Source organism: Streptopelia decaocto (assembly GCF_964273445.1).
Source record: "Streptopelia decaocto genome assembly, chromosome: 2".
Lineage (NCBI taxonomy): Eukaryota > Metazoa > Chordata > Aves > Columbiformes > Columbidae > Streptopelia > Streptopelia decaocto.
This window is the reverse complement of record NC_138655.1, coordinates 2,664,071-2,736,159: the sequence shown is the minus strand read 5'-3', so window position 1 is coordinate 2,736,159 and position 72,089 is coordinate 2,664,071. Positions and strand designations below refer to the sequence as shown.

Here is a 72,089-nt window from a genome sequence, read left to right as displayed (position 1 = left end):
TGAAAAAGCAACATTATGAAAATCCTCATAAGAAACAGTGAAAACATGGTTGCAATGTTTGTTTCCTGTAAACACAGGAGAGATTGTGAATGGGGAAACTGTGGACTCCAAATCTTTATATACTGCAAATAAACCCCTCTTTGTATTTTCACAACTCCAGGACATTTTACAAAGAAAATTCTTAACCTTCACATATATCCCCCCAGAACTGAAATGCAGCCAGCTTTGGGGAAGGATTCATGTCATTATGGGATGGGACCCACAGTGAATGGAAAGAAAGAGAGAAAGAACAATACAAGAGAGAATTGCCAAATCCTTGAGGATTACTCCAATGCATTTCAGAGAAGATTTGGCTTAGACTTCTTCTTCAGACAGATGCATGACTAGACCATCTTCTGCTCCTTGAACTCCATGGCCTTCTCATAATCCTGCTCACAAGTGGATCACATACCACCTTGAACCTGCTGAGGGCTTTATGAGTCTGTTCCAAAACCTCTTTTGGCTTTGATGCTTAGAAATGTTTGCATTTCCAGCCAAAATTTATTTGAAATTAGTTTTTAGTATTTTGTCCCAGTGCCAGCTTTATCCTGCAGTTAAAATAATTCTTCCTCCTCCCCGCTGCTTGTCTAGAGGAAGAGTCTGTAGACCAGGTGTACTCCTACTCAGCTTTCAGTTCAAACCAGGCTTTTCTAGTCTTTTCTATTAAAAGAAACTCTCCTTAGCTCTAACAGTTCTTGCAGCCTTTTCCTAGCATGCATTTCATATTGCACCCATCTTTCCTGAGTGAAGGTGAACAGGCTGGTTTGTGACACTCCCAATAAGCTCTCAGCTTACACAAATATGAAATCTTTTCTCTCTATACAACAACTTTCTCTCCTGATGTAGTGTTAGCATCACATTCACCTGCTCCACACCTTCAACGTAGTTATGGTTCATAACTGCTCTGTGATTTATTTGTAAATTCAGGTTATTTTTATTCTTCTCCTCCTTTTCAACTTGCGAGTCACAGAAATAAGACAAGGAAGAGCGCAAAGGACTGGCTTAACCTACTGTTTCTTGAACAGATTTGTAAGGTTCAGAAGGGCATCTGCAAAAGGATTGCAGAGAAACCCTCTGATATCTTCCTCTCACCCTGCCACACACACTTAAGCAGATACACACAAACTGTATTCACACTAATAAGCAAACAAGGGAAATAAAAACAACAAATGACCACAATGCTTCAGTCTAATTTCTTTGACAAATATTAAGTCAGTGCCCTACAGACGAATTACTGATTTCACTGCAAAGCTTGTATTTTGTTTTAAAACCAAAGGGCCATCTTTGCACTCCAGAAATGATCATCTCTCCCCACTCCAGAATGAGAGCTTTTAGCTTAAATTTTCCTGAAATTCTCCATTCATGGAAGCCCATCTCCTTCCCCACCGGTGCAATGACTGACTGTCTTGCAAGGTCTTACTCCTCATGTCTGCATTCCTCTTACTATAGTTTTGGCTCATGACTTGTCCTGTCTCCAGGGGACTTGCCTGTTTAGGATTTCTCAGAGATGGCAATTAGATGGCAGCCATGTTGATGGCAGTATAATTTACTGAGAGCTTTGTTTTGAAGCCATCTCAAAACGATGATAAAGTTATGATCTGAAAATAGATAGAGAAACAAATCATAGTTACTCGCCCAAGAGATGTTCCTTCGTGCAGCACTGTTTTGAGGCATTTTTCTTTGTGCCATATCATTCTCACCTGAACTCCTATCTATAATTATAGAAATATTCCAGCTTTGTGTTTGTATGTGTGTGTGCTTATGCCTCCATGTTTTGGACCAACAAACTCTAACCCTTTGTTAAATCTATACTTCAAAGTACACTAAGAAACACTGGTGGGAGTTGAAGAATGTTTTCAAGATGGTGTTTGTTGCTGCAGCTTGTTTGTCAGCCATTAGTGACTCTTTTCTAACACATTTGCAACTAGCCAGCACATGTTATTTCGGTGAGAAGAAGGATCTCAGGACATAGAGTTACACGATCTTCTTGCTTGAGACCCAAGGTCCCATGTTACTCACCTACACAAGATGTATGAGCCAACTCCCAAGTCCTCCTGGATCCTCACTTACAGCATAACAAATATTAATTCCTGCAGTTAACAATCACCTGTCTGTCAGCCTCTTTTGCATAGAGGTCACTATTTAGTGGCCACTGAAAATACATGGAAAAGGGCAAAAAGGAAGAGTTTACCAACAGACTAATATGTGTCAAACACCCCAACATATCCCAGGGCAATGAGACAAAGACTTTTCCCCAACACTTCTTACTTGGCAGCAGGGCACCGGGACTTTCTGTCCCCAAACAGATGAACCAATGACTCAAGCTCATTTAAAACCTCCATTTTAATGAGGCAAATAATTTTACAGAGCTGTTTTTGTTGCTGTGGGCATAAAGCTGAGTTAGGTTATATGATTTTTTAATGCCACAAGGGAAAGAAAGAACCTTTCACTCAGAAGTGACATTTTCTTTTCATTTTGTGTTTTGTAACTAAGATTAAAAAAAAAAAAAAGGCATTCCAATTTGAGACTGAAGTGTGTTGTTTTGAACTTCCTCCCAAATGATCCTGGAAGAGACTTTTTTAATTTTTTTTTCTGCCAGATAACTTGATTTTTGTGAAAACAAAGGTCTTGGGAAAATAAAAAAGGAAAGTAATTTAATTTTTGCCTTCTATCAGCTTGTCACATGAGAGATGACTGTGTAGTCTCTGTTGTTTCTCACTGCTGTCCCTCGGAAGGCACATATGCCTCATGAAAATCAAAATTATTGGCACTACAAGACCGTTTCATCTGGCTCCCATCTAATAGGGTTGGTGCTTTCAGTTCTCATTACCTCAGGATTAGGTGAATAATTAACTGTAGACACCAGAACCTAAGTACCAAGACATTTCAAGCTTGCAGGCAAGTCAAACAAGTCTTTTTTAAAAAAGATTCCTGAATATAAATGTCTAAAATCTTCTTACTTGACCCTTTAAACAGGTATCTGTTATTTTTTATCTTGTTTAACTAAACAGTGTCTCAATTTCCTTTCATGTTAAATGTGGATAAATAACATCATCACTTCAGAGAAGGCCACAGGGAGAGGAAATGATACTTCAAACTTCCTCAAATGCTCTGAGATCCACAGAGATGAAAATGATCAGTTTTCATGATCAAGAAAGCTAGTCCCAAGCTCATACTTTATTCTATGTGATTCTTCAGCCACAGAGAATAAACTTTCTGCTGTCAAGAACAGTCTAGAGACCCCAGCCCTCCATCAGGGTAAAGCTGTAGACATGAACCAGGAAAGAAAGGTAAGTCTGGACACCAGTGTTGAGCTGAGACTCAATAGTTTCAAACTCTTTTTAGGAAAAGTTGAGGGCAAAGCACACAGTTCATTCCTACGTTGCATCAGTATTACCATGGGGACCAGAGGAAGACCAAGTACAACCTCAAGCAAAAGAAGGAGGAACTAGGGGGGCAAATGAAGATGCAGCAAGGGCAGGCCTAGGGTAGAAAAAGACATGACCTGACTCAGGCCTCCAAGACACCCATTTTTCCCAGGTGTCTGTCTTCCTTCCTGTGAGAAAGAAGCATTGCCTGTTCATAAATTAAACTGTAACAGGGAAGGTTTTACACCCATCCCCTCTTCCCTGTTCTCATTCACCCCCCTTGAAGAGGTGTGAGAAATGCCCAGGGATTTGTAATGGAGAGAAGGGGAGAAGTGAGATTTGACTGCTTTTCCCAGTAGGGTGAGACTTGAAATGGGTCTATATTTGCATGTGGGGTATTTTTTTATACTGTTTTCTACTAGGTGCCAAGAAACCCCTCTGGGCCTGGATTGTTTTTCATGGGAAAAGAACCACTAGCAGCTATTTCATAACCACAAGAGAGATACTCTGAAGGTGTGCTTTAAAGACTGGAAGGGGCTATAAATATTGGGGGGACACAAGCCAGGGCTGGGAGATGCTTCACAAGCTTCATCCTCTACTGATGCAGGGAGAGGGCGGGCATTTTCATAGGGCATAAGACAAGAAGAACCTTTCACCACATGCAGTGTGGAGACAGTGCACACCCTCAGCATCCAGTAAAAGGCAGCGTGGCCAAGTACTTGCATTAATGCTCCTGGGTGAGTCAGAAATGTAGGACCAAAAGATCTATTGTGCCAGGCAGGAGATGTGATCTGCCTTCTTCTGAGGCTGTGACAGGTACACTGGAGGATGAAATGATGTCCTGAGCCAGCAAAGGATAACATTCTGCTGGAGAAAGTTTTCTTAGGTGCTACAGATTGCTTTAGAGTGTGAAAGCTTACAAAATATACTTGTTGTGTATCATGGTATTGCCTATTTATAAATGCAGCATTACCAACAGAAATATCTTTTTTTTTTTTTTTTAATTTTATTTATTTAGTTTAATGATAGCCCATGGTTAGGTGTCCATATTTATGGGATGAGGTTAATCTAATTTCCTATTAGCTATGATAAATTATTTCCTTAACATAAAATCTCAGTGTCAGGTCTGCAGAAATCGTCCATGGTCTTTCCATCATTATCGGTGAGAAGAGTGTTCTGTGAAAGAGCAGTTCAACTCACTGTCACAGGGCCCCAGTTTAGGATGAGAGAGCTGTTTTTCTCTCTGCATGGATGGCAGGGGGAGTCTATAATGTTTATTCTAACATTAACTCCTCCCAGACTAAAGGCAATGCACAAAGAAGGCCCTTTCCCACTGTATTTCATATATATATTTCTGTATTATGTCCAAGAAAAAAATAAGCAAAACCAAAAAACAAACCTCACAAATAAACAAAGATACTCAAAGAGCTAAAAATTAACCTACTCTTCATTAGGTACCTCATTAAGCAATAAACTAGTGTTGGATGCTTTATGTAACGGACCTCAGCCCACATAGTGAGCAAACCCACTTTGAAAAACCTTTTTTTCTTCCCTGTCTCTCATGTTTTGAAGATGCAGGCAGGGAGAAGAGATGAAACCCGAAGAATTGTGCTGATGTGAATGCTTGGGTTAATGAGAGTCAGAGGCTGGGAGTGTGGATGAGGACTGTAAATGCAAATGAACAACAAGTGGGATGTGGATCAAGGAGGTGAGGGTGACCTTAGAGGAAGGGCCAGGGAACCGGCAGGGGTCATGTCCCATTTCTTAAAAAGCGAATGGGTGAGGAAGGAGGAGGGAAATGGAGGGAGGGGAACACCTATCCCCATTTCTTATGATTCAAGCATTGTGGCTGCAGGAAGAACAGAAAAGTTCCCACTACCCTGAGGGTGTTTCTCTTGTGTCTGTGCGGGCTATGGAAACCTTTTAAAGCTGACATAAACTTCAGTGTGGGGAACTCACAAAATTGCCCAAGTTACCCCATGTAACTTGTTCTGGGAAACACATCTCTCAGGAACAGAGGTCCAGATCTCCTTATAGCCGTGTTCCTCCAGTGGGTGATGGAGGTGTGAAGACATGATGACAAAGCTCATTCCTACCTGTCTTCCGCCAGCCTGGACACAAAGCAAAAATTAGAAGATGGAATAGTGCCTGGGATGACTGGATGTACTAGCACTGGTGGTACCTGAAGGAGCACGTTCACCCTGCAGACCTCATGATTAGGTTTGTTTTGACCCTGTGCATTGTCTCCTTGTGTCAGCAACAGGCATCTATGCTTTGCAGGTGAATTTTATGAGCTGAGGAGCATGTTTCTTCAAGAGTCGCTCTTCAGTGTGTAAGAACATGCTCATCTTTTGTAACATTCCAGCAAGGGCTCTCTCTGACTCTGTGATGACTCTTTAGGGACCAGGGGACAGACCCTTAAACAGTGAGAGATGCATCGTTACCCACATGTGAACTCTCATGACCACTCCAGCTCCTACCTGGAAGGCACTTGGCTCTAAGGAGTCAATCGCAATGGGTTTCTTTTGCTCAGAATAGAAAGATGTGTTTTTAGCTCTGGAAGTGCTTTCATTGTTCAGGTCCAGGAACACGTAGACTTGCAAGTCCTCAGCATCAGCACTATTCCAGTTTATGTAGAACACCAAAATGGTGCTAAACGTTATACTGATCTCTACCTTTCTCCTAGAAAAGAACAGAGGGAAATTTGTTTAAATTCTCTTACACCTCTGCTTCCATTAACAGTGAAATACCCCTGTCCACAGGACAACTGTAAACTGTGATTAGAAACAGGATGAAGATCTGGCTGGCAAAACTCAGATGCTAAAGTATAAACAAGATAAAATGAACAGTAAGCAACCTGAAATTTCTGGAAGTTTGAAAAGGACAGTGGATCACCCAGACAGGCTCTAAGGTGAAGGGATTAAATATTCTCTGACCTCAGACATGGTACTGTAGCACTGAAAACTGTGAGGGCAGTCAGGGGTAAATGAAAAAACAAAGCACAGTAAGGCAAAGCAGGAGTGCTTGGTGGGACCAAGCAGACTTTCATCTGACAGTGGGTACTGTGAAGCTGGGTGAACCTTTGTTAAATATTAAATGAAACATAGATCAGATCTTTGGAAGCAAAAGACAAGGAGATCAAGGGTGGTTCTGAAACACTGATGTGATGTCAGACAGCATTGTCTGAAAATCTTGTCTCTACTTGTTTACTAGCAAATGCAAAATTTAATAGCTCTGTACCAGACTGATGTGATGATATCAGAAATGCATCCCCGTAGGTGAATTTCAGTGAAAAAGACTCCATAAAAGAACAGGGCACTGGAATAATATACAGCACCCTTTGTGTCTTGGTCATTAAAATCAATAGTAAGTGTGTCATCCAGTGTATTGCTGAATCTGGGCATCCATCTTCTGGGCTGACATGGATGGTTTTGTGAGGTTCACCTCAAATGAAACACCCTGAAGATGGTTTAAGCTATTACATTTCATTTTATAACCAGGTCTGATTCAAAGTGCAAATAGCACTGTGTACATGGGCTCAGTCAAATTTTGGCTCTTAAGACAATGGTGATCACTATGGGGCAACTGACGACCCACTGTAAAGCTAGACATGAAATAACCTCAGTTATTTAACTCATTACTGTGAGTCATTTCCAGCTCTTGTCTATTGCTAAAGGTTTTTGCGCAGTCATTATTAAAGTGGTATAAATCACTCAAAGATGAATGGAGTATCAAATTATTGTTCATAATCAGAACTGAAATGGTCTCTGAGCTAAAGTAGTCCAACCAGAGCAGATCTGACCTTGGTTCTTCTATCCATGTGTGAATTCTGCTTCTAGATACACATCTTTAATATCCATATATGCTGATCTCACACTCCCTGCCAGAATTTAATGCACTTTACATTTAAGACCGTACTCAGACCACTTACTGCAAATGGCTGATAGATGTGCAACAGCCTACTACTGCTGCATGTAAAGTTTAAGACTGATGAATGAGTCTGCTAAAGAGAGAGGCCAGATTTTGGATTCCCTACTCAGTCGGCACAGACAGACACCCCACAGTAAATAATTTGCATTCAATTATTACCATTCCCTGTGGCTGTATAGTGCAGAGAAGAGGATTCAAGTTTGCCAGAACTCTCCTGATCAGCTTTTGCAGCTGTTAAAACTGTATTTCACTGAAAGACAATGGTTTATCGAAGCCAAAATTCTTCCCATACATCCCTTTTGATAGAAAGGTGTTTAAGTAGATTGCTTGATTACTTTGACAGAGAAACACCTGAATCAAAAGTCAGCTGTTCACTATTTCAGTTTTTGATAATAGAGATGGTTTTTAGACATTCAAAATTCTCCTGATTATGATTCCAGAGGTAATAACCAATAATCTATGTAGGAGAGCAGAGGAGAGCTGGCAAGACAGGGGGTGTCATATGCCAAAGACAGCCACAAGTTTAGTCTTGCTGATTTTTTTTTATATAAGTCTTGTAAATTTTCCATTTATTTTTAAAGCCTGATTTATAGCTTGGGAATTCAGGAAAGAAAAAACCAAAAATAAAAGGGGGGTGGGGGGAAGCTTCTGCTCATTTTCTCACATAATGTAAATAAACAAAACAAGCTGGAGTACAAACAAGCGTTTTGGTTGAGGATATGACAGAGCAGAAGTGAAGTTCTTCAGGTCTCGGTGCAGAAATGCGAGGTCTACCATCCTGCCCTTGGAACTGAAGATAATTCCCAGTTAGGTAGCTGTATCTGGTCTTTACACTGTAATCTCCAAGGCAGCTGATGTAGCACTATTTGTGTCCTTTCCTAGCATGGGTAATGGCTTTAAATGGAAAGAGGGCAGATTTAGATTAGGTATCAGGAAGAAAATCTTCACAAGTGTGATGAGGTGCTGGAACAGGCTGCCCAAAGAGGTGGTAGATGCCCCATCCCTGGAAGTGTTCAAGACCAGGTTGAACAGGGCTTTGAGCAGCCTGGTATTCCTGCCCATGGCAGCTGGTTTGGAACTAGGTGGTCTTTGGAAGTCCTTTCCAACCTAAACCATTCTATGATTCTATGATATTATGATAGTCAGTGACTGGTATAATTTTGAGGAGTCTCTCTAGGGTTGGGATACAGTCTTAACAAATTAAAGGTAGTGTCAAGATTTCATTAATTTTTTTCCAGATCTTATAATCTGTGGGTGTAGTGGGATAGCAGACTTGTTGATGACTGATTGAACCCAGCAGTACTGCAGAACAACGCTTATCACTTCATTCCACTGTAAACTGCTGCCATGTCCCTTGTTGCACTGTTTAAGTTTTGGGGTGTTATTGCTGTGATGCATAGGATGCAACACACACCTTGTTATTCATCACTTTTGCAAGGGTAATATTAAGCCTGAAATATTGTTACTGGCAATTGTGAAATCCATCTTTACAACTGAAAAAATAAAAAATGTTCTAATTTGTGAGTGAGGGTTGTTCTGACACAATCCATCTATGGGTGTAATTATAGATAAAGGCTGGAATTGGCTCGGCAGCGGCTGCTGACTGGCACCGTAGTCGTGCTTCACAGTTCACGAGCAGTCACTGAGCATATGCATATAGATAAGCAGTATGTTGGGAGCAGTAGCAAGAGGTTCAGATAGATTCATTCAATAAAGTCCAGATCATACTTCCACCAGTCCAAGTGCGTAGGTCCAATCTCGAATGAAAGAAGGACGATGGGGAAGTAGAGGGAGAGCTAAAGTAGGATAAGTTGGCACAGAGAACAATTGAGTGAGAGAATTGTTTATTCCAGGTCATTAAGAGAATCCCAGAGTGAAGCAGAGAGGTAATGGCAATGCTGCAGTTAAACAGCACAGTTGCTTGTAAATAAACAGAGCAAGAAGAAGAGAAGGGTTTTGGCTCAGTTCATGGAGCAAGCTCACATGGGAAGGAAGGAGCTGATACAAGCTGGCAACAAATGTCTTTGTCTTCACCTCCCACTGAGGAGTAGCTGTGCTTACATGGTGGTAGCTGGCAATACCTGCTGTTGGTAAAGCCTGGGCACAAGTTCTTGTTCAGGGCTGCATTTTAAACTGATGTCCTGCAGATGGGACCCAACAGACAGATGCACCTCACCAAGTCAGTGCAAAGACTCAGGGCAGAGCCATCAAGAACTCATCTCATCATTCAAAATCGAGGGGAAAAGCATCACCCACTTCTATCTAGGAATATGCTGTGTGCTGATGTCTGCTATGGAAACAAACCTTTGGAGGGAGCATGCGGTGATTCCCACCTGCTCCAGACAAGTAATAGAATCAGAATCATTTTGGCTGGAAAAGACCCTCCAGATCATGGAATAAATTCAGTTGGAAAAGACCCTCAGGATCATCGTGTCCAACCATAACCTAACTCTAGCACTAAATCATGTCCCTTAGGACCTTGTTTAAATGCCTTTTAAACCCCTCCAGTGATGGTGACTCCACCACTTCCCTGGGCAGCCTGTTCCAATGCCTGACAACCCTTTCAGGGAATAATTTTTTCCTAATATCCAATCTAAACGTACTCTGGTGCAACTTGAGGCCATTACTTCTTGCTGTATCACTTGCCACTTGGGAGAAGAGACCAGCACCCTCCATACTACAACCTCTTTTCAGGCAGTTGCAGGGAGTGAGAAAGTCTCCCCTCAGCCTCCTTTTCTCCAGGCTGAACTGCCCCGTTCCCTCAAACGCTACTCATCAGACTTGTTCTCCAGGCCCCTCACCAGCTTTGTCACCTCCTCTGCACTTTCTCTAGTACCTCAATATCCTTCTTATGATGAGGAGCCGAAAACTGAACACAGTGTTCAAGGTGGGGCTTCACCAGTGCCAAGTGGAGTGGCACAATCAATTCTTGATCATCAAGTCCAACCATTAGCCCAACATTGGCACTAAACCATATCCCTAAGAACCTCATTTACATGTCTTTCACATCCCTCCAGGGATGGTGACTCCACCACTTCCCTGAACAGCCTGTTCCAATGTCTGCCAACACTTTTCATTAAGAAGTTTTCCCCAATATTCAACCTAAACCTCCCCTGGCACAACTTTAGCCCATTTGCTCTCATCCTGTGAAGCCCTAATGAACTCATTCAGTGCAGGCCCTAAACCATGCCCATGTTTTGTGTTCACATTGCTTGTTCCCAGGCTTTCTGTGAAGACTACTTTGGTGGTTAATAATTTGGTGGAATGCAAACAGGAACAGCCACAGTGTTCAGATACCAGTCTACCACATAGGAAAGCCAAGTACACAGCTTGCACTCAGCAGCAGCTTCTCTTTATTATAGATATTACAGTAACATTTAGCTCTGACTGGGGCTCTGTTGTGCTGGGCTCTGCTCACACACGTAATGAGGCAGTTCAGAAGAGATCCGTTAGACAAATGGAGCCATCTGTAACAGTCATGGTGAATTCCCTTTGCAATCAACAGGCACTTCCAGAGGGTAATTCCTCTCATCCTAAAGTAGCCAGCTGAACAATGAGAGATGAATCATGTTTTAAAATGCCTGATTTTCTCCCTCTATTAAGGGGATAGCCGAGCCATAGAAGTCTACAACGCATTTTTTTACATGTATTAGAGATGAATCACGTATTCTCCTTCTTTCACAGGTGCTGAATTTGGGTGCAACAGCTTTTGCTATAGGCCACACAGTGACTAAGTGGCAGATGACTGTTTTGCTGCTTATTCCCAAGGTGTTAAATTCACCCAAGGTTGCCTTTTTTCCTCCCTCAAAGCAGTCTGCAAACACGAAAAAATAATGCTCTGTTACTCTGGGACAGGTTCTTGGCACAGAACCACAGGGAGATTTTGGCTCTGTCCACACTTGCAGACAACAGGCATAAATGGTCATTTCTAGAGTCCACCTCTCTGTTTTAGCACTAGAAAAAGCAAACAGTGCAAGTATGCATCTCTCTGCAACATGAAGTATTTAAAATTATGCAAGATCCTGACTTGCTGATGGGTCAACAATGCAGTTTGATGTTGTTCTATAAGGAGATGGTGATGTATTGGACGTCAGGAATTTAGGCATCATGACTTTGAAGGCAAAGACAGAGAAACAGCTGTGAGCATTGGCTTCCTAACAGGCAAATCAGGAATAACAAGCAGGCACTGGACAACATGATGGCTGGGAGAGAGAACTGCAAAATATCTGATGGAGCTTTAAGCAAGAAGTTGGTGTGGGTGATGAGTACCGCTAACACCTGGACAATCCCCTTGCTTTGCTGGTAGGGCTGAAGCTCCCTTTTATTGCATTCAAGTGACACATTTTAATGAAAAGTTGGTATGTTAATTGCTTGGGATGTTTCTTCTTGCTAAGTCCCTTTCAGACCTGCTTGGTAAATGGGTCCTTTTTCAGGCCACACAGATGCTTTAAAATATCCCTAGACACTCATTTGCTGCCAAGAAGAAATCTGCTACCCCAGCCGCATGCTAATGACAGGACGCACACTCTCTGCATCTAACATCATTGCGACCCAGAGCCCAATTACATAGCAAAGCAATCACAGAAGTATCTACAGTAGTTCAGGGGAATTTCACTTGGGGATAAATCTTTGTCCAAGGACCCTGTAGTATGAACTGAGCTTACTGAAGTAGAGAAGAAGAACTTCACAATTCTGCATGCGTTTACCTTATTAGCCCTGCTAGTTTTGGATCCTTGCCTCTCCAGAGCAGGAGAGGTTTCCTTGCAATACTCAAATCCGTAAGTTTAAAGAATGCATAATTATCTACATGTTCTCTTAGATTATAGACATATACAATATTCTCTTTCCTTGTTACTTCTTAATAGCATCACAGGCCATTAACAGACTTGGCTATAACCGGAAAGAGAAGTATGTCCTCCATAGCAGCTCTCTGTCTCTTCCTGTCTTCTTGAAAAATATAATTTCAGTCTGGAAAGTCCAGAGGAATGTCAAAGCATGGCGCAGTCTCAGCTGCCAAGTCCTACCTCTTTGCAAACCACTAACTCAGTTACAATTTTTCATCTTCATTTCAGAGCCTATGGAAGCTGCTGTGCTGTGCTTAGGAGTCTGAGATTTACTGTACGAAGGAAGAGCAGAAAAAGATAAAAGAAAACTCACATCAAACCTGTCATTTCCTTTGGCAAGCAAGCAATTGTATTCTAGATGCATGAGATGTGCTCTGAAGTCTCTCCCCATTTACTTCTCTATCTTCCACCTGCTGCTTTCTCCAACGCTCATTCATAATGAATTCTGCTGTTTCACGGAAATGACCCCATTTGGGCTGCACCAGGATGGTTGTGTCTGTTTGGATTACCTTTGGGAAGGTGCTAATGAGGGGTGGCAGGGCTATTACAGAGGCAAGAGACTCTGGGGAAGAGCTACACTTCAGCTGAACACACCTGGGATGCCCAGAGCTGACAGTGATCACATAATGCAATTAAAAAGCAAAGTTCAGGAAGTGTCAAGCCATGCAATGCTCAGTCTCTGAAGCATCCAGGAGATATTCCTTCACATCCCATTTATTGTGTGAGGTCTACAGCTCAGCTGTGACATCGCTTTTTACTCATTTGCATTCCCCCATTAGAAACAGGATGCAAAAACTGAAGGCCACTCTCACCAAGTACAACTCCTGCTAAATACTTCCATCAAAATTTAGAATCACTAGATCATATCAGTTGGGAGGAACCTTTAAGATCATTGAGTCCAGCTGTTAAAATCATCACTAAACCATGTCCCTGAGAATGTCAACTATTCATCTTTTAAACCCCTCTAGGAATGGTGACTCTACCACTTCCCTGGGCAGCCTGTTCCAATACCTGACAACCCTTTCACTCAGAAATTTTTTCTAATATCCAATCTAAATCTCCTCTGGCACAACTTGAAGCCATTTCCTCTCTCTCTTTTTATTGCTTAGTACTTGGGAGAAGAGGCCATCACACTCCTTGCAAACACCTCCTTTAAGGTGGTTGTAGAGAGCGATAAGGTCTCCCTGAGCCTCCCCTTCTCAAGGCTAAAAAACCATATTCTATACATAACCAATAGGTTTTCCCAGTACCTTCTCACTCTAACTTGCCTTAGGAGTGTTGGGGAGTGGGGCAATTGACAATAATTTAATGCTAAAATGGACTTAAGTGAGAGAGCTCCCATGAGGAGCAGGGGGAGCTAGAACAGCTCAGTGGAGTGAGGGATATTTCATTCGTTGCAAAAAGTTGGATCTGAAACCAGGGCCTGAATCATAGAATCACATAATTCTTTGGGTTGGAAGTGACCTTCAAAACTCTTCCAAGTCCAACACCCCTGCCATGGGCAGGGACACCTTCACCCAGACCAGGTTGCTCAGAGCCCTGTCCAGCCTAGCCTGGGATGTCTCCAGGGATGGGTCACTCATCACCTCTCTGGGCAACCTGGGCCAGTGTTTTATCATTCTCATTGTAAAAAATTCCTTCCTCATGCCTAACCTGAAAGGCAAACATAGATATAAGCAGACTAAAAATATGGTACCAGCATGGGTTATCCAGATAAATAACCATGGAAATAGAATATATTTTCTGTCAGATAGGTCTTTCTGAAAAGTCTGGGTGTATTTCAAAAGGTGATTATTACATAAGCACTCCCTATTGGGTAGATAGAGGAGTTGTTGGGAGAATTTAATAACCTATATCATGAAGCAGGTCACGCCGAAATTTGCAAAAGTTAGGAGAGGCTATTATGAAGTCAACAAGTCTTTTCTAGCTTTGCACTTTCCTCGGGCTAGACAAAAAACAGTTCATATCTGAAGAGGGTGATCTGTAATGGTCAATGAATCACTTCAAAATGACCCTGCACTTCTCCAAGGCCTCTGCTAATACAGATGAGTCAAATGCACATCTTCATTCGTAAAATGAAAGTCAAATCCACCTTGCATTTTGTTAATTACTTTTTGTTGCTGTTATCGTAATGTTATACAAACATTCTGATTCAGTCCTACAGAGAAGGAATTTACCTTTATTGAATTTTATAGTTGAGGTGAGCTTTGGCTGTATATTTTTATACAGATTCTGTTACAATCAGTGAAGAACAAACAGTTGATTCAGTTGATAAATACCCTTTAAAATACCAAAGATATTGTGTTGTCCTGTATTTATCAGTCAAGAAGATTATGGCTGACAACAGAATCGACTCCCTAGAGTCAGCACAGAATACTTTTTGCAAGGAAAGCCATGAATTGAGGAGTCTTTTGTGTCACTGCCAGTCGAGCTCACATTCATTCTTCTGTTTAAAGTAAAACATATTCTGTGAAGAGCTAGTGACAATGACATACCATCACCTAATGTAAAGTCAAATCCAGTTTTACATCTGAATTTCTAGAAATCTCAATAGTTAAAACAGACATAAAACAATGGAGTATTACAAGGCAGAGAAAAATAATCAAGACATTTTTTTAGGGAGGAATATCTGAAGTTCAGATTGAAAATAGTGTGAACATTGTTTTAACAGTTATTTTGTTTTGATATCTGACAAATTTAAGAAGGCTACAATAATAATAATTTGCTTTACCAGCTTTCTTCTACCAAATGGTCCCTATGTCTCCATACGCATAAGATGCCAGCAGGAAGTGTGTGTTGGGTACTGACATACAAATTATTAGCACAACATGTATTTTTCTTTCCTTGAGAATGTCTATATCCAGCCTGGAACAGAATGTACTCTTTCTGTTCATGTTTATCTCATTAGTGTACTTACATGTTGACTGTGTTTCCTCCTCAAGAAAACCAAGCAAAGGAGAATGATCACTCTTTCTTTCCTTGAATACAAACTTTACCCTTAAGGACATTTTTTTATAATTTACAAAAACCAAAAGACTATTTCATAAGTATGAATATCAGTTGTCTACAAAACATTTTGAGTCAATGTTAACAAAATGAAACCAAAAAAGCAAACCTCAGCAACAACATCTAGACTTGATTTAGGATTCAGCCAAAAAAAACATTCAATAGATGAGTTTGCAGTTTGTGAACACAGCTTCATTTCAGAGCTCCCATGTCCTTCTTTTTTCCCACCCATTAGACTGAAAAGTCTTTTGCAAAACAGATTCCCTTTGATGTTATATTAACCATGCCAATATCCACCTGAGCCTGTCTACCTTAGCTGAACAAGGCAAAATACATAGAAATACATATATAAATTGCCTTCTGATTTAATCCAGATCTGCAGTCAGATTTAGGTACATCTACACTGCAGCATGTTGCAATTTTACTTTTCTCCAGAGGGGACAAGTAGTAAAGGGAGACAAGATAGGAAGTTTTTTCTTAACTTTCTTTACCTCTCCACCAAAACCACTTAAAAAAAACAAAAGAAAGGGTATTGTGTACAGAGCTCTACTTGGTTTCTGCTGGCTCACAGGCTGTCTACTCACTGGAAAGTCACTTTGCTGTTTCTAGGTAACCTCTGTACACATCTCTAATAAAGTCTAAGTCTATTTTCGTGTGGGTTTTTTTTGTTTGTTTGGTTTTGGTTTTGCTGGTTTGTTTTGTTTTGTTTTGTTTTGTTTTTTATTTTTCTTTTTGCACCAGTGTGTTTTGCTGGTGAGAAGCACCAGAACCAATACATGCTCATACAAGGACCTACTGCTTTCCCTTATGAGCCCCAGATGGTGATTATTCCTTTGAACAAGGCACTGGTGGATAAGGCTGCACAAAAAGGCTGCTGGGTGTGAAGTTGGGTGGTTCTGGGTCACACTTAAGGAGAGGAAACCTACACCTTTTGGTTCCTCTTTTACAGCCAGGGATTTTCTTTAGTTTTCCTTATTATAAAATTTAACCACCTCTGCTGTGTGTGACTGTCTGTCCACTTATGGATAGGGATAGCATTGCTGCTACTGGTGTTGCAGGACCACCTCATAGACCAATACAAAATCAAGGCTCTCCTGGATTGGATGATGTGCAAAGAGAAAACCATGTTTGCTCTACAGAGCCATGTCATAGACAAGATGAAAGGCGGAAATGGAGACCTGGGGCAGAAAGCAGTGTTCCCAAGGTCTCAGAGCAGCATGGCAGCAGAGCTAGAAAGGAGGCCACCCCTCCAGGCACTCCATTCAACTCGTGCTGTGGTGGCCCATATGTGGCCTCATGCTCAGGGAAGATTCCCTGGTTCCTTCTGCAGCTCCGTCTGCTCCTGTATTGTTCTTTCTCCTACGCTGTTGAGGGCAAGGCAAAATTGGGAGACAAACAACAAAGGCGGGGCCTGGACCTTGGCTCGCCCATGTCCAGAACTCTCAGATTACATCCTTTATCATCTGTTGTTGCTGCTCTGAGGCTTTTTGTTGAGGGATGTCCAACTTGAGAGCATCCATGTGCTTGGGTTTGGGTTCTATCTTTTTCAGTAAGCAGCTCTAAAGGGAACAGAGAGAAGTTATAGTTTCTAGGAATGGATTGAGGCTCTCTTTCTCCCCTAGAAAGAGTATTCTGGTCTCTTTTAGACTCTTCTCTCCTGCCATCTCTGTTTTGCATGCACATACCCAATTAAGTCCAGCGATGCTTTTTCATTAACAAAGCTGAACTAATGTCCCCTTTATTAGTATGGTAAGTGCCATCTGTCCCAAGGGAAGGGCAGAAAAAGTTTTGGAGTATAACAGTGGACTGCTGGAGTCACCTGAGAAAGAAAAGCACAAAAAAACAATGCACACACACCCCCCCAAAAAAAAAAAAAAATATATATATATATATATATATATATATATATATAACATAACTATAATGAGGGCAGGGGGCTCAGCCACAGTGTTGGTACAGACAAGCTGGGTAATAGATTAGCGACTGGTGCTCCATCTTTGCATGAGGCCATTAATCAGGACTATTGCCTGGCTTGATTTATTTTTAAAGACTGCAGTAAGCAGGCACTATCTGTGAGGGAAAGTATTCAAGTTTCACATATGTCAGGCAGAGAGAGCAGAGCGAGATGGGAACAGGCAGCAGACGGTGAGCTTCAAAGGAACAGACAAATAAAAGCCCCCTGCAGCAAAGAATGCCTCAGAGACAAAATGAGAAGCCTACAGCTTGTGATGCTATTCAGGAAGATTTTATTAGTAGGCTGTAAAACTCTAAGCAAGAGAGTTGAGCTGGTCTCTTTTAAAGGAACATGGAGGAGAGTTTTAGGTTATCCTAGGCAATTCTTAATCTCTACCAAAGTTAAGTGTATGCCATGTTGCAGCCTCAAATGTATTGGTTTTGTCTGGCAATTAATATATTGATTCACACTGGAGAAGCAATATTAATGAGTGAGAATGACAAGATTGTAGTCACTTCCCATTTCACAGTCCCGTGTAGCCAGGACTGGACATTAGGTATTCGTGGTAAAACATCACAGACTCTTCCCTGTTTTGATTGTCCACAAAGGATCATGGAATCACTTTGATGTCAACAGACCCTCAAGATCATCGAGTCCAACCTTTACCCCAGCACTGTCAAGTCCACCACTAAACCATGTCCCTAAGAAGCTCCTCTATGCATCTTTTAAACCACTCCAGGGGTGGTGACTCCACCACTGCCCTGAGCAGCCTATTCCAATGCTGACAACCCATTCAGTCAAGAAATGTTTCCTAATATCCAATCTAAACTTCCCCTGATGCAACTTCAGGCCCTTTCCTCTCTTGCTGTCACTTGTTACTTGTGAGAAATGACCAACACCCTCCACGCTCCAACCTCCTTTTAGGCAATTATAGAGAGTAAGAAGGTCTCCCCTCGGCCTCCTTCTTCTCCAGGTTGAACCCCCCAGGTCCCTCAGCCGCTTCTCATCACACTTAGCTTCAGACACTTCCCCAGCTCTGTTACCCTTCTCTGAACTCACTTCAGTAAATGCCACTGGTTCACCCAAACTGGGACCTCTTCAGCAGCTAAGTCAAAGGCTGAGAAGCCAGACCTCTAATTAGACCCTGTATCCATTAAACACACATAAAATAAGGTATCTTTTTTTACAGGAGAGCTATAAAATAAAAAATATCTTTATGTGTGTTACAACTATACTTGGAATCCTAGCACAGAGACCTTCCACCAACTTTTACTCTGCATATATATAAAAATATCTATATATATATACACATATATATGAGCTCACACTTTGAATAGACTGAGGTAGGAAGGGTTTGTTTCAACAGGAGCTGACCCTAGGAATGAGATTTCTCTCAGCTAGGCTTACCTGCTGAAAAACTGAGAACCTGATATCCGTCAAAACTTTTTGCACCTTTAGGCAAAATCACTGGATGGGATAAAAAGTCCTTAGGGGATGATTTTCTCTCTCTGTTGTCCAGAGAAAAGCAAGATGCATCATTTGCATCAGGTGTTTAACTTCTAGATGAATTTCAGTGTCTTTTTATGAGTTCTCAAAATACTATTTCCTCTTTCTCCTTATATAAGGTGAGGGAGGAGAAACCAGTGGTCCCCTGGCTACTTGGAGCTCCTCATGAGTTCTTCAAGCATAACTGCAATGCAAGCCCACCAGTCTTAACTTTATGTCTCCACACTAACAATAGAGCTGAGCTGACATGACGCTGCTGAATAATTTAAATATTCAGTCTTGGAATGAAGCAAACCACCAAGATCGTCTGAGCATGACTTTGCAGAACTGCATAGCACCCAACAGTTTGCCTACCTTTCTCCTTTCCTACAGCTGGGACTGTTGCAATCTCCCATGTCTGACCTATCCATGAAGATTCCCTCTATCCCAGAGACTTGCATTCTGTGTATTAAGAATCTCAGCTACAGGGAGCAGTAGTCTGGTACCCACTCCCCAACTCTGCTGCTGAGGATGTTTTTTATCAAGGAGATAAAAGCATCCAAGTGTTCTACACAGGACGAAGATGTGTTAGTGTGAAATTATTGTACATCCAGAGGGACATGCCCTGATTAGCCCCAAGTAATCAAAGCAAATTCAACCAAGGCAAATTGTCAACACAACCAGTAAATGGAAATTCCTAACCCATCCTGCCACCCCCATTTGACTACTATTTGCTTGATTTTGGCTACTACCACAGTGTAAGTCAAGTAGGTTGATTTCAGCCTTGTGGGTGAGATTACTAAGGATAAACCAGACACTTTTAGGGTATTTTTCCATCCCCAGGCACCTGAATTAGAAAAGAGTATGATGAGGATGAGAATGGTTTGAAGGATACACCAGATTGTAAGCATGGGTACCTGTGATTTGAACACAAATATTTTCAGTATTGCTGTGAATAGTTCATGAGCAGTCAGTGTGTGTGGAGTCTTCTCAGCATCATTTTCTGAGTTTGAAAACCATCCCAGTCGATCAACACTGAAAAAGGTGTGTAATTAACCAGTCAACAAAGCAGCATCTCATGTCAGACTAAACAGGCAGCTAAGCAGTTCGGAGACTAGTGGAGAACCTGGGGTGTGTAGACAAAAATCATTGTCTAGAAGTGAGTCATCATGACAGCATTAATGATAAGGGATAAATTCAGGGAAATAATGAGAAAATGCTTTTACTATGTCATCACAGAAAAAGGGCAAAATGCGAATGAGGCCATTATTGCTGAGAATTAGAAACGAAAGAATGGATGTGTTTGATTAAAACTGGGAACCTAGGCAAGCTGAAGCTGCAGAACAATGTATTGTTTTCCCTTGAAAAATTTGAAACCAAAGAAATTATAAATACATACATTAAACAGTCCAAAATGCTCTCTTCCAAGGACGTCTTTGGACTCACTTAGAGACATTTTTAAATGTTTAGTATGTGACTCCAGGTAAGTGGAAGCAAATCTGGGGAATAAACTACTAAACAGGTTATCTGCTTTTCTAGAAGACTCCAGAACTAGCCTAAGGGCTAGTAACAGCAGTAGAGTGGGAAAAGACAACTCAATAGACTTTAGGGCTAGATGCATTTTAGGGAAACCCCTTAAAGAAATAAGTTCTCCAAGGTCTGAAAGCCCCTTGAGGGACAATTTCAGGTCTTAATTTCTAGGTAACTTCTCCATAGTCATGTTGCTTCATCACCCACAGTCGGCACAGCCGTAACTGTCCTCTCTACTCTCTGCTGAGTCTTGAGCTGGTTATAGTCAGTCCCACACTTATAGCATGTGTAATCACCTCTTCATTAGAGGTTTGAAGGAGCAGAGCCTTGATTCAAAGCCTGTTACAAAGAGTGAAGCTTCCTACTGATATGTGTAAGGCTCTGGAGTTGAGGATAAATGTGTGGAGACTTTTCCTCCTCCTTATCCCCCTGAGTAGATCAAGGCTGAGATGTCTTGCTGGAAAGAGTAGAAAAGGCATGGACACCACCTGGATGCAGAAAAGCTCAGGTACTGACCTGTATATTTGTTGCACACAGCAAAAAAGTGCTTAGTCGTCTCTCTTGATCATTGTTACTCCACATCTTGACTCAGAGGCTCCATCACATGACAACAGCACCGGTCTGGAAAACCCTGCTTAATCACAAGCATGCGAGAAGAATATTGGGTTTGTTTGCTTGTTAGGTTCTACAAGGGGATTTTCCCTTTTAAAATTCTACTTATTTCTTTCTCCTCATCACTTAGTACCTTGAAGCCTAATTTCTAAAGAAGTTAATGGTAGGGGAGTACTCATCATGCAGATGCCAAGGAAGCAGTCTCCTTAGCAACAGCAGCCATGGAAGCATTCGGATCTGATTAGCTCTTCAACACATTCATGTCCCTTGCACTCCGAGCAGTGTCCTGTCTGAGGGATAAGTTGTCCTCTGTATTATCTTATGTGTCCTGGGGCATAGGTAATTCCCTAGTGAACATTTGAGCTCATCCCTTTTAGAACACTTCCAGCTTGGTAATTTGAAAGTACACCTGTTTAAAACTCAGCTTCAATGTTCAGAAAAAGAGTCCCAGTGAAGATACGGGAAGAAGAATGTTCTTTAACTATGCAGAGGAGAGATAGAGGTGGGAGGCTGAGATTTTTCTTCAGTGATGGTCCTCTGCAGTGATATAATTCCATCAGTGAAATTCAGCCTTAGAAAGGGAGAATCTTATTCTCTGAGGTCCATTTTTCTTCAAGGGAGGTGTTAGCTATTGCAACAGAGGAATTTGCTTGTAGGGTAGAGACAAGTACTCTCCAAAACCACAGCTGATGCCTGCAGATATTATCAGAGCAAGGTGCAGTCCCATGGCAGCTGTTATCTCTGACTAACTGGGGAGACCCAGAGCAGGTCTCAGTGGAGTTGAGAGATTTATATAATTCAAAGCAGGACATTACTGGGTGTAAAATAAGCCTGATGAGTGGGAAGACAGACTAGACAAGAAAGGTGTGTTCAATGATAAAGCCCTGGTGCAGAAACTATGTCTAATGAATTAAAAAAAAAAAAAATCCATATAAAGAAAACAGATTGGATCACAGCAGCAAACCTACTAAAATATAGTCCCATGGACATTTGTGTGAGTGAACAGGCAATGAGTCAAACTGAACCTCCTGGATCTGAAAAAGAGTGTCAGTCATGGGGAGGTGTGTGGGAAATTTTTACACTAATTTTTGCCACCCAATTTCCTCTATTCTGGAACTATAACCTGAGGGCTAATATAGAATCATAGAATGGTTTGGGTTGGAACCTTTAAAAACCATCTTCTACAACCCCCCTGCAATAAGCTCACTCAGTGATCTTAAAGGTTTTCTCAGATCAGAATGATTCTATGATTCTAACTCTCTGTGGTTGCATGGTACCCCAATATGTGAAGAAGAGTTTCCGAGTATTCCCTCGGTAATGTCACTGATTATGCTAGCACAAAACATCTGGCTCTCTTGCAGAAGATAACACAGCAAATGGGTAAGTGGCCGTTTCCTTTCTCAGAGCACAGGATGAGCTACAGGAAAGTCTTTGCCAGGTTTTAGTAGGAGACAGGTTATGACTCATTGTGTTTCAGGACCAAAGAGCAGCAGGATTCATAGTCAACACTATTCACAACATTTCCTGCAGGGACATTAATTAAACCACTGGCCCAGGAGTGTCAGCTCCTGCTTGACTTGCAGTCAATTTTTGGCAGGGACTTACTGAGACTGTGAGAAACAGGGCCAATGTCCTAGTGGACAGTTGTCTCCACCTTCACTGTACAGTAGTCATAACCACGTCACACTGCTTTTTATATCTAGGAAGCTTGTTAAGTCTGACGCTCATCCCTTCACCATCTCCCCTTCATACTTCCTTGGCACTCCACAGTCTTGTCCCCAGCATAATTACTGCTGTTACAGTGTGGGAACTTATTAATTTGAAGATATCTCTATAATCTTTTAATCACATGCACATCCAAACTCCATTTCAGATCCCAGACTCCACAATGGCAGGCACAGAACAACTCATTAACTTCTTCCTGTGGCAAATTCAGCCTTTCAGCTCCTCAAATCCAGCCAGGATGTTGAATAACTCATCAATTTTTCTTTTTTCTCTAGCCCAAGAACAAGAAACTGAGCAATAAAAGAGAAAGGGAAACTACCCACCCATGGAGTAGCTCTGATGGCTTTGTTTCCTGGCTGGCTTATGACAAGAAAAGCAAAGCAGCAGCAAAGGAACTGTGAGAAAATCCTAGAATGTCCTGAGTTGGAAGGGACTCACAAGGATCATCAAGTCCAACTCCTGTCCATCCACAGGATAATCCCACAGTTCACACCATGTGTCTGAGGACATTGTCCAGTCTCTTCTTGAACACTGTCAGGCTCAGGGTTATGACACCCACCTGGGGAGCCTGTTCCAGGGTCCAGCACCCTCTGGGTAAAGAACTTTTTCCTAATGACTAACCTAAACCACCCCTGGCACATCTTCCTGCCATTCCCTCAGGTTCTGTCACTGGTCACTAAAGAGAAGAGCTCAGCACCTGCCCCTCCTCCCACCTTGTGAAGAACTTATAACAGCGATGAGGTCTCCTCTTAGTCTCCTCTTCTTCAGGCTGAGAGGGATGCTCTTCTGGACAATGTTCAGGAAGAGGTGTTGGAAGATCCTGAGATCACTTGCTAACAGGCAAATCTGGGGCTTTGTTCCAGAGAAGTGAGGGTGGGATGCAGTCACAATATGATATTCCGTCTAGTAGGGAGACTTCTTTATCATGTTCCCCCACAAATATGTGTGCTCCACATGGGGACCTTGTCTATTCCCAAAGAATCCTCTTTGCTTGTACCTCCCTGTTTAAATCCACCAAGAGAGGCTGCAAATCCTTCTTATATCCTGACATCCTCTATGGAGGAAAATTTGTTAGATTGATTTTTCACCTGCATCAATAATTTAATAATTTATAATATGGTCATAAATAGGTAAAAACAGTCAAAGGATATAGTTTTTTGACTGAGGCTAAAGGAGAGACGAGGAGGGAGAGGGGACGACAATGTCAGGGTCTGCAGTCCAGGGAAGTTAAAATATTTTTTATCTTTTCCGGAACTACGGTGGTATTATTATCTTCAGCAAATGTAAACTCTCAAAATGGGAATCTAAGGAGAAAGCCTCTCCATAGGCACCGTCACCTCCGTCTCGTTTCCATAGAGACTTGGGTTCCTGCTTCCAGCAGTGAAAATCCTGATTGACACTTTGTACCTTCTGAGAGGTAGAGCCTCAGCGTCATAGAAACAAGCTCTGAATTTTTACTAACATCCCTCATGGCAGGGGGCTGAGATTTTCAGGGTTTCCTTATTTTATTTATTTTTTAAAATATTCCTTTTTATTTGTTGTATTTTCAAGCTTTTCTCATGCCATAGAAAAGGTACTGACTTGACAGCTTTGGAGTCTGTGATCACATCTTGATTTCAGCAACCAGGTAAAACTGCAGACTGTTTGCACACTGATTTGCAGGCTAGTTTGCACACTTTGTCAGAGAAAAAGATGAGTAGGAAGGAAAAACAAAAATGCTTGATTGTTTCTGATAATCAGAATTAGGAGGGATTACAGATTAAGGAATGACTTAATGAGCTGTGGGTAGTTTTGGAAGAATCTTCCAGAAAACCCAGAAAAAGGTGGTTGCTTAATGCCATGAAGGTGTTGAAAGGTCCAGACAATTGGACTTTTTTCTGCACTTTGAATATGGTTTGGGATGAACTGGGCCCACCAAGTGGAGACACTATGTTCTTGGATGGTGAATGGGTCTGATGTCTGGTCTCATGACCCCTGTGTGATGCTGATTTTGGACATCAGGCACTAAGTATGTCCAGTCCCTGTAGAGACATCTCTGGATGAGTTGACAAGGTAAAATGAGTAAAAAATAATATCACCAAGACAGGAAGTCTCTTCCTGCTTGTTTTTATTGCTTCTAAGCCTTATTTTACGCTGCATGTTTTTAGCCAGCACAGCTCCATTCTTTTGCTAGAAGCGTTGCCACACAGTGATTTCTGCTGATACAGGTAAAATACATTCCAGTTTTCTTCTGAGTGGTTCCAGGAAAAATCAGCTGTATCAAAGCCTCCCTGTTTTGCAGAGACCCTTTGTGGTCTTCTCTTGGACCATCAAGCTTGGCTGAGGAGGCAACATTTAGCAGGGATGTTGAAAGGGCCCAGTCTTTTTATTTGCTCTGATTTAAGGTAAAAGCAACAAAAAATATTGAAAATTGTCAGGAAAAATATAGATTTTGCATGATCTTGATAAACTGTATGTCTCATATTCTGAAAAATGGCATTTACGAGCTGTTCAAATCTCATGTGAAAAAAGCCTACAGGAAGTAATATTTCTCAGATTTTCATGGCATTTGTCTGCAATTCCAGATGCTTGGCTTGTACATACGTCATGTAAGGTTGCATCAATCTGTGTGTGCTTGCTGATCTAAGGTTGAATCTGTATTTCATTTGTAATGACTGTGACACAGTCAATACCTTGTGCAAAGCAGAATCTGGGATGATTTCAAATGATCCTGTCTTGGAGAGACACCCATGGGTCTGACCTTCAGGGGTCAAACTATGATACTATCTTAGTGTTATAGTGTGATTCCCAGGAGCATCTCCATCATGATGGGGGCAGAATTTGCTGGTGGTAAGTTTTAGGAAAAGTGTTGGCTGGGCTTGGATGCCTGTTTTTCCAGCAGTTTCTGTACTTATTTCCAGCCTTCCCATCCTCTCAGCATTCTCTTTGACAGAGAAGGAAGAAGAAACTACCCATGTAGGAAGGAGATTTTGTAGTCTCTCTCCTGTCCCACAGAAGGAGGTTTAAATGTTTCCATTTTATCACTCATTAGGATAGTCTAGGGGTGTCTGCATCTCTCCATTGGACCATCACTTCTGCATAGACTGTCATTGATGTCTTGAATGCCACTGCCTCTAAGACCCATGGCTCAGTCCATGATGCTGGAGGCAGTTGCCCGCAATTGCCTCAATGTTATCAGCCTAAGCAGGATTACGGGATGTGACCAGCCTCAAAAATCATGTCCTCCTTCTGTGTCTGAGAGGTAGAGAAGTGCCAGACGCATCACAACATTTGCCTAGACAGAGATGTGCAGGCAAGCTTATGGCCTTGACTTTCATGGTGGATAGTATAGGCTGGCCTAAATGCTTGATGTGCACAAACCTAATAAGGATCAAAGGAGGCATTAATTCAGCCAAGCTTAATTCACTTCCAGACATGCCTGTCTGATGAAGCCAAAGGGAAGTGAGCCACATTGCATTAAGGTCACCTTAATTCTGAATAAGATTGAAGATAGAGACCTTAAAGTCTTAAAGTAATTTCCTGTACAGTCATGCCTTAACTCAGTTTGGATTCACCTTACTGAAAGTTTCTGTGTAGAGGAGGCCTCAGAGATGATGGTGTTTGGAACAGGGTAAATTAGGCTTCAGTTTTTACTTTATTGTAAGGAGATTTAGGTACCTTATATGGCCATGAGAAACAAGCAAAAGTGATCACAGAGGAAACTGAGAGCTGAGCAGTGAAAGGAAAAAGAAGTGATGGACATGGAATACTGGGAAACTCTACACTGTCCTTTGCTTCTAGCACTGGCTAAAAATTCAGCAGGGTGTTTCAGTTTACCCACCTATGAAATGAGAAAGGTCAGTGTTGACTGAATGTGTGCTATGGAAGCGATATGTCAGAAGGGACACCGAACAGGACATAGATGCCTGCAGGCAGTTTTCCTTCCTGCCTTCACACTCAGACATCTAGTGAATCCTTCTCTCCAACCTCTGCCTCCTCTGGGAAAACCGGGACATGACATCCCACCAGTGACACTAGGACTGGAAAGTATGCAGATCACAATGAACAGCTGATGGCTTTTCACTGGCTGGAGAAGTCAGTGTCTAAACTCAGCCTGAACATGCACAGCAGCTCAGCAGCTGTCAGCATCACAGCATGTGATGCATACATAGATGAGGTTCGTACAGACATTGATCTCATCAATGTTTATAGATATCTCAAGGGTGGATGTCAAGAGCATGGGACCAGACTCCTTTCTGTGGTGTCGAACAACAGGATGAGGGACAACAGGCACAGACTGAAGCACAGAATTCTAGTTGTCCATCAAGTTCTTTGGGTGTTGTTGGTCACTGTTATAGGGGTACTGTAACCATGCTAGCCCTGAAAGCTGTCTAGGCACAGGACAGTCCTTGTGGTGAATATGTCTCTGTTTCCCTAGCAGAACATGATAGGTCAGGACTGGGTATGGAAAGTGTGTTTTTTGAATGTGGCACTGACTGCAAGTGAACCAGTTTTGCTCTAGTTTGAGATACTATCAGGTTGCTGAGAGGTCTGCTGAGCTATGGGGACCAGGGCAGAAGGGTGACCACCGCAGGCTGCAGCAAGCCAGGAGCCAGCTGTCTACGTGAATGGGTTGCAGTGACCTCAGGATTTCCTTTCCTAGACTGGATATGGTTGGTGCATAAAATCCCTTCCAGGCCATCATCCACCAGAAGAGTTCTAAAGGAACCCTCATACTATCTAGAAAGTCTGCTTTGGCATTACCCCCTCCTCATTAGTTTACCAGGATCAATTGCTCCATATGGCATTAAAAAAATAAAAAAATAAATAAATTAATTAAAAAAAATCCCTGTAGTGCTTGTGAGTCTCTAAAGAGAATTTTGGGCAAGACACAGGTAACTGGGGAATAAAGGTGGGGAAGAAGTGGTTTGCTTGATATCGACTGTACCTGCCTTCATTGAGGACTCTTTTACACTGTTGTCCTCTTCCACTTAACCATGGTTGTGATGCAGAAACACAACAGGGCCACCTGGATGGAGGGCTAGATGAGTGCATGAGGTGGATAGGACATGCTGAGATCGTGAGCTGCTTGGAGATGACAACACAAACAACAATCACTATTAGTCTACATCTGCCTCCACAGCACAACATGTGCACCTTTGCCATCCAGATCCTCTTGACAATTCCTATTGTTCTTGTTCCCTTTGTTTGTACTTTGAGATGAAGAACAAATAGACCCTGAACTTCAGGGCAGGCTATAACTGAACACCAGCATAGCCTACCTCAAGAACTGCACTGATATCATTGTCTAAAATGAGGACAGCCTTCAAGGTGGCAACCTGAATTTTGGCTTATGCTGATGTCAAAATTGGCCGTGAATTTGGGTCCTCCAGCATGTGGATTTATGAGTTTTTCAAGTGCGTAGCATAAGGTCTGTAATCCTGCTTACAAAGAGATTGCTCCTCGACTCTGTTGGGAAAATAACTTCATTTTGGGTAAGGAAGGGATTCACACCATTTCAGTGACACTCAGAAAATTCTGAGTCACTGAAGTCTGCAGCATACAAGCACAGAGGGTGTATTTTTTTTTTGCAACAAGGGAAATAATGGAGTGGTTTTAGTTGAATAGTGAAATCAGAAGAGGGCCAAATAGGGTAACATTAAGTCAAAATATAAATTCTCCTAATATCTCAGCAGATTAAATCGGCATTTCTTCTTGTACCAGCCTAGCACATGACTCTGAGTCCCAAAACAGTTCATTACATTTCTTCTGTGAGTTTTCTAACCTTTCTCATCTTCTTTCTTTTTTTTTTTTATCTCTCTTTTGTCATTTTTCAAGTTGAAGTCAGATTTCAAGTGATACTTTTTAGAAACAAAAAGTCAAAAAAGTTCATTTTGAAAATGTCAAGATTCTATTCCTTTAGAAAAAAAGAAAAAAAAGAAACACTTTATGTCAGCAAGTGGGTCTCTAAGCTTCAGGACTAAATGAAATCTGATTTTCTAAGGATTTATGGCTTGTGTTTCAATTCTTTAATTCTTTCATTTAATATTGGCTGAACACATTCAGTCTGTGCCTATGTGGGAACAACCAAACAAGTATCAGCAACTCCATATCAGAAGTGTGTAGGGTTTTAGTGACTTTGGAAGTCTCTGTTTTTGCATAATACAAGATAACAGGTTGAAAGTTAATAAACATGCAAGGGGGAAAGAGTAAAAAACACACTGGCACTACATGATCACTTTAACTTTCAGAAATGGGATACTAAAAAATTCCTAAATGCAGCCTGAAAGCAATGAAAATTGCTACCCCTTTGATAATTATCAACTACATTTTTTTCACCTAAACCTGTTTGCTGAATTGGGCCTGATTTTGCACATGACAATTCTCCTTTCAATTTTTAACTATTAGATATTAGCTATAAAAAGCATGTCACCTGCCTGCAATTATGAATTAACATCTCTGGGAACAGGTCTAAGGTAACATCCTGCTCCGTGATCAAAGTGAGCACCCAGAGCTGCCCAAAGCGTCATATTGACGTGATAAGTGGAGCCATTATAGCTGAGTGTGTCAATAATGAAAGTTTCACAGCCTTCCTAATTACACACTGGTTTGTGGCTCCAGGGGAGCAGTTAGGCTGCGCACAAACACACGTCTGCCTGAAAAGTCAATAAATATGATTTAAGTGACTGACTGATGCAATCACTTTGATTAAAACAGGAAATGGAAGGGGAAAAAAAAAAAAAAAAAAGAAGAAGAAGAGAGAACAAATATTTAATATATGAATGCAATACTCTGGGAAGGTCCATCTAAGCACTTTCTTTAAGCTGTCCTGAATGAGCAAATTAAGGAACCCATCAGCATAACTATGATAAAAAGAGAAGGAAAAAAAATGTGAATTAATGACTTTTTCTTAATTCTATAAGTGCTTGACCCCACATGCTTTTTCCACCAGTGAAAGGATGGTTGTGAATATCTCTGTATTTTGGATTGTGCCCCAGCAAACACAAGGATGGTTCCCACTTGGATTTTGGAGAGGTTTTCAACTAGTTTGAGGCAGTTAATCCATTCCTGGGCTATGTCTACCCCAGGTGACTCCCTCCTGATAGAGCCAAGAGCATTAATAAGGCATTTCTTCATTAAAATAAGGTGTAGGACCAATGACTTTCTAGGGCTTTTCATCTGAAACCATCAGAAAGAAAGTAAATAGTGACTTTAGATGCAAATTTGGAAGGCTCTGGAACAAAACTGGAAACTTTCTGAGTGTATTCGGCACAGTCAGGCATTTCCCAGTCTCATCTACCTTTCCCACCTCCCTCAACAGGACATCCCCATCCCGTTCATCTTCTTACACCGTAACTTGGCCATTGGTCCTCCTCACCTCTCCACACTGACCTCTCATCATCCCTACTCTTCTTTTCTTCAGAACTCTTCCACTGAAGCAACCACTGATCTTGCATTGTTGAAGCTGTGGGAGCGGGCTGTGTGGGAACAGATGATGACAGGGACAGATTTATCTTTTTAGCATATTTTAATTCCCACAGTATACAGTGGAGTTCTGCCCCCCTCTGCTGGAAGAGCTCAGCACCTCCAGCTGAGCAGCTCTTGCTTTGGCTCTGCAAGGCACTGGTTTGGTCCTTTCAGGAGATCCAGCTCTTTGACCATGTCCATAGACCACGCAAAGTCTAACCCTGTTCTCCAGTCCAGTTTCTCCTATACTGTCCTAGGATGACATGACATTTTCTGCACCCCTTTTCCTGGTCTGTCCCCTCAGTGCTTGTTTTCCACCTCTTTACTGATTACCGTAGTTGAGGGCACAAAGAGTTCAACTTTGGACAACAAATTGCATCTTCAAAATTTCTTTCTCACTCTTGATAAGAGCTTGTGGTTGAATGAGCTGTAAAGAACTGGAGACACAAGGGTTAGCACCTGTCCATTAGGTATCTTTGGCCATCAGACCTTGTTCTGCCTTTTCAACCTGAGCCCAAAAAGGAGGTGCATTTGCCAATGAATATTTCACAGAATTTAGTACCTGTTATGAAAAGAATGAGTCTGTTTCTTCACTTGACCTACCCAAGTGCACATTATCAGTTGCATCACACCCTGGACTGTTAGTTTTAACACATTCCTCATCAGACAGAGATGAGGAACAGAGCAGGAAATGGGGGTTGAATCCACCGGAGTGTGAAACATTTTCAGAAGAGGAGGGATTTGCAGAGGCAGCGCAGAAGTCTTGATCCTCATGGGCTGAAGGTCTTTGGGGCCAGATCTTTGATCCCAGCCTATTGCAAAAATACTCATTTCTATGTAAAGCACTCTGAGCTACCCTGCTAGGTTTCCTTTCTCTAGTCCCAATGATCCAGAGGTGTTATATAGGTAATGAATCCAAGGAGTGGAGAATAACCCTGCTGTAGGGAAACACTTCATATAGCAAAACACCAGCCTGATAGCAACTCCTGTGTCTCTGTGCTGCTGAGTGTAGGCTCTTCTGACTACTGAAGTCCCTTTGGACAGCAAGCAGAGATGATTCATGCCGAATGATTTCTTTACATCGCCCTGACTTACTTCAGCTTTTCCATGTATATCACCTTTAAAGCATGAGCGGGAATACGACTGGTTACTGTTTCAATAGACTTTTTTCTAAGTTGTAACCAACAAAAGCCCTTCACAATCCAGTCCCACAAGGGACTGTTTTTCCCAGCATCATGGGCTACATTTGACTCAATCTGAGATGCTAAACAGCCCCCTCAAAACACCTCCATATTTTTTATAACCAACTCCTCCTCTCCAAAGGCCTAGTGCATTCCATTTGTATGCCAATCTACTGCTCTTGCTGGGAAGGGTATAACAGTGTTAAACTAAAAGAGGGGAGATTCAGGACAGACATGAGGAAGAAATTCTTACAATGAGGATGGTAAAATACTGGTCCAGGTTGCCCAGAGAGGTGGTGGATGCCCCATCCCTGGAGACATCCCAGGCCAGGCTGGACGGGGCTCTGAGCAACATGAGCTGGGTGAAGCGGTCTCTGCTCATGGCAGGGGTGGCACTGGATGAGCTTTGAAGGTCCTTTCCAACCAAAACTATTCTATGATTCTATGAATCAAATAAGCCTAAATAGCTGACAAGACCAAATCATCAGAGGACAATGAATACTTGAGTCTCCCATGCAGCAAGTAAGAAAGACCAGAAAGCAAGACACAAAGCAATTGAAGCAGATATTTCAAAGTTTTATTGTATAAATCTACAAAAGGCTTTGCTACAATAGCAAATAGAGTGTAGCACTATTCTATTGACAGGTTCTAGTGGCTTGGTGTGATCTTGTAACTCCAACATGACACATGAGGAATAAACTGTCTGATACAGTCAGATCTAGGGCAAGTGATGTCGGCTTACAAAGACCTTTTGGCTTCAACCCCTATAACCTGCATTTGCCTTTTGTACAAGGTTGTTTGAGTTAATAATATCTCTAGTAAAAATAAAAACTCTAAAGTAGTTTTTGTCAGAGTCAAATGTAAAATTGCCTAAGGAAAAAAAAAGAATCCAGTGGTTGAAATCTGCTAAAATTTTACACACAAAACACATCCACACTTCTTCACTCATGTGACTCTACCCTAGGAAAATAAACTACCAGTCCTTCCTGGAGAGGCTGGTAATATAAACCAGGGTGCTACAAGTAAAGCTCCAGTCTGCTAGGAGCAATAATTGAAATAAAATCAGTCCAGGAGATTCAGTTCTGCACACTCCAAAAAGTCAGCTGAAAATGTATAAACCTCAGGACCAAATGACCAAGTAACACAGACAGGCTAATTCATTAAAAAGACAGGAAAGTCTACAGAAAAATAAAATGCCTGTTGAGGCAGTCAAGTCCCTTGAAAGGGACTGTGGAAATTAAGCACCTAAAAATCAAACATCATTTTGACCTTGGGATGATGCCTGTGAAGTCTGCCTTTACATGGTTTTACATAATTTTCCAGTCCTGGACATTTTTGCTGAGCATTGTTGGAATGTACATTAGGTTCCATTTGCTTAGTTCAAATGCAACAAAACACCATGGAATTTGTTTAGGTGGATTTGCTTGCTCAACACACATATCACTCACACAGACACACGCACTCACATACCCGGACAGTTGGCTCTGGAAGAGAGAGGAACCAATTGGACCTCTTCAGCTGAGATATGAACCAAAGCTGTCTTGTTCAACCCACTCGAGCTCTTGTCTTTCACACACTTTTTGTGCTCCCTGGGTCTGGATGGAAACAGTCACACCAAAACCAGCACAAGAACCCCAGTTCTTGCAGTAACTCTGGCCCATGCAGATCCAGGAAGAACCTGTTGTCTCACAAGAGTCTGGCAAGACAGCTGGTCCAGTTGTGCAGGCTCAAGCAGTTCAGAAAAGCATCTGGACCACAGGATGCTTCTCCAAACCTCCAGAGCCCTTTGAGGTTTGAAAACTGATACCCGCATGAAATGAAGCTACCCTCAACTCAGGAAAAATGAGTTACAGCATTAAGAGCATAGAGGGTTCGTAGCCTAGGTAGGATCAGCCATTTGGCAAAGTTGATCAGGAAAGGTTTTTTCAACCAATAATCTAGTGAAGATTTCTTTATGGGAGTCTCAGTGGTCCCAAATTGCAGAGGTATGGTATCATCTCAACAGACAGTCAGCACAAGCCCAGCATCTTTTCTGTCCCCAAAGCCCAGACTTGGTTCATCTGTTCTGGCTCTTGGTTTCTCTCTTCATTCTCCACACTTTCTTCTGTGCTTTGAGTACTTGGACCAGCTCAGTCTTTTCTTCATCCTGTTGGAAGTGGCTTCTTCTTTTCATTCTGGCTTTCAGGACCTTGAACATGGCATTGCACTGCACAGGAGGCTCTTTGGTGCATGGATTGCCCTCTGTTTTCCTGCAGCACTTGCTTCTCCCCTGGGAAAGCAGACCCTTGGACACAGAGAAGGAAACTAAGCAACAGCAGCAGGTATCTCTGTAAAAGAAAAAATAATGTAGCAGCTAAGGTTAGATGTATGAAGTGAAGAGTACAGAGGGTTTCTGAGGAGTTGGGTTTATATTCAGCTGTGCCCACTACTTGTCTACAGTTTGGAGGTCCCACTAGATATTGGTGTCTAAGAGTCTGCAAATGATCTATCAGAAAAGATATGATGTGCACTGTCCCCAGAGCATTAATCAGTGGGACTGGTGCTTGGGTTCCTATATCAAGAAGCTGAAACCCCATCTGTCTGATGGTACCATTCTCTCTCAACCATAGTGGTTGAGGTCTCAAGACCAACATAGATATTTGCATTCAGGCTATTGAATATCTCAGGTCAGGGCACTGAAGAGGTTAAGAAAGTTCCACAAGGGTAAGATGAGAGGTAATTACCTGTGCCAATCTTTCCTTCAAACAGTGGATCCAGCAGTTGGTGGCTGCAGATCCTGACAGCAGATCCAATGCTGAATCCTTGGTTTTGAAGCTTTTTCTCTTTGGCTTTCCTTCCAAATCCTGAGTGCTGTGGAGTGATTCCTTCTCAGAGGAGGATCTGAGTGAGTCACTGTAACCAAGCAAAGATAATGCTTGTAATGCATGGCCAGCTCATCCTCAGCAATGACACCCACTCCCACACCACTCATCCCAGGTCATTAGTGAGAAATTCTCCCTTCTCTCTGCAGATACAGCCACTGCCAAACTAACTCTCTCTGAATAAGTGAGAGGAGAAGCCCTGACTCACTTCTAGCATAGATGCAGCACAGACATGCATCTCCTTTGGGCTCTGCATGGACCTGCGATGTGTTGTCACAGCTGGGGACTCAAACACCAGAACTTCACAGGCCAGGTCCTTGGGCTGGCCTAGTGAAGAAGTTTCCCATTTCCTCCCCACATGAATCAGCAAGTGCAAGATACTGTGCTGTTTGGAAACTCTTCCCACTCATTGTCCTTTATTTCCTTTCAGCTGGCTCTCCCTTCCCCTTTCACCCAAACCCTAATCTGCCATTTGCAATGCTTCATGTCCAATTGCAGGTATATATTTTTTTTTTTATTTTTGCAAGGTTCCTACTCGATGGGCTATGGCTAATTTAGGTCTGAGGGGTTCAGAGAGAAGAATGTCGGAGAGTTGCCTTACCTTTAGCCTCTTGGAAGGAGGCACGCCAAAGGCCTTCTGAGCCACCGGTGCTACATGTCACTGCTGTAATAGTGGCAGGGTCATCCCAGGGACACTCCTGTTGCTGCATCCCTGCTGCATCTCTTGCAGAAGTGTTGCTTTTTTTTTGGTCAGGTAGTGAATGCAGATGATGCTCAAGCTGTGTCCAGCCTAAAAAAGCTTTGAAGAGCCAAACTTCCTGAATATGTCTTACAGCAGTTTCATCTCAAAGTCCTGCCATCAGATGGAATATGTCACAGAGTCCAAGTCTGTCTCCATCCACAGCAAGATGTTGTAGAAAGTTTTTTATGAACAGACAACCCTCTGTCCTCAGGTGTTCCAGGACAGGGTTGCTGGGCTTTCTAAGAGCATTTTAAGTCTGTCTGTGTGAGCAGAAACTCTTTGTTGTGATGCACAAGCTGAAACTGTGCTGAGACACATAGTTCTTCTCTTCTTCACTTCTTTTTTGCTTTTACATGGCAAAAACTCCCGTTGGCTCCACACATCAGCATGGACTCGATTTGCTGCTCTGGGGATATTTTGCTCTGGATTTAGGATGTGTTTGTTTGTTTGTTTTCATACAAAGTATAAGGATTTATTTCCCTTACTTCCCCCCCACCCTCTCAAAGTAGCTCTGGTGCCTCCTCTCTCCACATTGGCACCCTCTCTTCTCTGAATGGAGGCAGGCTGCCCCTTCAATAAATGAGCTCAGAATTTAATTTGAAACTCTGGTTCCTGCTGAATGCACAGTATAATGTGCAGAGAAAGGGTGAAATTTGCCTCTGCACAGCAGTGGCCTTGATTGAAGTGAGCAGAATCTAAAACAAGAAGTAAACTGGTAAGAGCCTCTTGAGAGGAAAAATGTTAAAGCAGGTATTAGGTGCAGTGAAATGAAAACCACTAAAAATAATCCAGATTCTTGAAAGTTTTCAGTCCCTGAAATAATAAGATTTCTTCTAAAAAAATAAATAAAACTTATTTAATCCTTTGGAGCAAGTAAGAACAGGAGATTGACAAGTGAATAGAAACCCAGTGGTAAATCAGAAAAGGGCAGGGGTCAAAAGAAAGATGTCTCCTCATGATAGGGACACATCTTCAGAAGAGGGATGAGAGAAGGAGTAGGAAAGATCCAGATAGGTAGGAACCCTCAGCCTATTGCTGCACTCATTTGAAGTCCTTGAAAGCCACCAGCGTTAAGCGGCTGCCTCTGAAGTTGGGAATTGTCTCTAGTTTCTTCTCAGGGATCTCATAAAATTGTCCCATTCCCCACAGTGGTGCAAGCAGCATCTCCAACACCACCGTATTGCATGGCTCAAGTGAGGTGGGCAACCACATCCTAAGGTGCCTCTCCCCCACCACCTCCCTCCCCCCACAAGCAAAAGTTAATTCTGCTGCTATGGGCTGTTAGACTGAGCACACCTCATGTCTCATCTCAGCCAGAACCTCTCTCCAAAGAGAAGCTTCCTAAATACTCCCCCTTCTCCCTTTCATGTAACCCAGACTGCTGCCTCCCTTGGACTGGCTCATATGACAGTAGCTGGTGGGCTGGGGGGCTCAGGTTGAGTCCCATTGCTCGGCACAGGACTGACAGTAGTTGAGGGAGGCACGCTCTCCACAGAATCTCCTGATGGAATCTCAGGGGTCCTCTGTGGGCTGGGCTCCTCAGAGTGGTCCATGTTACCTTGGACTTCCTTCCCTCTTTGGATCAGCTGCTCTAAGGTTTTGGGCAAGGGGTAACTCAAGAAGCGCTTCAGTTTGGGCTGGAGGGTGCCTACCACATACTGGATAATTTCCTCCTCATCTGCATCAACATAGAGGGTCTGATATAAGTCTCTCTTGCGCCAAAGGAACTGGTCCAGGGGCTCTCCCTCTTTCTGAGGCAAATCTAGCTCCCTTTTGATAGCATCCCTAGTCAGAGTGCCCTCACTGTACTGCAGGAACTCCTTCTTGAACTCGACCCAGTTCTTGACAGAGTCCTGCTTGTATTCCCACCACTTTTTAGCTGGGCCATTCATGTGGTTTTGGATCTGAGACAGCCAGTACTCCTCTGTTCCACCTACCTGCTTTAAGTATTCCTCCAAGTGGCTCAAGAACTCCCTGGGATCCTCAAAGACCTGGGTCTCCACCGGGGAGGCTGGAGCATCCTCTGACACTGAGACCCACTGGTAGGAATCATGGGCCTGGGGGATGCTGGGGACCTCCCCAGGAGGAGGGGTCAGTGCATACATTTGGCTCATATCAAGGGCATAATCATAAATCTCCCCCTCACTTGGCCTTATCTCTGGGCCTCCCACCCCAACAGACACAGTCTGCTTGCCATGGTCCCCGGGGCAATATTTGCCTCCCATGGACTCGAGACGGTCTGCCCACTTCTCCAGACGGAAAAAGACCTCCTTCCAAACATTCATCTCCCTTTTGACCCACCTCTCCAGATGGGCAATGGTTTCCTGGCATCTGGCCAGGCAGGCCTTGATAGACTTCTTCCATCTTTGGTTATCAGTTGGGACATGGTCCTCTAAGTTATTCTCTAACTTCCCCACTGATTTCTGCAAGCCTTTCAGCTCGCGCTCCACCTGCTTGGAGACCTCAGACAGGAGGTGTCGGTGGGTCCTCCTGACATGCTCCAACATTTCTGCCCTGCATTTCCCTATCTGCAAGATCACATTGGGCTTGTTGGCCACTCCACGGTGCCCCTGGTAGGAGTGAATGCCCGCATTGGTGACATTATCCAGTTGCATGGCTCCTACCGTGCAAGTGTCAAACACAGAAAGAACTGGGTTGTAAGCCCTAATGCTAGAGCTAGCTCTCAAAAACCCCACTACAACACTTCCCAAAAGACACACAGAGACTTCTAAACCCCCCTCAAAGGACTTTTCAACACAAACACAGCCAAATCAAATATCACCACAGAGCGAGCTGTTCGGTCCCGGGGATCCCAGAGAGAGTTGTAGGCAAATTTCTCCCGATGTGCAGCTGGAAATGCTGGTCTCACGTGCTCAGGGTGTCCCAGAGAGAGCCAGGATCTTCCAGAAACAAGGAGAGGAGTTGGCTAAGACATCCAGCCCCGCACGCGTGCCCGCTACCTGCTTGTCCGGAGCTGAGAATCTTGAACAGTGGAAAGTCCCCGCTGGAGAAAAACACACAGAGATGCACACAAGAAGCTGGAAGCTGCTGCTGCTGCAAAGAAAATCCTGGTGATTTCTCCTCTGGTAAACTTGTCGAGTCGAAAAACGCTTTCAGTAGAGATGCAAAGAGCTGCTTCTCTTCCCTGCCTGAACTGCCACTAGTCCAGGCTCTTCCATCTACTTATACCTCACACAGCTCAACATGTGGGTGGTGCTCAGCCTCCTCTCGCACTCTCAGAGCAGCGTTCATTGGAGGAAAACCGAGGCCGGTGTCTGTGGCAACCCAGATCCTGGCAGCCTCCCCTCGCTTCCCACCCCCTCGCTCACGCCCCCAGACTCGACGCGAGAAGCACTTGAAAGGTGCTGGAGACAGTTGGGTAGATGGATGAGTAATCGCACCTTCCGCCTTTCAGATTGCAGGAAAAACACTTATTCATTCCACAACTATTTACTCAGCAAGGTCATCATTAGCGTGCTTTCCCTGGCAGGGACTCACAGTGGGGGGACATGAGGAGGAATTCAGCGTGTCACACCAAGACAGACGCCCACGGGCCCCCCGCACACCCTCACATGCATTTGACACACACACACAGTGAGCTCACTCCTAATGCAAATGCTTGGAAATGGTGGTAAATCAGCAGGAAAAAAAGGCGGCGGGGGGGGAAAGAGAGGGGGAAACACTCAAAGGAGTGATTTCAGTACAAACTGGAGCACTCTGGACTTTCTAAAGCACTGGTAGGTGGGAGTCATCCCCACTGCTTAATTGCACCAGACCAACCACTATCTTGGGAATATTCAGTAAGGGAGGGGGACGGCATCCGAGTTTTTACACCAAATTAAATCCGCCCATCAAAAGCCTGTTCCGTACTTAGCTTGAATCAGATGGTTAATCAGTTAGCCAACCCACAAGCGCAGATGAAGCTACATTTGTTCTTTGCTCTCGACAAAGCAGGAAAAGCCAACCATAAAAGGAGTCTCCGGGTCTTATATAAGCCAGAGATAAAGGATTCCCTAATCCTAGAGAGTTCCCTGCTGGAACACCCTCAGAGAGGTGCTGAGGACAGCCGAGGCTTCTCACCCTCTCCCAGTGACAGTGACCGGAGGCAGTGGGATGCTGATTCATTAATATCACCTACAAATGGGATTTAAGACTGATTCCAGCAGGGAGATGCCTTGCCTGCACTCAAGGCGGTGGGCAGTGTGCCAGGGAGTCTTTGGATGGGTCCCTGCTCCCCCAGCTCGTGGTCACGGGTTTCTTGGTGGGACTGCAGCCAGCCTGCTAAAAGCAAAATGCAGGGGAGATGGATGGTTTTTCAGTGAAGTCCTGCTGAAAGGACATCTCTGTGACCCCATGTATTTGGTTGAAACAGAGTCCTTTTAGAACAAACTGGTGGGACAGGAGTCATGACTCCCTTTCCCCCCCATATCCATGTAGGAAGGCACACGTCTGTTCCTTACCACGTGATGGCACATAGGCAAACACTACTGCCGTATGGCTCTCAAGAAACAGGAGGATTATTTAGGGCAGGAGCAAGCTGGCATAGAAGGGCTGCATGGTTTGGTTGAAGGTGGGGAGTGACAGTGAGTGGGGAAGGGGACAAAAGCTTTTGAGGGTGTAAATGCAGGTTTTCCAATCCAGCAGACTCTCCCTATGCCACTTCATCCCACACACATCATGATAATGATATGACTGGCAGAGAGCTATGTCCTCAGCCTTGCTTACTTCTTCGCTTTCACCCAGCTTACCTGAGCATGAGATTTTTCTGCATCTTTGTGATTAGAAAGGGTCAAATATCAGTCATCTGAGGGTTTGGGACAGATCTGAAGCTTTTTTTACTGCAGTCTCTAGAGAGTCTGACTTAAACCTGTATTGCCAGTAAGAAATTGTAGGAATTGGGAGAGATTGTGCAATCTCTGTATCTCTGGATTAATGCAAAGATATTCTCCAGGAAGTTTTTTACCAAGGATAGCCAGAAACAGCCCTTATGACATTACCAGTAGATGGGGACAAGTTATAGACTGGATTTAATTTTGCAAGGTGAACTGGTTTTGACTTCAGCTTGTCCCATCGAATGCCAGAGGCTGGGATGAACTGGCTATAAAACCTTCTCCACCAAATCTGTCTCTTTCTAGCCCCTTCTACCTCTCTTTCCTTCCCCCTTAGTTTTCTGTGTGAGGGGATCCATCAAGCTGTGAATGGCCTCATTCAACACGTATGTCTGGTCATAGTATTTCAGGATTATTAAGGCTGGGAGGGATAATGGGAGGTTTCTAGCTCAACCTCTTACTCTGAGTCAGCTATTGGGTCAGACGAGGTTTTTCAGGTTTTAAATATTGAAAACGCCAGGGATAGGGATTGCACAGCAATCTGCTCCACTGCATGACTAAGAGGCAAAACGTTTTTCTTTATAACCAAACTGTCGTGTTTCAATTTATGCCACATCAACTACCTCTATGAAGATGCTGGCTCTATGTCCTTGATAACCTCCCCACAGGTATGGAACACTGCTGTTAAATCCCCTCTAAACCATCGCTTCTCCAGACTGGACAAGCCCTAGTCCCACACCAGGCACCAGGGAAGTGCTCTAGGCTTGACCATCTCAATAGCCTGTGCTGAACTCGTTCCAGTTGATCAATGTCTTGTACTAAGGGGCCTAAACCTAGCCGCAGCAGCTAGATGTGGTCTAATAGGCCCTGAGTAGAGGGAGATAATAATTTCCATTGATCTTCTAGCTGTACTCATGCTCCCACAGTCCAGGATACGTTTTTTATCTGCCAGGACACGCTGCTGGATCATACTCCTAGGTTCAGGGACTGCCAGGGACTCCTTCTTTCCATGCACAAGATTTGTCCTTGCTTAATATCATCAGGATTCTGTTGGGCTTTTCCTCCAGCTTGTCCAGGTCTCTAGGTTCACCTCATTCAGCAACCTTTCCACAGATGTCTCCTCCTAATCTGTGTGCTGTTCTTCTGTGGAGGTGGTGGGGGAGACAGGAGAGGCGAGGAGGAATGAGGGTTTTCCTTCTGGACCTGCTGGGGAACGACTTGCTGATTAAGACACAGCAATAAGCATTTTCATTGTATTTCTAATTAAAGTAAGGTGCGTGGGTAGAAGAGGAGGAGGGAGGGGAGCCGGAAGCAAAGGGAGGAGGGAGATGTAGAGTGCTGGGAGCTGACAGGGAGAGGCAATTTGAGGCAGACAGACAATTTCTGTGCACAAAGAGACAGACGGGCATGGAAGGACAAGAGCCATAGACTGGGGCAGGCTGGGGAGGACACTTTTATAGCCACAGTAGCTTTATCCCAGGGCTTCACAAAGAGGCAACCAGAATTCTATTGGATTCTGCCTGGCCTCAGGGGACCTGGAAATGGGATGGATGGAGAAGACTACAGGGCATGTGGCCCTCTGGCTGGCCACGGGAGGTCCAAGACAAGAGTGGGGCAAGAAGACTGGAAAGAAAGGTGGGAAGTGAGTATGAGGGAGGAAGAAAAAGGGTGATCAGTAAGGAAGGATAGTTTCCTCCAAAACAGCTGAGCAGGAGCAGGGAAGGGAGAAAAAACAGCAAAAGCCACATCTCATAACTCAGCAGAGATGGCGTCAACGTGGGTTGTCTCCCTAGAGCTTCCTGAACAGTTTTAAGTCACACTAGATTAGGATCAGATTAAAAAATAAATAACTAAATAAAAGAGGAGAGAGAAAGAGAAAAGCCAAGAAGACTAATTACAGACAGACAAAAGGAGAGTGTAGCAGTGAGTAGCAACAGAAAACCCCACTGAAGGGAGGAGGACCTAATGAAAGGGACACTGAGTCATAGCCAGCACTGGCACCTTCCCCAGTGCTGTCACAACAGTGCATTGCTGGGGACATGAGCACCCAGAGACCGGTGGCCCTTGCCCCTTGCAGCCATTCAGGATGCAGGTTTTTGCTGCACCTCGCCTTAGACCAAAACTTGATGGGGTTTGGGTTGCTTTTTTTGGTTGACAACCCTTTGCCACCTCATCTGGATGACTGTTTTGCTCAGATCTACCTTATGGCAAGACATGACACTTCTTGGAGATGAGCCTGAGCCAGATGAACCTGGTGGGTGAGCGAGAAGCAGGAGATCCCAAGGCTTCAGAAAGTTGATGGTGCAGCTGAGTTGTGTTGCTTTTTAGTGGCTTATGCTTGAAAGAGCTCTGCTAGATACTGTTTTATACTTCTGTGATGCCAGGGTCCCTTCCCAATTATGTGTTCCAATATGCACTGTGTTCCTTCTCTGAATCGCTGTCTGGAGGACCTTGTCTTTCACAATGGACTCTGCAAAGTACCTAAAGTGAGAAATCTGAAAACTGATGTGCAATTAATCCCACACTCTTGCAGGAAATAATTTTTTCTACTAATGAACAAGGATTTGCTGTGTTATCCTATACCTGCTGTGCTAGAATTTTCCCTTTCATTTCCAGAATTGCTTCTTCCTTCTACAGGAAAAAATAGAAAAACAATCAATCAAAAAGCCCACAAAACAAGCAAACAAACAAAAACACACACAAAATAACAAACAAACAAAAATAACAAACAAACAAACAAACAAACAAAAAAACAAACAAACCCCAACCAATCAAAAAACCCCACCACAATTCCCATCTTCTGCTGTCATGACCTTTCAGGTCCTATCAGTTCTTCTATAGGTTACTACACAAAGCTGGCCAGTTATTTGTTTGGCAGCAAAACCCTCAAGAAGGGAATAAAATTAAGAGAAAGGAAGGTGTAGGGCTTTTACATTTATTGAAAAAAAAAAAAAAAAAAAGAAAGAGCAAAAGAATAACACATTTAATTTACACCGTATGTCTCTATTCATCCGCCTCTATCACCGGAACACTTTATTGCATTGAAGCTGGCACTCATAACGCAGAGTTTCGCATTCAAAACACGGTTCACGTCAGTGGCTGCATTGTTCCTGGCCACCCATTGTCCTCCACGGCTGAGGCCCACACGTCACTTGCTGGGGGGGTGGGGAAGCAAGTGGGAAACTGAGGGCAGCCCACTATCAATATTAACAATAATCATAATAATTATTATCATTATTAGTGCCACTCCTGGTGTAGAGGACCCTGCAAGTTCTCTCCTTTTCTTCTTTTTCATCTGAAAAGCCCTGCTTTGTGGTGAAGATAGAGTGCTTTGTTTTCAGACTAAAAATATCTTCTGTATTTTATAGGATTGTTCTCCCCTTGGTTAATGGGATGTTTGTTATTTTTGTTTCCTCACCAGGCTGAGGAAATGTTAATGAGATCATCCTTGTGCTTCATTTGCCTCCTCAAGACAGCCTGAGGCTAAATCAAGAAAGTCAAAGGAGGTGTCAGTATTTTTCATGGTAAGAACCCAAACTCTGCTGTTGGCTGTTATGACCCCCATGAGGTCAACACAAATATAAAGACATATCCAAATGAACTTCATTTTTCTCCTGTGTACATCGCTAGCAAGCTGGTAGAGTACCTTTATTGGTAGTAAAACAAGCTAGTTCTGTGTCAGAGGGCTTGATTAGTACCTGGTTTATGAAATTTCATCTGCCTTTATGCCACACATCTGAGTGCTGAATCTGGCCCAAGTTAGACCATACTCTTGACTCTTCCCACACTTGCCCCCTTTTAGGATGCCCCTCTAAGTGCTCTAGTGAAAATTCCCAAATTTAGTGGGGTTTTTTTAACTCCTCCTCAGTAGTAAATAATGCAAATCACAGGTCTGCTAAATAAGGAAAAGTGGTGGGGTGGCTGTGAAGCTCATAGCCCTGATTCATCTCTCCATGCATCTGGGTTGATGGAATCCCACCGGTGCAGGAGAGCTGTGCTCCTCACCCTCTGACAGGGCAATGTACTCATGACCCTCTAAGGACAACCTGCAGTCCATGGATCCAGTCACACCTTCTCCTTGCAGCCCTGGCTCTGCTTTTCCATTTCTATCTGGGTTTCATGTTAACATGAAGAGCACTGAGAGACCACAGCACAGAGGAGCACTGGGAGATCAGAGCCACACATGGGAAATAGGACATTACACTTTTTTTGGTGGCAGATTGCCGTGCTGTCAAACCATACCTTTGGTCATGTGGGGAGCTGGGGGAAGATGGGCAGTCATGTGTCTTTGGCAGTACCAGTCATTCACAGAGTGATAGAATCATAGAACCATAGAATCACTTTGGTTGGAAGAGACCCTTAAGATAATCGAGTCCAACAATGACGGGGAGCATGTGGCTCAGACAGCCCCACAGCTTTCCTGCTCCCGATCCCCAGAGATATCATTCTGTTCCCATGGGGTGAGATTCTGTTAAGCCTCTCCATCACTTTCTCAGCACCTGCACAGATTTTTTTCTCCTGGACTAGGACATGTAGGAGGGGCATTAGGGATGGTGGGATCTTGGTTTTCCATCAGTGAAGCTGGACTGGCTCATCGGAAGATTTCCAAGCTGCAGGTTCCCTGCTACGGGTGTTGGGGAGGAGGAAGCCATGGGAGATTGCTGTGACCATAACTGAAAATACTGCCTTGTTGAGGTTGTTAGTAGCCAGTCCCAGTGCTGTGGAGAATCCACCACAGCCCCTTTTCCACATCACATTACAAAGTCCTACCCCTCCTGTGCATGGCAACAGCTCTGTTCTCTTGAAGAAAAATGTCAGAGAAAGCTAAGGAGGGCTCAGAGAAATCAGGTCCAAGTTTGGAGGGGATGCAGTAGACTTTCTGCACTAGTATTTTAGATATCCTCCAAAATGCGCAACAGCAACAAAAACCATGTTTGTTTAGACACCTCCTTGCTAAACTCAAATTCCCTATTAGCTTCCTTCTGGCTGTTGCTCCCAGCCTGCGTTAGAGAACTCCAGATTCATAATGGGGACATGCTAAGCAGGATATTTTTCTGTATTCAGGTCCACATCCCTTCACCTGCAAATGTGTATAGTCTAGTCTTCTGTTCATCCAAAAATACTCTTCTCTGCCTGAACCATGGATCAATTGTTGCTTCACTGAATAGAAGGGCAATTTTTTTTTGTTCTCTTTAGGCACACATAAATCCCTTTAAATGTTTTATTTGCTCTCATTCATGCTGTAATGCCAAAACATGTTCAAGCCTGCCTATGCCAGTCTGCCTCGGATTTAGCCACATAGGTGTCTTTGTACAACACACCAGGCAGGTTCAGAGCCCTGTTCTGCCTAATTTGACACAAGGGTTTTAACCCAGGTCTCCTCAGTGCTGGGACATTCCTACAGGTAAAGGAAAAAACTAAATGCATTATTATAACTCATTTTGTAGATATTGTTTACTTGCTTGTTTCTAATAATGCTTGGACAGTGATTTCCATGCTCAGAGACCATGGACGTCAGCCATCAATGGTGGGGCACAGGGTGCTCTGTCTCTGTCTTAATAGGGATGTGTGTCTGGCTCTTTGTAATGGGTTCCACCAGGGCATCACAAATGGCACCAAAGGGTTGAACATTAGGAAAAATTTCTTCAACCAGAGGGTGCTGGACACTGGAACAGGCTCCCCAGGTAGGTGTCACAGCCCCAAGCCTGACAGTGGTGAATAAGAGACCGGACAATGTGCTTAGACACATGGTGGGAACTGAGGGGTTGTCATATGCAGGGACAGGAGTTGGACTTGGTGATTCTTGTGGGTGCCTTCCAACTCAGGACATTCTATGATTCTATGACACAAGACCTTTCCACGGTCACAGTAAGGCACAAGGCTGCTGCTCCCAGCCAAACTCATGTCTCTAAAGCTCTGTATGCTGATGTCTGTCAGTTCTCAGCTAGCTGCTCTCACAGTTACCATCAACACGAAGCCAAAAGCTAGGCCACCGCTCATCCATTTTTACCTTTTTTCAGCGTTTTCTCTTTCTTTCTCCTCCTTCTAGGCTGTTTCTCTTATTTTCTTCTGCCCCAGGCATCGGTCTTAACAAAGGATTTTCCCTGAGCATCCTTGCTTTCTGTTGCTAATCTCTCCTAGCCACAGGGAGCCACAGCTTGAGTCAGTGCAGGAATTGTGTCCCTTCAGCTCAAGATAACAACAGAGCAGCTGCCTCACAGGGTAATGGGAAGCCTGCATCACTAATAACAGAAAGGGTAATTTTAGGTCACTTCTGGAAGGAAGGGAGCCTCATTCAGAACATCCTCATCCCAGTCTAATTCAACCATTTTTTTCTATTTCCATTATTTAAGTCCCTGTAAATGAGAGATGGATAATTAGGGACAGCAGGGAAGCTCAGGGGAAACAGAGGAATGTGAGAAGCAAGCAGCAGACTGTACTAATTTCTTCTTTCCAAATGCATGAGGCCCCAAACATCACTAAAACACATATTAGATCAGGGCTAGCGGGAGCTGGGGAGTGAGCTGCTGTGTAAAGCTCTGCAGGAGCTTTTCCTTCCCCCCAAAAACTTGGGCACAGTGCCACAGCTCCCAGGTACATCATTACCCCCACACTGAACACAACTGCTTGGTGGTCCCAGGCTGGAGGTCGCCACATCTGTGGGAGCAAAGCACCACAGAGGCTTTACATTTCTGCACTTGAAAAGGTGTGCATTTGGGAACATGCCAAAAAATGGTGGTCTTAGGTGGAGGTGCATGTGTAGGTCCTATTTAGGGCTTGAGACCTACAAGGTCCATGGGGCAGGGGCTGCATATCCCCCATCAGGTTCAGTTTGCTCTGAGACAGTGTGAAGAGGACGAGGATAAGGATGGAGACACCCTTTAAGGACAAAGGATTAAGATACTTCAGTGACAGAAGTGATCTTGACACCTGCCTTCTCCTTGCTAGTGCTTGCCCACATTATAGTGGGAATTTACTCAATCTCCCGTCTCCTCATGGAGTTTTTCTCTCAGGATGGCTGGTTTCATCTGGATGTAAGAGTGCTGAGAATGGAAGATTTTTCACCCACAGATGTGTTGGACCTCAGCAAGGCCAAAACTTGGGAATTATAAAAAAAAAAAAAAAAAAAAAAGAGAGAAAGAATAAAAGAAAGGGGCATAGGGGGAAATAATTGGAGTCTGCAATTATAGCCATGGTTATTTAAGCCTGGTTTGAGTGAAAAGTCCCTAAAGAATGAAGAATGATTTTTTTAATGTCCCTCTGACATGACCTGGGGAAAGACAGTCCTGCTGTGGGGCCATGGGGATGGGACAGGCAGCACTGCCCAGTTCCAGAGCTCCTGATTACAGGTCAGTGGATGCTGAGAAGGCAGTGGCAGCTCATTCCCAGCACAATAGGATTTAGTTCTCCATGGGTCTTCACAGGAATGTTGCAACAGGGAGAGGGAGAGATCTGGGGGGGGGTTGCAGTGCCATCTAGCCAACCTCGTCAATGCTTCCCTGCTGATCACTGCCATTTCTCCCCATTTGACACAAACTGTGGCCTCGTCACTGACCTTCTCAAAGAAACCCCAGACTACTCTGTGGGGGAGGCTGTGGTGTCCGGAATTTCCCACCTCACACCCCCATTTTCTGTCTTTTTCAGCAGTCAGGTTTGTCTGCCGGGAGGAAGGGGAGGGAAAGGCAGCAGCTCCATATTAATGGGTTCCTTAACGAGGAGCTTGGCAGAGGTCAGTATCCATCCCTGTGGCTGCCTGAAGTGCCCTGAGCCGTCCCTGGATGACACATCGAGGCGGGTGTGTGTGTGTGGGAGAAAGGGGTGCGTGGGAGCAGGGAGAGGGGCAGGTGAAAGGGATGAGCAGCGTCTGTGTCAGAGAGATTGAATCTGCGGCACGCTCCTGCCTTTTCTCCACCTGCCTGTGAACAGGGAAGGGAAACAATCTGCCGAGTGAGCTTTGCAGGGGGTGAAAATGGGTCAGGACAGCACCCCCGGGGCACTGTTAAAATAGGGATGTTGTGGGCATGGCTCCCTAAATGTGATGCGTACTCTGAGGAGGGGTTATAACCATTTTTCTTTCTCCCCAGGCTCTGCATTGGGGAGAGAATCCCTGCAGTGCTGCTTTGCTCAGAGACAGAAAAGCTCTCTGAAGTGATGCTTACGGAGTTTGTGAAGGAGGGGGAAACCCTAAGATTTAGAGTTTTGTGTCCCCCATGATGAACACAAAGCAACCCCCTTCTTCCCAGCCACTGTTTACTGTCCAAAATCCTCTAACACCCTCCTCATGTTTTACATGTGATGGATGTGCATCATTTGTCTGCTATGTCAAGTCTTGTGAGGGCAAGACAGTCTCATAGGGGTGTCCCCATATTTCTGTCAGCAGTCATGTAGGAAGCTGACTGGACACCAACCTCCAGCCAAAGCTTTAGTTCTGGACACCCTGGGTTTTAAAAACATATTTATCACTTATATTATTAACAAGGAGACTGTTGTTGTCCAGAATAGACATAGGGTACCCTTCCTGAGGAACTGCAGAAAGCCATGTTGACAACATCTTTCTTTTAACTAGGGCACAAACTGTTATTTCTTCACATCTGAAATTTCAAGTTCCACAGTGCTAACTAGCCCAGCGTATTCTGAAAGAGCTTTACTGTTTTTTCATAACTGATCAAACATCCATCGGTCTGGACCAAGGTATAGGCCTTCCAGTCTTAAATCTCAGAATATAAAGCCAAGGCCATGCGTCTCATATGTCACAGGAAAGCTCACACTATCTCCCTACTTAAGGATATTCAATCACACGCAAAAGACTGGGATCCTACAAGGAGTGACCAAGTCTTCTCCCACTTAGAACTGCCTGCTCAGTTGTTCACTTAGGACACAAGGGTCCAATTAAGAAGGGATCTGAACTCACATCACCCAGGCTAGCCACCCTGTTCATCCACCCTGGGAGTGCTTTACTTCTTTGTTTAGCCCCATAAACAGAGAGTTTCCTCATCAAGCCCTGCTAGGTCTGGATGTACTTGGTAGAGTGCAGAGGAAGCTATGGAGGCTCAAAAGGAAATTACTCAAGAGCTGCTACAGAGGGTCCTGCTTAATATCTGAAAAGGCACCTTCCCTTACTTCAGGGTCTATACAACCAGCACAGAACTTCTTCCTTCTTTCCTTCTTCCTCCCTTTCCTCCTTCCTTCCTTCCTTCCTTCCTTCCTTCCTTCCTTCCTTCCTTCCTTCCACATCCTTCCTTATCTCCTTCTCTTTCCAAATATTTGTGCAGATAGGCTGTGGCATTTAGAACAGCTAAAATTATCTCAAATATCTCCACTGTTTTCTTTTGTTCTCTTTTTCTTTCCATTTCTTTCCTTTCAGACAGCTGGAGTACATTCTTTAGACACTCTTTAAAAAGAAGAGAAAAGAAAAATGCTACCCCAAATACACAAGAGCTAGGACTCATGTAGCTTCAGTTAGGCTTTATTTAGAAACTTGGATTAAATGGATTATGTGAAAAATATGAAAAGACCTGTTAGTCCAGTCTTCATCCACAGGAAACAGGAGAGTAGTCTTACTCACGTAGTTCACCACAGTGAACCTTTGTGGTTCACAGGTCTGCTGGAGCTGTGGAAGAAAGGGCTAAAGGGTGGTGCTCTGATGTTGGGGTCACACTTGGTACTGTAAGGTAGGTACATCATAGTGCTGCTGTGCTCTGGGATGTTGCCCCTGCCTGCCCACATGTTCATCATAACAATATCTGGCCCTTTTTATTGACCCCTCAGCCTTGCAAATTCCCTGTCAATCTGTTCTGGGAGAGAAAATTCCTTCCCAACATCAAATTTGGCAGCTGCCTCATCCCTGTGCCTGACAGCATGAATCACCAGAGTTAAGTAACAAACCCATTTATATATCAAGATACCATCACTGTCCAAGCAATCATTCTTATGCTTTTCAATGTGAAGCCAATTACTGTGGATTCTGCCTATCTCTCATCTTATTCCCCCTCTTTTGTTCCCTAGTTTTCCTCCCAGTAACTTCTGGATGTTTTGCAAAACAGAGAAAAACTTCAGAAGGGGGCTGGGATGCTAAGTAGATTTGGAAAATACTTCCCAACTCTCAAGAAGGGTTGTTTACTACTAATTTTGTGAGTTTCTGGGAAACCTCTCAGGGAATCTCACCAAAGCGTGTTTGGCAAGAACAAACGGATTGCTAATGAGATAGTGTGCCACCTGGTTTGTGTATTATTATATACCTACATACCCCCACACAGTTTAATGCACCTGTTATTTTTACAAGAGTTTTCTTAGTGTTGTTCTTCTGCCTCTTTAGTATCCATTTTATTACTCTGGTCTACTGACACTTATTTAAAAAGTGATTCCCGAGTGCATTTGGTTTATCCTTCTGAAAATGCGGTTTTGATGGGTTGAAATGGCAGTGGGTGATCCATCTTGAAGGAAAGATCTGGGGAAAACACAGTGGCCTGTGAGTTTGTAGAGGCAGAATTGGATCAGCAAATGTTATTTAGCCTGGGAAATACAAATGGACTTGTATGCTGAGGAAAACGCAGGACAGCAATATTCAGGAATTGGCACAAAACAAATCTAGGCTGAGACTTGTGTCTCTCAGTGCTCAGCTCCGAGACAAAACTCTCAGACTAGGTGTTCTCCTACTGTCTGGTCAGCCTGGGTCCATGCAGGACATAACTAAGGAGATGGCTATTTCCCTCTCTTTTCTGCACAGTAGCTGAGGTACCCTCACAAAGCTCAGAGAGTTCTGCCTCAAATACCTTCCTTTGTCTGACTGGAAACAAGAATTTGAGGAACACAGAGCCCTGCTTTTCCAAATTGCTCCATCACTCCGAGTGAAATACATCCAAGGTCTCTCAGGTCACTCTCTTTGTTTAAGAGTCACTGGAGCAAACACTAAAACATAGTTTTCTCAGAAAAGAGTGATTCAGACTTTGGTGGAACTTAAATGCCAGGTCTGGGATTCATTCTCACCAGGTCTCCCTACCAGTGAGTATTTGGGTATTTCACTACATGGCAAATTGCAAATTTTCACCTAGATCTGGATAATATCTCTTAGGCAGCAGTGGGACCACAACCTGCTTACTTCCATCCAATATATACACTTCAAGCTTAAGGGATACTGCATGTAAGGACAGAGTTGTTATTCATAGCCTGGATTCCTAAAAGCCAAACCTTAAATGAAAATTTTAAAGAAGCCCTAGTGACAACCTCCCTCCCCAAAGGATGGCCTAACAATTTCAGCATCTTTTAGACATCAGACTTAAGGAGAAAGGAGAAAAGGTCTATGTGAAAGGCATAATTTGGCAGCCAGGCTTCATTTACAGTATTTTTCAAAGATCTGTTGATCTCTCCAGAATAACAATTGAGTTATCTCAGGCCCCATATTCCATCCTCTTTAATACATCTCCTCAAAGCTTTTGTAGTAGGTAGCAAGCATCCATGGTCCCCTTTGTGTCATTATCTCATTTTTTCCCTAACATATTAAACTGCCACCAAAGACAAGATTGCAAACATAGTTTGTTGTCTACTGGAGCCTTATATTTCAGAGCTATTGCTGCTGCTGTTGCATATTTTGTAGATTTTTTTTTCAAGCAGGCCATTTTTGCTAATGGGCTCACTTGGAGGTCTGTTAAACTGCAGGGAAAATAGAGACAAGCAACCTTCCTGCTGGGAGACCTTTGCAAACCTCAAGCAACCTTTTTCAGAAACAGGAGTTCCATGTTCTTAATGAGATCATTTTCAGAAAAGTCTGGAAAAAGAGAAAGAAGAGAAAATAGCGACAGCAAAATAGAGATAATCACTAAAACTGCTTTTCAAGTAAACCAGAAGCTCACTCAGTGTAATGAGAGAGAAAAATGTCAAGAAACCTAAAGGAGGAACATGTGCTTTATTTGACACATCAGAGCCAAGTCAGTATGTGAAAAGCAATAGCATCTCGACCCTGCAGTTTTCTGTCACTCTCCTGGTGCAGATAGTTAGATTAAGAACAGAGAAATAGGACAAAATCCCATCAGTGATATAGTTTAGTGCCAGGAAATCCACACTGAAAACCAAGATTTATGACAAATCTGATGTGCTGAGTTGGGCAGAAAAGGTCAACCTTCTGCACTTCCATCTGGTTGATGTATTGACCCCCCATTAAAAAAAACTAAAAAAACCAACAGTGCACTCAGCAAGGAGTGATGAATCCATGCTGGCCTACTAAGGTCAGCTTCATGCTCTTGAGGTGCCTAGACAAGTCAGCTGTTGGGAAAATAACTTGGTGGTAGCTTTCTGCATGGATGTAATGTGATAACTTTTGAAAGCTGCATCTGGCTGATGCCAGATGGATACTTTAAAAAGCACAGACAGACCAGCCTTGAGTGACAGAAAAACTGGAAGAATGGTAAGAGAGGAGAGAAAGTAGGGACGGAGGGATCTTCTGTCATCTAACACGGCCAAAGCCTCAAACACCTGTGTGGGAGTAGTAGATCAAACAGTTGGCTGATGGCGTGAGACGACACCTCCAGAACACCTCTGCCCATCACGGCAATGTGGTTTAACAGGCTGACACTTTCCTGATGTCTCAAAAATCTAGGGTATGAGTATAAGGAGGTGCCAAAGAAGATGCGCAGAAGAACATCTAGCTTAAAATGCAGTCTACAACATGAGTTGGTACCTATACAGGAGTATAACAACAGAAAAAAATAATGTGGTGTTGTATCACCAGATACTCCCTTAATCTCGAGAGTTTTGTGGCTCAGGGACTGCATGAACCAAAGCAGATAATTTTGTATTTGCACACTCTTCATGGTCTTTTGTCTTCCAGTCATCTTTTAAGTGTCTGTACACTTTTGGGATCTGTAATATCCTGAGGCAGGGAGTTGCACAGATAACTAGATACTGTGTAAAAAACTACTTTTTCTTTGTTCTGAACTTAGCACTTAGAATCATAGAAACATAGAATGGTTTGGGTTGGAAAGGACCTCAAAGATCATTTAGTTCCAACCCTCCTGCCATGAGCAGGGATACCTTCCACTAGACCAGGTTGCTCAAAGCCCTCTCCAACCCAATTCAACTTGATAATTTCTACTGAAAACTGCTGCATCAGAAGAGACAATAACCAATGTATAGTGACTTCTCTCTAAATGCTATAATATCCTTCCATTTACTCTTTCTTTTTCCAGACTGAATAAACACAGTTTACATGGCCATTCTTGTTGCAAAAGTGACTTTATTCTCTCTTTCCACTGGTTAGTTTTTTTTTTCCACATCCTTCCTGGGACAGGGACTCCAAATCAAAACAGTATTCAAGATGTGAAATAGGAGGTTTTGCGGTAGGAATGAGGACAGTTGAGAGAGGACAACAGAGAACCTAGTGTATGAAGAACCCGTGCTATATAGTCATTCTTGGGGCAAAGGACACACAAGTGACCTGAGGAAACCACCAGAAGGAAGTCAAAGGTGAAGTACAAAGAGAAAGTTTCTGGCATAGGGGGCAAAGTGGGTATAGATATGGAAACAGGGACAGTCTCATTGAGGGAAATAAGTGTCATGGGGAAGGGGACTTTTCCAGCAGGAGATCATGGTGGCTGTATCTTTTTCATATTAGTGGATAGCTGTCACAGGAGTTCTCCCAGATCTCTGCATTTGCATAGTGCAGCACTGGACTGGACATGTGTGTGGTAAGGAAGAATTTTCCACATCTCTGACTCAAAACAAAAACAACACCTTCTAAAAGCAGCAATTTTGACCAGGCAGCCAGAGCAGTCATCCCAACTTCACTCCTCCTTCCACCTCATTCACTCCCCATACCAGAGCTGTCTATGCAGCTCTTTAGCTCTGAGTTGTGCCAGAAGGACAGGTTGAATTTCTCTTCAATGAGGGAAAGTCTAAGCTTTCAGCTTCTTCCATATGACACGTTAAACTGGCAACACAAGTCTTCCTTCTGACAACTTTGCTCATAGGCTTTCACTTGTGATGCTTTACCATCTGAATAAGCCAGCTTCCCAGAAATTCAGCTTCTAAATTTTCTAATTTAACTGAAATGTAGCACTTCTTTCAAGGCTTGTTCTTTACCAGATCCTTCATTTCATCATTTCCACCAGCACTGCTAGCATTTGCAAAGTGGTAGCATAGCTCTTCTTTCAGTAGGAATTTTGTACCCAGCTGAAGCTGGAGTATTTCTAGCAAGGCAGAGTGGGTTGTCAAATACCACAGTTCTCATGTTGGGATCATTTCTTCCTGTCTAAGGAAAGCTGGAGAGAAACAGAAGTGCTTTGGTTTCTGCAGTCACTTTCCTTGACAAGGAGAAAGATGGTGAAGCTAAAATGGGACAGCCACTATGAAGTATCTCCCCATGCCATTTTCAGAGACAGGACTACATGGACTGTTAATTTGACCTAGGAGTGCATATTTTCTTTTCCTGGTGACTGGTGCTTTTTAAAAGGCCTAAGAGCATTAAAGTCTTCATTACCAGGCTGAAAGATGTGAAATGGGTCAAGAAGAAAGTCTACAGTCCTCTGGAGCTATGGGACAGGTGGGATAGCCTAAGGTATCCCAAATAGTACTGAATATGTGTATTTAGGCAACCTGATTGGCCTTCTTTCAGTGGGATTGTGATGAAAGGCATGTTTCTGTTGCCTTCAAGACAATAGGCAAGTTGAACTCCACCCAAATCACAGAAGTTTTGGAAGTTTTCCTATTCTGGCTATCACTAGTCCCTCTCTGCTTTATTTGTAGGGGAACTGTTTCTGCTTAGCAGACTGAGAAAAAAGTCTGGGACAATAGTGAACTCAGGAGAAATACCTACAATGTCAAGAAGAAAAATACAGAATAGTCTTCCTGCTGTATTCTTCCAGCCCCTATCAAGCTGTAGATTAACAGCTTCTCAAACTGAGGAAGAAGAAAGCTTTTAGGATGATGCATGTGTAACACTTTCTGATGAAACTCACTTTCTGCATTTCCCTCATTGCTTCTGAAACCCTTTGTAGTCCAGCCATGCAGAAAGTCCTGTGGAACGCCTGGAGAGGAAAAGACTCAGGGCCATCTCATCAACACATACAAATATTTGAAGGAAGAGTATAAAGAAGATGAAGTCACACTTTTCTCAGTGGTGTCCAGTGGTAGGATAAGAGTCAAACTTCCATTGTGAATGGTAAAAGTCTGAGCCATAATTATGTTCCAACAGGTTTTATGAAAATTAGCACCACAGCAGGGCTGAAGTAGCTCAGCTGGGAGAGCGTTAGACTGAAGATCTAAAGGTCCCTGGTTCAAACCCGGGCTTCATCAGTGTTTTCTTGCAGTTTTCCATGGCCAGTGCTGGGCTCCTCAGTACAAGTGACACTTGGACATATAGAAGAGAGTCCAATGAGGGACCATGATGACGATGAAGAGACCGGAGCATCTTGTCTATGAGGAGAAACTGAAAGAACTGTTCAGCCTGAAGAAAACAAGGCTTAGGGGGAACCCTATCAATGTATATGAATAACTGAAGGAAGGATGCAAAGAGGATGGAGGCAGTGGTCAGACTTCTCAGTCATCTCCAGTGACAGGACAAGAGGCAATGGGCACAAACTGAAACACAGGAGGTTCCCTCCGGACAACAAGAAGTACTTTTTTACTGTGAGATTGACTGAGAACTGGGACAGGTTGCCTAGAGAGGTTGTGGAGTCTTTATCTTTGTGGATATTCTAAAGCTGCCTCAACACGGTCTTAAGTAACTGGTTGTCAGTGGCCCTGATTGAACAGGAGGTTGGACCAAATAACCTCCAGAGGTGCCTTCCAATCTCAATCATTCTGCGTCTATTAAACAGGGACAGTTTTACAATTCAAGGGCTTCAGCAGAAATAGCTATATAAAGGCTTTTTTGTCCCCTCAATCTTGAGCTGCCTGTTTCTACTCCTATGTAATGTACTGCCCCATAAAGAGGTAGTAGGGCTGGCCTACTGGCTTATGGTGCCATGCAGGAAATTGAAATTGTGATTTGGAAAAAAAAAAAAAAACCCAAAAAAAACACACCATCAAAAAGAGTGGTTTGAATCACAGCTGACCTTGAAGAAAATCTTCTTCTTAAAATTTGTCTTTTTATCAGCTGAAGAGTTCTGGTGTATCTACTTATTGCTCACAGGGAAACAGCTCCAGATGTCTGATGAACCTTTCTACCTTTTCCTGAACTAGTATGCATACACTGGCCTTTTTAAGATATTAGCATTCAATGTAGAGACACTCCAAAGAGTTCTACAACTGAGTAACTGTGTTTTCTGTTTTGCTCTCCATCCCTTTCTGACTAATTTCTGTTCTGTGGACTCCTTCAGGCAAACAGCAGAGACAAGACCTGAGTTGCCATTGTCCAAAAAAAAATGAACATTATTGATTTCTCAAAGATCAACACCAATACTCATCTGGTCTTTCCTCCATAATCACAGAATCACAGAAGCATTTTGGTTGGAGGAGACCCTCAACATCACAGAGTTTAACCACTAACCTAACAACTGTACTAAACCATGTCCCTAAGAATCTCATGACTTCCAGGGATGGTGACTCCACTACTTCCCTGGGCAGCCTGTTCCAATGCCTGATAACCCTTTCTGTGAAGAAATTTTTCCTAATATCCAATCTAAACCTCCCCTGGTGCAACTTGAGGCCATTTCTTCTCATCCTAATAGGACAGAGACCTCTCCTTTCTTCCTTTCATTCTCATGATGCTCCTTAACCTCTGGATGTAACACTATCAGATCCTGCAGCACTTCCTTGATGAGGATGTGAATAATGACTTGTGTGGAAGTCAGTGACATCATGACCTGCTTATGCCTTGAAAAGGTACCATGAGTCCCATTGTCTCTATCAACAGACACTACCCACTAGCAGGTAGGGTCAGAATATGCATTGCCCTCCTGCATGACTCAACAAATATTATAGACACTGACCCAGTATAGCCCTTTGCAGATCTGATGCCCTCATGTGAGACCCTCTGACTCAAGGATGCACTAGGTAGAAAATGGCCCTTTACTCCTACTGTCGATGCCTACATCTAAATTAGGGATGAGCTTCCTGGTCCTCAGATTAGATGAAAGCAGGTAAGAGCCCCCTGCATGCTCCATGTGCCGGATTAAATCATATCAAATTTAGTAAATGTCTTGGGCCTCCTTTTGTTATGAAAACAGACCTCAGGCAGTTTTTTTATGTACATTCCAGACATTTCTCTCAGGTTTAAGAACAGCTTACACACTGTGGCTGTGCTGAACTGCTCTGACCTCATCTACCACACTGGAGAAATGCAACCTTGAGCATCAAGGGCAGAAAGAAATCAGATAGTAGATAGATACACTGACTGTGAGTTAGAGAGCAGTGTGGTGACACAGGTTTAGCATTCAAGAGTCCTGCTAAACAATATTTTGGCCTGGTGTAGGACTCAAGGTTTAACAAGTGTGCTGGAATTCTAGATAAAGCCAGTGCTTGATCTTGAGCACTGCCCACTGTTCCTCCACACTGCTTACATTTGCCAACTCGTGCCCTCCTGAGCAATGTCCAGACACAGTTTGGCTATAGCAGGGAGCAGGAACCATTCCCAAGAGGTAGTTTTGACATCATAATCATAGAATAGTTTGGGTTGAAAGGAAGCTTCCAAGCTCATCTAGTCCAACCCCCTGCCATGAGCAGGGACATATTCACCCAGCTCAGGTTGCTCAGAGCCCCGTCCAGCCTGGCCTGGGATGTCTCCAGACATGGGGCATCCACCAACTCACTGGGCCAGTATCTCACCACCCTCAGTATGAAAGATTTCTTCCTTGTGTCTAGTCTGAATCTGCCCTCATTTATTTTAAAACCGTAATTAATCTATTTATGCTGAGACAATGGAGGGAAAAGATACTAACATCATGAAAGATGGGCCCTACCAGATGGCCTTTGTCCCATTAAGCAGGACAGACCAGTTGTATTTGCCTTTGGCACTATAACCCTCCCTAAAGAGGTCGTGGTGTTTCCCATCACCTCTCTCCTTGGTAGCCGGCCGCCAGCACCCTTACCTCAGGCAGTCTAGAGGGTCCTGCCATGTGAAGATAAGCATTTGGAGGAAAGTTTTATTATGGGTTGTTGAACAGATAAACCACAGCTAGTTCATGAAATCCCTTGAACTTAAACCAGTCAAAAGGTAAGAGAGATTTTTAGGGCTGAAAGAGATTTGGGAGGGGATATCATGTGCATTTACCCCCCTTTTACTCCTTCCTAGGTATCTGTTCACGGACAATATCAGAAGATGTGTGACCTAAGCAGCGGCTGTTGTTCACATGAAGGTGTTAGTGACTGCTGGGCTTGCTCCCCTCTAACATGGCTACAGTCCAGAACAAGGAGGTAGCTGTAATTAAATTGCTTTGGAGCCTGATCCAGAGCTGTGGGAAGGCAAAGGAAAGGTTCCTGCTGACACTAGTAATCAGGTCCCCATGCTCACAGTGCAGAACATAAAGAAATCCCCAGGGACCATAACACAGTGTTGCCAGAAGCAATGAGAGCAGCTTATTTGCATGTTCCTTTTCCTGATGACCTGGTCCCCTCCTGGCTGAAACAGCTTCAACCCAAGCCTCAGTGTCAAAAGTTGCCAAGTTTCCCTGTGTTTGGCTCAAAGAAGGGTTAAAAGCATCCCCCGTGTGAGGGAAGGCACGGGATGAATAACGGCGGTGGGCGGCAGGCAGCGCGGGGGCAGCTGCCCTGCCTGCACCTTCCCCCAGCCCACACACATCCAGCTGCCTCCTCTCACTGCTGTTCGGGTCCCTTTGGCATCGGAACCCCCACATTGATCAATCAGCACATGTCAAACCCTGATAATCATCCCTCCCTGAGCTCTTGTGAAGTGCTGCTCCAGCCCGCAGCTCTCCTCCACAAATACAGCTCTGCCAAGTACCCTTCAGCTCTGATTTTCTTCTTTTTTTCTATTGATCTCTGCCTCTTAATGCCTTCAGCCCCAATTTGCTGCTGCTGTCCTTCTCCCCCGTCTTCATGACATCTCTCTCCACCTTTCCTACCAAGAACGCTGGCACGAATCAGTCCGCACACATCAGCCCTGACTGCACAGCAGCAGAACGGTATCTCACTGCTGAAAGACCTGGAACTGCATGGAACGAGCAGGCAGATAAGTAAATGAGAAATACTCAGCTGGAGGTTAAAACCTTTTCTTCCAGGAAGAAAAAGAAAAAGAAAGAAAAAGAAAAAGAAAAAGAAAAAGAAAAAGAAAAAGAAAAAGAAAAAGAAAAAGAAAAAGAAAAAGAAAAAGAAAAAGAAAAAGAAAAAGAAAAAGAAAAAGAAAGAAAAAGAAAAAGAAAAAGAAAAAGAAAAAGAAAAAGAAAAAGAAAAAGAAAAAGAAAAAGAAAAAGAAAAAGAAAAAGAAAAAGAAAAAGAAAAAGAAAAAGAAAAAAGGAAAAAGGAAAAAGGAAAAAGGAAAAGGGAAAAAGGAAAAGAGAGGAGAAGAGAAAGAAGGAGAAGGAGAAGGAGAAGAAGGAGAAGGAGAAGGAGAAGGAGAAGGAGAAGGAGAAGGAGAAGGAGAAGGAGAAGGAGAAGGAGAAGGAGAAGGGAAGAAAAAAGAAAAATAAAAAACAAGAAAGAAGAAAAAGAAAAAAGAAAACAATAAGAAAGAAAAATGAAGACAAGGAAAAAAAAGGTAAATAGGAAAAGAATCCTTCAAGACATGCAGTCACTGTAGGATCAGGACTGGGTCTGTTAGTAGCCCTGGGAAAGTTTGCAGCTGAACTACTGAGTGGAGATCCCACCAGGGGTTACTGTATATGCACTGCTTGCTTAGTTGTGTTTTATGGGGTCAGACAGAAGACCCCCCAGACCTCTGATTTGCAGTAACTGTGAATCACTGCTGCAGTGTCAATACAGCTGCCCTGATGAAAAGGTCATGACAGGAGACATACATGTTCCCAGCATCTCCTTCTCTATTTTGCTCATCGCTTTTGTGATAGTTCACATTCACATGGAGTCCTTCTGCTATTGCTTTCTCTTTATGTTCCTGTAGGAACTACTGTAATATGTGGGCTAATTGGACTGCACGTCTGCTTTGTCCCCTGCTCTGCCAATGGCTACCTTGAGGACCAGGCAATTTTTCTATTTGTGCCTCAGTTTCCCCCATTAGAATATGGGGCAGAGTACTTCAAAGTCATTTTGGGAAGTGCTCTGTGATCTGACAGTGAGCAAGCCATGACAGGGACAGAGGCAAACAACACACCCAGACAATAAAAGACATTGCTAGCACTGAAGATTAATTTTCTAAATTACATGGCAGCTACAAGATGAAGAAAAGAAAGAATTATTATTTGGATGCCATGGGAGCAATAATCCTGTGATTACTACTCCATGCATAAAGACATTATAAGCCTCTGTTTGTGCTGCAGTGCAGAGCTCTTTGAGGAATAGCAGTGCTGTGCCATGAACAGAGAGCTTGTGTGCAGTTGTAAAGGTAACACATGCTTTCATGAACCTGTATAGAGTCCAGACTATGATGAAAATCACTTGTGATTGCATTAAGAGATGCATCCTGCAGTCCTTACAGCAATGAGTGTGCAGGAGCAGCCATCCAGACCTTCTGACAGCAAAATAGGTCTACATATGGTTAACCCTGCCCTTTCTCATTCCATCAGAGGGAGCCTGGGGTAACCAAGGTCTTTCCTTCATGAAATACCTAAATTAAATACCTAAAGCTGAAGAGAAGTTTTGCCCCAAAGAGCCTCAGGCAGCAGCCCACGACCTAGGAGTCAACCCTTGGCCATCTGTAGAGGAGTCCAGTTGTTCCTAAAAGCTCAGCTGAACAGTCAGCTTTACCAAAACCTGAGCTTAAAGCTGTAAATCCAACAATCCAACCCTGCTTCCTTTTGCAGAGGGAGCTGCTTGGGTTTTGAAAGACACGGGGTCCTAGTCCACCCAGTGAACATGATTTTGTGTGTAGCACAGTGTTAGTCTTTAGATATCAGATATGAGGACCAGGGCAGTTCTTGCATTCAGGTCATCCAGCAAAGCCCTGGGAAATTCAGTTAGGATTTCTTCTCTCTGTCTAAAGAGTGTCCAAAGATGGGGCTCAATCATGTGTCATGTCAAAAAAAAAAAAAAAAAAAAAAAAGAAAGAGGCAAAAATAGGCAAAAATTCGTCTTACAGCAGCTGTCCAGGACCTGCTCTGAACATTGAATGTTAAAACTGAAAATAACAATATACTTCTTGGATCCAGCTCAGTTCCTCAGATGTACTAAAGTAAATACATAGTCCGATGAAGGGTCTTGGCTTTAGTATCTATGGCTCATTAATTAATTGCAATTTAGATTGTTATTTGGGCTGTTAACTTTGGGAGCAATGGGCTATCCTTTATTTTCATTTTAATAGCGAAACCTAATTTTATTTGTGACTGCAGGGTGCTAGTGGAGGGAAAGGAAAGAACATGAAGCACTGTTCATTACAAGTGGAAGTAGGCTATTTAAGTATGCAAATTGTGTTCAAAAAAGCCCAGAGAAAGAGGGCTGTGGAGCTCCTGCTGTTCCTTATGAGATATGAAGATGTTTTCATTTCCCTGCCCAGGGTGGGATTCAGTTTGGGGCAAGGTTGAATTCTCTTCTGTTGGCCTTTGGGGTGACAAATTTGGGACAGTTTGGTAGTCCATGCAGGAGGGTGGGTGGATTTCAGTTTGGTTCCCAACAAGCATTTACAGCACAGAAAACACCACCAGCAAAGCTCTGCAAATTCAAAAAAAGTAGTTAATGTAAAAAGTATGAGAATCCAGTTTAGGAATGATTTTAATTAGTAGATAGTACGTAAGGCTATAAACGACACTTAGGTCATCTTTTTAAGCTACTTGACTTGTGCCACAGGGGTTGGAAACCGGTTTTGCTTCGGTCTGCGGAAATGCAATTATGTCCTATAATCCCTCATTCTAAGCAATTGGAAATGTCTAGAAGAAAGCTGCCCTGCTGAATTTTTTCATTAAAAAAAAATAGAACTGGGAACACTGCTCGTCCCAGGCAAATAGATAAAATTAAAAATGAACAGACAGTGGAAACAAACGCAAAAACATCTTCCTAATGAGCAATTTCACTGACTATGATCAGAAGATGCTGGACAGGTCTCTCATCTCCCAGGATTTTGGTGGAATCGATTCCAGGCTCCCATTTCTTTCACCCTGACACGGGGAAACTCCTCGAGTCATTTCAAGTCAGTGTCTCTGCCTCCGATATTTTCATGCAAGCCTGGTTACGTGGGTGATTCTCTGCTCTAGTTTTCAAGCAGAAGTTCTCACAAATTGACAGAGGAGGCTTTGGCACCTCCGGAGGAGTGAGAGAGAGGGAGAGAAGTGTATGGAGGAGGAGAAACGAAATGGGCTTTTGAAAAACCATAAAATTAGCAAAGAAAACGGCAGCAGCGTTTCTTTACTCAGAGTAAAAGGCAGTACCATTGCCTGCTGATTTTAAAACCAACCCATTAAAGAACCTTATGGGTGGCCACAGATGTGCTGGATTGCTTGTTACTTGAGAGAAGCTGGCTTTGCAGCTATAACACCAACCTCAAAGTTTGCAAAAGTAGAGTTCAGACTTTACCTTGGCTACAGGTTTGACATACAAGCTCCCCAGTGTTGGAGCCAATAGAAAGAGGAAAAAAAAAAAAGTAAATAAAAGCAGGACAAAAAGACTTGCAAAGCCACTGAGCATGTGGATTTTTTTTTCAGCCCAAGGATTTTTAGGCCTTAAGGTCTCAGATCATCATCACTATCTTCAAACATTTAACTGAAGTTTCTAAGTTAAGAACTCCTCTCTTTTGTCTCAGCCTCTCAGTATAGTCAGTAGAGATAAAAATCATCTCCTTTGCAATTCCAGTGTTTCCCTGGGGAAAGACTTGTTAGCTCATAGTTTGGAGAGGCAGTCAGCTTTCCCCACTAAATAGATTAGCACCTCTCAGCTGCTTCATATTTCTGGAGAAAATGTGAGACACCTGCACACAACCTTAGCCCCATCATGTATGCAGGCAACACTAATTACCTTAGGTTTGTTACAGACTGCAATTCATAGGTACAGAGCTCTTCAGTTCATGTATTTGAGCACTTTGTTTGTAAACTTTCTGTAACTGTACCTGTACAACCCTTATGGAAAGTTCTTGGCATCTAGGAAATATAGATCCTGAGCCTCTGATAGCTCTCTGGAACTGAAATCTCTCCAGGAGATGAGTTTATAAAATCAGGCTTTCAGCTCTCTCAATCCTGGCCAGCACTAGGCATCACGTTTGCAACAGGACAGAGAGAGCATTTGCTTCTAGCTCAGGACCACGTCCTTACCAAATTCATGGACAGCATGTGGTCACACACCAAGATGAGGGAGTTTTTGTTTTCTTGAGTCTTCTCAGTTGTGGCTGAGAAGTAGCAATACAGAAAATCTTTTTCCTGCCAGCACCATAAAGGTTCTTGCGTTGGTGCATCATAGAGGAAACACAGTGACACAACACATGAGGGCTGCTGGATCTGCAAGCTAGAACCTTCCCAAAGATTATTTTCCAGGGTTACAGGATCTGACATCAAGACACCATATCTCTAGAAACTTCATTTACCAGCACTGTGCATGTTCTGATAAGGAATCTAAGTGACACCCATGGGCATCCCTGGCATGACCTGTCAGAGTCTCAGCTATGAGTAGTAGTGTGGGAAGAGAGCCATGACTTCCCCAGGTGTGTCAAACATGTCCTCTTGGAGGAGATCAAATATAAAAAAGGCAAAAAATTGAGACACGAGATGTCAGGAGAAGGAGACAAAAGACCACAAAAATCTCAACACCTGCAAATATGTTTATAGCCATCTGCAGCATTAATCCTCCAGCAGTGCTGAGGGATTTGTCCTGTTCCAAGGCTAGTGGCTGTCTACATAAATAGTTAAAGGATGGTCTTACACTGTAACCAAGTCAAGCAGTGTGTGCAAATGTGGGATACAGATTTCCCAAGGAATATGCAATAGATTCATCTTACACTGTAACCAAGTCAAGCAATGTGTGCAAATGTGGGATACAGATTTCCCAAGGAATATGCAATAGATTCATTAATTAAAACAACCTAAACTTTCTGGATGATCCGTTCCCCTCTATATCATATTGGTAAGGATGCTAACATGCCTCTTCAAGCCCCTCCGTACCTCCCTTTTCTCCCATCTTACATACTCCCAAGATCAGATTCAGTCCAGAAAGTCCCTCTCAAAATGGAGCCATGGTATTTCACAGGATCTCCTGTGTTCTTCTCACCTCCTTCAGGGACATCTTGCTTTCCCCTCCAGGTGAACTTTTCCCTGGCTGCCTTTTAGGCTGGCTCCCTTCTCGAAGGTGGGTGGACTCAGCCTGGAGCTGAGGGGGTGGGCAGCACAGACAGCAAGCAAGTCCCTGCTCTGGAAATGTGTTACTAGTTATTCCTGTTCCCTGCTAGAAGGTTTCTGCTGTCACTCCTGGGCACCACGGTTTCCCTCCCATGTGCACCCACCCCTGGCAGCCTCCTTTGCTAGAACAAGGGCACCAGAAGTATCAGCAACCAGTAACAGACCCCATCAGCCAACAATTATAAAAATTATCAAGATAGAGTTTTATCTACTTTAGTCTCATGGTCATAGACTGATAGAATCATTTTGGTTGGAAAAGACCTTTAAGATCATGGAGTCCAACTGTTAATCTAGCACTATCAACTGCACCACTAAACCATGTCTCTAAGAACCTCATCTACGTGCCTTTTAAACACCTCCAGGTTCAGTGACTCTACTACTTCCCTGGTCAGCCAGTTCCCTGACAACTCTTTCTGTCAATAAGTTTTTACTAATATGCAATCTAACCCTTCCCTGGTGCAACTTTTGTTTCCTCTTGTCCTATAACTTATTACTTGGGGGGAAGAGACCAATACCTACCTCACTACAACCTCCTTTCAGGCAGTTCAGAGATCAGAAGGTCTCCCCTCAGCTCATATTCTCCAGGCTGAACCCCCCAGGTCCCTCAGCCGCTCCCATCACACTTGTGCTCCAGCCCCTTCCCCAGCTCAGTTCCCTTCTCTCAACTCGCTCCAGCACCTCAAGGGCTTTCTTGTTGTGAGGGGCTCAAAACTGACCCCAGGATTCAAGGTTTGGCCTCATCAGTGCCCAGTACAGGGGGACAGTCACAGTCCTGCTGGCCACACTACAGGTACTGATGTTGTTGGCCTTCTTGGCCACCTGGGCACACTGCTGGCTCATGTTCAGCCACTGTTGACCAACATCCCTGGGTCCTTTTCTGCCAGGTTGTTTCATACCTCTCTATATCAGAGATTTTCTCAAACTACTCTCTGCTGACCAACCCATGGTTTGATGGACATGTGACATGTGGCCTTACCCAGTATTGACATCTTTCTGTTCTTATGACCCATCTGAAATTGTCTCTGGACCCAGACCACAGAGTCAAAGTTGTCTCTTTCAAGGTATTGTTATTACTTGGAGAGCTGAAATGTTAGGAGAACAAAATAATATTGTTCCCTAGTGAATGAAGCAACCAAGGTGGGAAAATGTTTTTTCTCACTTTGCCCTTCCTAGAAACCACTAGATGGAGGTTAAGAGCAAGGTCAGAATGATCTCCATCCATGTTCCACTTGCTCATGGGATTTGATTCCCTCCTGCCAGATGGTGTTAGCCAAAATTATACCTGTTCTGTAGGAATGGAGGTCACCTGATGTAACCCATGCTTCCACAGAATCACAGAATGGTTGGGGTTGGAAGGGACCTCTGGAGATCATCCGTTCCAACCCACCTGCTAAAGCAGGTTCACCAGAGCAGATCACACAGGAATGTGTCCAGGTGGGTTTGAATGTCTCCAGAGAAGGAGACTCCACAACCTCTCTGGGCAGCCTGTACCAGGACTCTGGCACCCTCAAAGAAGTTTCTCCTCATATTCAGATGGAACCTCCTGTGCTTCAGTCTGTGCTTGTTGCCCCTCATCCTCTTACTGGGCACCACTGAAAAGAGTCTGGTCCCATTGTCTTGACACCTACCCTTGAGATATTTATAACCACTAATAAGATTGACTCTCATTTTCTCTTCTCCAGGCTGAAAAGACCCAGCTCACTCAGTTTTTCCTCATAAGAAAGATGCTTCAGACCCCATGTCACTGTCTGCCATGGTCATGGGCTGATGCCAGTGACAGTCAGGCACAAGAGTCTCTTCTAAGACCAAAAATTTATAGACAATAACACTCCATGTTGGTCCTACCTTCCCATAACCTCTAGCGTGCTGTTGTTCTCCAAATCCTCCATCTCTGCCAAGGAGGGTTGATGACACAACAGGCTTCACATGGTATTAATTAGTTTATGGAAGCTGGTACTGCTAGATACTTTAAAGGTAAGCAGCAGCACCCAAACAGAATATTGGTCTATAATGTCAAAAGTAAAGAAGAGTAAAACAGCTCCAAAAGTGGGTTAAAACCTGGATGCTTCCATGGTTTGTGTAGCTTATACAATACCTCAGTTTTCTTATTTTTTTTTTTTAAAAAAAAAGAGATAGGAGGATGAAGAAGAGAAGGTTTTGATTCATCATGCCATCTTCATCCACTTTGTTATGTCTAATAAAACTTGAGTATCATGAATGTGATCAGCCACAATGGCAAAAGAGAGGGTTGTGCAGCAAAATAAAAATTACAGATGGGAAGCTGGTTCCTAGTCACCATATGTTGTACAACCTCTTCCCTAGGACACCCACTATGATATTTTTCTGGGAGCTGCTGCCCTTCCCCAAGGGCAAGGAAAGAGCTCACTGAGAGCTGCTGTGTACTGACTGGTATAAATCATTGAATTTATAGCTAGCACACATCTTTAACCAGTTTAGACTTATTTTTTATAATGCTGCTTTCTAGCTTGACCATGTATTCTTCATGTTTATCTCCTCCAGATACACACAGACACCACTTGATGTCTCTTAGTGTTTGTCATGATAGGCAAAATGTTCCAAGTTGTTCTCATCTCCATTTATGTGATAAACTCCCTTTCCAGATGAATCCTAAAGTCCTTGGCTGTTGATTGTGGTCTATATCAATGGTGATCCATGCTTCTGTATCCTCTTACCTCATCTTCAGCCCATCATTTCATTTCCTACACTGTTTACTCATTATTTACCTCATTTTCCACGGTTCTTCTGAGATGAGCTGTCCTGTTCTTCCCTATCTCTCCCCCCTCACCATTTCCAATCGAGTTTGAGGTAAATTCACCTGAAAGTCCTAGGAGTTCCTAAGGAACAGTCTCCTGAGCACAGCTCAGTGACGTTGATGCCAGCATTATGAAGGCTGTGTTTTCCTGGATAGCATGACTGTTTGTCGCTCTTACAAATAAAAGGAATTAGAGAAAAAGAGGACTTGAGAGGTGTGTGAGTAATACAGCATCATCCGTTGGGACACGTGCTGGGATAACAGACAAAAACAAGCCTAGAACACACTGTACTTTCACCTGCAAGTTAACTCTCACCACACTTGGGGAAGGTAAGGGAAGGCAGGCATCACTGTTACAGCTAGGGAAACTGAGGTACAGTGGCGTGATTTGCACAGATCAGTGAGTTCAATGGCAGGGCTAAACTAACACTATTTATGCCTTTTTTTTTTTTTTTTTAATTTTGGGTTGCAGCCATCTCAATTATTCAATACAGCTTAATTTTACTGTACAATAGGAAGACAAGGCTACGAAGTCCAACAATTACCTAGTAAAAAAAAATCAGGGATATTGGGTGTTCCAGTGTGTTTGGACCTGTCCATGATGTCCACAACTTGGCTATTCCTCTTCATATTGCTCTTGCCCTCATTAACAGCCAATGTCCCAGCAAAGTCTCCTCCCTTTCTTGCAGCCAAATATGACCTAGTTTTGGCTCTAGATCTTCTCTGGCTTGCCCTTGCATCTGCTTGAGGACCATCTGAGCAAGGCAGAACATCAAAAGCACCCTGTTTTCCAAGGACACTGTCACAGTAAAGTGATCTCCATTTGCACAGAGCTGGCATCCTTTCCACCCGCTGACTTACCCACCTCCAAAGAAAGCTGCAGCTCAGCGAGGGGAACAAACATACCATAGAAGGGAAGCGATCTCTGCCAAGTGCCGCAGAAATGGGACACAGATGGTGTCTTAAATGAGAACGGAAGTTTATTTGGGGGCTCGGCGCATGACGTAGCGTTGCAGATCTTGCAACAGATGACAGATACTTGGATTTCAGAGCAGGTGATGAGATAATTTTGAAGCAATCTCTGTCCACAGAGCTATTATAATAGTTTTTTGAAAAAAAAAAAAATATTGAACTCAATAAACAGTTCTGTAAGGATAGGAATGTATAAGCCTAATTTTATTTATAGGTAAGTCTGGTTCTTCTGATACCCTAATCTTTATCGCAGCTGTTTGTTGGTTGGTTGATCAGCCTGGATGGTTATGCTAATTGACAAGGTGGCCGCTGCTAATGGAAATATATGAGGATGACATCAACCTTGCTTTTCTTTGCTGTTAGATGTAAACTTGTGTCTTTGTCCTCTATACACAGAATGGTTGGAAGTGACCTCCAGAGGTCAACTGGTGCAGCTCCCTGCTCTATCACAGCCACCTAGAGCAGGTTGTTCAGGACCACATCCAGGCAGCTTTTGAGTATTTGTAAGAATGGAGACTCCACATCCTTTCAGGACAACCAGTCCCAGGTTTCTTATCCTTTCCACAACTGAGAAATGTTTCAATCTCTTCATTGACCTTTTCTGGACTCTCTTCAGTAGCTTCCAGTCTCTCTTGTAATGAAAAGCCCAGCACTAGGCACAAAAAGCTACAGTGAAACACTGCTGAAGCCCGGGTTTGAACCAGGGACCTTTAGATCTTCAGTCTAACGCTCTCCCAGCTGAGCTACTTCAGCCCTGTCCTGGTGTGAATTTTCACAAAACCTGTTGGAATATAATTGTCTTTCAGCCTTTTCAGACAAGGTTAGTTGACGTTACCTTGTGAGTCAAAAATGTTATTTCAGGGAGCAGACAGGTTGGGCTCAAAAGAAAAGGTTCAACACACCGACATGTCAATGTATGTGACTTTAATAATAGTGTGACTCTGGAGGATGTAGAGAAGCAGATCAGGAAAACAAAAGGTTGAGAGAGGAGTAGAGTTACCCTGAGATTACAGAAGGGATCTGTCGCTCACAAGTCCTTGCAAGAAAAATAAGAAGATGGAACTTGGTGTCTTTAGGTACAAAGCTATAGATGAGGAATCTGAATGTGGAGTCACAAGGGTGATGGAGAATGAAGAGAAAGACAGATTGATTATAGGGAGGGCTCAAGAGGTGGTTGTGAATGGAAAAAGAGTAAAAGGGACAATCAAACATAGACTGCTCCCTCTGTGTTTCTGGTGTTGAAGAGGCCATCTTGCCTCATTCCTCAAACCCTCTTTCTTTTTATTGCTGTTTAAGATGTCAGGCTTGGATACCAGTTGTGTTCAGTGACGTGGTTCTCTTCCACAGGATTGGACTCATCTGGGATGCCACAGCCATTCCTTGGCACACAGCACGTGCTGCTAATTGCAGAGTAGAGATCGGAACTGAGTAGAGCACAGAGATGCTTACACCCCTTTCAATAAACCAAACAATAGCATCAGAGAGAATGCGGTGATTGCGTTTCCAAACTGGTCTTGCGTATGCAAAATACCAAAACAAGGACTGTAATATCTCAACTCCTTTTCTGCACGGAGAGGCATGGATGTGCTAGTAAGAAATAAGAAAGTGGAGCTCCTTGCTGTACCTAAAGACCAAGGTCCGTATCATAAAACACATCTAAAATCTGGAGTTACATAACAACCTTGATCTGACAACCAGCCAAGAGTATTAGCATAGAACAGACATTTCTAGTATCTTTTCACAGAACCCACGGAAGGATCTGGAGTCATCCATGGAGCCTGGCTAATCCTTTCACATCAATCTGTCTCCCTCCAGCTAGGGAACAGGAGCTAGGCATATTCATGCAGTGATTTGGGAGATGTTCGCCCAGCCCACCGACTTTTTCTGCAAATAGAGGACTTTCACTCCCAGGACAGACAATCTGCAATCTTTCACCAGCTCCAAATTCACATCTCCCCAAAATACATATGTGAAGTGCACAGTAAGTTTTCCACGTCTGCTAAAAAACTGGTACTGAAAGGCGTCAAAAATACATTTAATCTAGGCTTGAATATTCAGCTTGACAGCAGCAGATATTTCCTCACAGAGGTTTATTAGATAACAGTTCTTGCTATCTAGGGATCCCAAACTAGGCTATGGAACCTCTTGCAATATCCAGACATCAGGATCATAACCCTATGTGGGTTTCCTTTCTGCAAAACCACTTCCACCCCTGGATCCCAATGGTGACCTTATGCATGACCACCAAGAAGCTGATCAAACACACGTGGCTGAGGGGCTCACTATCTCTGTGCTTATGAGATGGGGACCTTTTTGAAGAGCTGAGTACTGCTACAGAGTTTCTGCTTCTTGCCCATTTCCACTTGTAAATTGTCTACTATATGTGACCTAGAAACATGCCAGATCTAGTCCTTCAAACCTCAATGGTGTGGAGAACAGTTGCACGTCACTAAAGACCACAGGCACCAGACAATCCAATGTAAAAAAAACAATTCCTCAGTTAAATTTTTTGTCTGGTGGAGATGCTGAAATGAAAAGAACCTAGACTATTGGTCAGGGATTTGGAGTCACAGAAGAGTGATTAGATCTCATCCCTGAAATTGAAATGATTAATCCTCATTAGCCATCCTATTAACAGTGTCTCTCACCTCCAGTTGGACCTCTGGATCCACAAGAAAGTAGTTGGGGATTTGCCTCTGCAAGTCTTTCCAATTGTTTGTGAAAGAGGATGAACAACAAATCTTGTAGATAACAGGAATCTGCCCCACCCACAAATCATCCACAAGCCAAGGCTGTATGTTCAGAGCAGGTCTGGTTATATTTATCTACAGAACATGCTTACAGGAGCAATTTCTTAAGCTCAGTGACTAAGGATCCTACAGATATAGCCTGGATCAGCCTGCAGGAACAGAAAACTCTTTCTGGTATATTCATCTTCATTTGGATGCTGAAGGAAGTGAGAAAAAAGATTGCATAGCCAGATGATTTGTTAGATTAGTATTTTATGGTTCATCATAAGTGTTTACTTGTGTGTAAATGTTTGCTTTGAAGGGTTACGAATGTCTGGAGTGTGGACCTGCCCCAGGTTTATTTTTTCTTTAAAGTACCTGTCTATTTTGAAACACTGGTACCTCTGATTCTGTTGAAAGAGAACTGCTTTGCTCTTCCCTTAAAAGCTGTGAATTATTTAGCATTACCAGCACTGATGATGATTACTAAATTCCTAGACGATCAGTTAGGAACATTAGTATGGCAGGTAGCAAAAACACAAGAGAAGACTTGCTGAGCCTGGCAGGACATTTTTCTGCAAAACTCAACAGCTTGGAAAAGGTTCCTGGGGTGGGATTCATCTCACTTGATTTCTCAAAGGCAAACAAGGAAAATCTCTAAACCTGACCTAATCACCAGACAGAGCGCACAGAAATTAGGAGTATTGGTGCTGAGTTCCTGAATTGAATCTCCCTTAAAAACTTAACCAAATCTAATTAAACCAAAAACTTTGAACATCAGCTCCAAGTGACTTTGTATGACACCTTAGATGTTATCAGCACATCCCCTTTCTAGCAGCAATTCATGTACCTGATCCAATTCATAAGCCAAATCTAGTTGAAGATGTCCCTGCTCATTGCAGGGGGGTTGGACTAGATGACCTTTGAAGGTCCCTTCCAACTCAAACCATTCTATTGTTCTATGATATATGCACCAAGAATAGTATTGTGAGTTACAATGTGGCTCCCTGTAGCCACGCCAGAAATGCCATTAATGAGTGACAATGAGGAAAGCTGTTTCCACCACTGAATTCAACTGAAGCATTGTTTTTTCCCTAGAAATTACCCTTTTGCATGCACTGTCTACTACACTCTGTGGTATGAGTCACTGGGAGGGTGGTGGTGTCACTACATGAACACTTTATTTTGCTGTCCACCAGCTGCTAGAAAGCCACAGCCTGCATGAGCTGTCCTGGAGCATATTGTGTATCTTGGGGACCAGCTCAGCAGCTTTTTTACAGTTTTAATGAAACCATAACACACTTTTGCCCAGAAAAGCCACATTATGGAGTCATCCCACAGGGTTTTACAGAATCTGTGCTATGCCCATTACAAAGATAGGCCAGGTATATCAAAAGTTTTTATCCAAATCTAATTAGAACTGACAGTCTGGGTCACTTCTGGGTCTGCACAAATCCCATTCATCTTTCAATTCTTCCTGAGATTTTGGGGTTCATGCTTTGGGACTTAGGTCTATCTGGCATGAAGAAGCCAGAGCAGAATTAAACCTTCTCAAGGCCAGTGGTGCCACCTAATGGGAAAATTCCCAGGGAATCGGTTTATCGGAAGTTAACTCCATAAAGGGAGTGTTGCTAGGTGACGTAGAGATGGAAATCAGTAGCTCTGATGTAAGTCTCTCTTTTCTGCTGT

General features: G+C 43.3%; 1 protein-coding gene across 1 annotated transcript; it reads right to left on the bottom strand.

Moving 5' to 3' along the window:
• Positions 1 to 35,236: 35,236 nt before the first annotated feature.
• On the bottom strand, positions 35,237 to 37,861 carry ARC (activity regulated cytoskeleton associated protein). The gene has a single exon (XM_082044995.1). The coding sequence runs from the start codon at positions 37,336 to 37,338 to the stop codon at positions 36,124 to 36,126; it is 1,215 nt and encodes a 404-aa protein (XP_081901121.1). The 5' UTR covers positions 37,339 to 37,861; the 3' UTR covers positions 35,237 to 36,123.
• Between the last annotated feature and the right edge of the window lie 34,228 nt (positions 37,862 to 72,089).

Bases quoted from the DNA above. Each gene is read 5' to 3' on its own strand.
- ARC (XM_082044995.1), bottom strand. From the start codon at position 37,338: ATGCAACTGGATAATGTCACCAATGCGGGCATTCACTCCTACCAGGGG.